We start from the raw sequence: 72,089 nt of genomic DNA on the forward strand, positions 1-72,089 counted from the left end.
GTGGTATTTTACTGAGACGGTCTGCTGTGTTCAGTTTGAGCTTGTTCCCAGACATATTTTCAGATGTGCGCTCTCTGCCCACTGGTGTGCGTGCACATGTGCAGACCATGTAGAGACAGAAATTACAGGCCATTGAGTAAATAAGATAATTATAGGGGGTGTACCGATTACAATTTTCTTGGCCGATCCTGATTTTTTAGAGTCTAACCTGCTGATACCGATTTTTGCCGATTTACGATTTTTTTTCAACCTTACAACTATAATTCAGAGCATACAGAAACATTTTTGGAACTTTAATTTCTTTTAATGAAACCAAACTATAAAAATGAACATGTATAGAACAAAAATGGTATAAAAATATTGGTAAAACTCACTGTTGGTAAAACTCACTGTGGAATCTGCTTGAAAAATCCCACAGTGAAGACACGCTGACTCACTGACCGTGACCATAGTCTGGGACTGACGCTGCGGATCTGCTTCAAAATAAGTCAACTCACATTTGGCCACCTAAAAGGTTTTAATGTGAAGTTGCAGCTGTATGATGATCTGTTTGCATTAGTAAGCTAACTATTAAGAGGACAGGGTATCGACCTATTCTATAGGGAAGGTTTCCTTAAATTACCTCTGCTGTGATCTGGCGCTGCAGAGAAAATATAATGAACTTGACGCCCCTCTGATGTTATGGTAGGGAAAACACTGTTGTTGGCTGGAGGGAGTGTACACCACAGTGTTGCTCAAATAAGAGCTGTAGCTGTTTTCATTCTAACATCCAGCATTTTCTCAGCACTTGGGGGATGGGAGTGAAACAAGAGGAGACATCGGTGACTGAATATCTCTGTGTGCTTTTAGAGCAGGACCGTTTCAAGAGCAGAATGGAGGAGGACAACAAGAAGCTGCAGCAGCGGAGAAACCGCGTCCCCAGAAGAGCAGCAGCAGCAGCAGCAGCAGCAGCAGCAGCAGCAGCAGCAGCAGCAGCAGCAGCAGCAGCAGCAGCAGCAGCAGCAGCAGGCTCGTCCTCTGATCCTGCCAGTGTTCAGGTCAGTGTTCACCACTTCACACTAAAGACACGACCAAGAGTCAGTGAAAAAAACTGAAGCACATTTAATTTTTAATAAATATTTTCTTTAAAAATCTATTTACGTATGATTTAGGGCGGTGACTTGAACGCGTTCATTACAATTAAGTAATTGCAGAAAAATAAAAAATAAAAAAGAACCCTCTTTCGCACTTTATTTTTGCACTCAGTGCGGAACATCGCACATTGCTTGAGTCCCCACCCGGCCCGTAATACTGACGCACTGGACGCAACACGAGAGAAATGAAAACGATGAGGAGTTGTTGCTGGGTGCAGTGGGCCCAACGCAACGAGTTGAAACTTGCAACGTTCTGAAAGGTGCCTGTTCAGACCAATGCGACCAGCCGGTGTATCATCTCCATAGCAACGGCTCTCTGTACTGCCGTTCTGACCTCTAACTTTTCAGGCTTTTTTTCCTAGCAGGATTTAATTTGTAGCATTATAAAATATAAATGAGGACAGACACGGTGAGATACTCGTTACAGCTGCATTCCTATCGAGATGAAACAGAGAAAATACTGTTTTATTTCCCTGATTCACTGCTTTGTTCTGGATTACTGCGCTCGCTCTCCTTATTCACTGCATTGCTCGCTCAACCCTCTCTCTCTATAGATGTTTGGTTTCTCCCAATAAACCATGATAAATAGCCTATTTGGGTATAAATATAAGCCTATTAATAAATACTGTTGCTAGAAATGTGAAAATTACTCATGTGTTTTTAATCTGTCTCCTTAGTGTGCAGGATTAACCCCCTCCCCCTCTTAGACTAAGTTGTTCTATCCAGGATCGGCACCGTCAGAGCCCATCTTGGCTGGGCTTTAAATCTATCTGAGCGTCAGAAATACAACAGTCTGCTCCTGTTTAATCATCAGCATCATTTACTTTGAATATTTGCCCATTTGTTGTTTTTCATTATAGACGTTCAAACTGACACAGTCTGACACAGCGCCGTGAAAGTGAAACTACAGCTCTAAATATACCGTCAGCTACTCTCAAAGAAAGATACAATCAAAACACATGTATGTTCTAACAACAAATACTTTTAATAAGATGCCTCTATCAGAAATGAAAAATCACATCTCTCAGTAACCCTCTGTCTGACACGCGTGACTGCGCAGCGCTTAACTCACGTGCTGCCGCCTCTGTCGGCTTCATGTCCATGGCTCCACCCAGGATCAGAGGGTTTTTCATGAGCAAAAAAACCCCAAAACTGATTTGACGACTAGTCTACTATAGGCAAAACGTGACAAATCAGATTCCACTATGAAAATTAGTCCGGGACACCCCTAGTCAGTTCACAGCGCTGCAACTCTCACCTGTGACGTTCGAAAACAGTTGCATTGCAAATCTTTGGTCTGAACTTAAGAAACGACCAAGTGGAAACATGGACATGGGCACGGCCTCTGCTCCACCTCAACGCTGAACATGCTGCAGCTAACATTAGCACAGACAATGCTGAACATGCTGCAGCTAATGTTAGCACAGATGAACATGCTGCAGCTAACGTTAGCACAGGCAACGCTCCTGAGGAACTATTTTTGCAATGTTAGGTTTCCACTTTTCTTGAATATACCTTACTAAGCACGGTTTAATTTCTATATTAAGTTATTTATCAAAAGCCATTTAAATTGAAAAATGTTGCTACTTGTGTCGAATAGTTGATATGCGATCAATTAATTATAAAGCCTCTTTTTTAATCATGTCCCACCACTAATATAAGTCATTGTTTATCACCAATGATTGAACGGTTTGCTTCGTAACTTAAAAACTGAAACCTGCAGCACCTTCCTCGTTGTCTCTCACATCCTGTGGGCTAACTTCTATGTAAAAGACTCGGGACGATGTGAGGTTTTGCTCCAGTCTCTCGCCTCTCGTCAGCTCCTCGACAGCCAACAGTGATGGACCTAAGGTTGGCAACCGTCCTGCAATGGCAGCAAACAGGGATTGGGTCTTGGGCTGGTCTGAGCCAGACCTCCGGTACTGGGGTTTTGGCTGGCTGAGGGTCTGCGGGCTGCCGGCCTCTGCAGAGTGTGTGTAGTGGAGGCCCAGCATGTGTGGACTCTCTGTTGTGGTGGTGCAATAAAATCCTTTCCCCCGGTGTTGATATAAATCCTAGACGAAACACTGACATCCAACCTACCACCAGCTCCGCCCCTCTCCTCACTCAAGTGTCCAAAACATGCAGCCTGAGACCATACACTAACATTATCAATCATTGACCTTCAGTACCACGCACACTTATGAGCATCCTTTGACTGAACGTGGTGAATGCTGGTTATAGACAATCCATGACCAGCACAGAAGTCTATAGGTGCGTTTCCATTCAGGTAAAATGTGGCCGTTTGGAAAGTTTCAGGCCACGCCCTCTCAAACGGCCATGTTTCCATTGCAAAAAAAGGGATTTAGGAGACTCCACTGGTGACGTATCACTCTGAATGGGTTTGGATCCCCGGTGATCAGCTGGTCCGTATGATTCACTATGTCAGCTTAAGTACAAGTAACATGAAAAAAAACACTACACATTGAAAATTCTGGGTGCTTTAAAAGTGTTTTGACAAACAGGTTGTCACCCTGCTAGCACGTGCATGTGTGTGTGCGTACGTGCGCGCGCAGCAAAGGACCACAGGTCAGAATCCAACCCGGCTGCTGCAGCACTCATTTTAACAAGCCTGTGCAAAGATCGTTTTCTGTGCTGTGTTCTCACAGTGTTGTTGTGGCCTCTGTATTACCACAAGTCACATCCCGCAACCAGACGTCTCTCAGGGGAGAAAAATGGCCCTTCTCTCCCACAGGGACAACAAACGGCGGCTCAAATGACCACTTGAGCGGCTCACATGCAAATTAGGGGCGTTTCGATGAGATAGACCCGCCTCATTTTGTCTTTTCGACCCAAATGGAAAGGAACCTTATTAGCAATCGGCCACTCGATCTTAGAGTCTGTTCATTCCAATCATGCCACTCCAAGTGTCTCCCTCTTTTACCACATAGGCATTGAAGTCTCTCAGCAGAACTAAGGATTCCCTCTGCTGGAGTCCAATGCAGGACTCCATTTAGGGTCTCCTTTAAAAGGTTTAAATTCACACAGTGGTAATTTGTTTGTGTATAGTGCACTTGGTTTGATCACCTGACTTAGCATAACGTTTTATGGTTATAATGAAGATACAGCACTTGGATTGATTATCTGTTCTGTTCCTCTTCAAACTCACAATTTTGTAGACAAACAAAGCACAACAATGGTCAAAGACACTCATTAAGTAGCTAGATTGAAGATCACTAAAGACTTCACTAAGAAATGTCAAGTGGATTCTGTGGTGATCAGTTATATTTGTACAGAGGCCAGTGCCACCCCCAGGCCACTCTCTGAACATTGGTGCTAATGCATTAGTCAAACCGGAACACTGTGGTTCATGATCCACAGACATGATCGAAATGTTATTTATGGTTGTAGATAGCTTGCTCAACTATGGCATCTCACCAACTCTCTATCTTTCTCTCTCTGTCTATTTGTTGCTATAGAAACAAAGAAGAAGAAAGGGATACAGAAATCATAGCTGTCAGCTCTGTGCCAAGTCCTTCAGATCACAGACTTATTTAAAAAATCATGAGCGAGTTCACGCTGGAGAGAAACCACACGGGTGTGATCAATGTGGTAAAACTTTTTATTGTAGCAGTACCCTTAAAACCCACCAACGTATTCACACTGGAGAGAAACCGTACAGTTGCGATCAATGTGGGAAAACCTTTTATTGTAATAGTAGCCTGAAAACCCACCAACGTATTCACACTGGAGAGAAACCGTACAGTTGTGATCAATGTGGGAAAGCTTTTGCGGCATCAAATAATCTGACAAAACATCAACTCATTCACACTGTAGAGAAACGATACAGCTGTGATCAATGTGGTGCAGCGTTTGCTAGATCAAGTAACCTGAGAGTCCACCAACGGCTTCACACCGGAAAGAAACCATACCACTGTGATCAATGTGGGAAAACCTTTACTCAGAGTGATCATCTTAAATCTCACCGACGCATTCACACTGGAGAGAAACCATACACCTGTGATCAATGTTGGAAAACCTTTTCGCAGAGTCATCACCTTAAATCCCACCAACGCATTCACACTGGAGAGAAACCATACACCTGTGATCAATGTGGGAAATCCTTTTCTCAGAGCAGCGATCTTAAAAAACACCAACATGTGCACACTGGAGAAAAACCTCACTGGTGTGAACAATGTGGGAAAACCTTTACTCAGAGTAGTGGCCTTAAATCCCACCAACGGACTCACACTTCATCCCTGTGAACATTTTTCAGAGCCCAGTCAGCTGTTTCCTCCTCTCCATGTCCTGATAGCTGTGCTGTTATATTCTGAGCTTCTCCACATTGAGGGCTGACCAACAGTGACTTTGTCTTTTAAACAGCATGTCTGTTAACATGGCTATATCAAGATGCTGTCTTTTATTTCTTTCATCGTTGTTGTCATCCATTAATCTGACTGATATTGTTGATTTAATCATTTGTGAAATAATCTGCTGGTTGAAAGTTTGACAGTCCAGCAGTGTAAGAGTCTGATGATGAGAATCCAACCCAGACTGAGGACCAGAACCATTTGACTGAATTGGACTCTAACCTCTGAACTTTGGCTGACCACATATTTCTCCCTTTCCCTGATGATCTGAGTAAGTCGCTAAATTGGTCGTTGGTATCTTTTTAAAATAAAGTTGCCAAGAAGTCCCAAAAATTAGCAAGACACTGCCCGCCTGTGAGTGCTTTGGGACGAGGAAGGGGCTCACAGCAGCACCCTCCGCTCGTTGAGGACACTAACTGCAGAGTGATTGGTGCATCAGAGTCCAAAACAGCACCAAAGTCTCCACTAACACCAGAAACAGTGGACACATTTCTCTCTAGGGTGGAGGAGGATTTGGGAAGTCTCCAGATTTGGAGAGAAACTCTCCGCTGTTTGTATTCTCCACAGGGTCTCCCTGTCTCTTCTTCTCCTTGTTGGTGTATTTCTGTGGCAATTAGAGCACCACATCCAGGCCTGGCATGTGTGTTACAGTGTTTTAAGTCGGTTTCACTGGTTTCATGTGGACGCAGATATTTTCTTGAGTCGAGGCTGTGTGGACGGAAAACTTTTTAAGAAGGATGGAGGAAAAAAAAGTTAATTTCCGATTGTGTGGATGTACCCTAAGACGGAGGTGGGTTTTCCTCTTCTGCCGGCGAGAGATCCCTCCCACATACACACACACACAGACCTCCACCACCACCGCCGTAGCGACTTGCTTCCACGGTCCCACCTGCATGGTGCAGTAATCTTACACTTTTTAAGAAAGGAACTGTATTCTGAATACACTAATTTAAACTGTAACTGTAAAGGAAAACAGTTACCCGTATTTTGTATGATCTAATTAACATTGTTTAATTAATACCAGAGTCTGAAATCTTCCTGTTTGTACATTTATATTTTTATATTGTGATGCAGTTTGTCATAATCTGACTGAATGTATTTTTGATGACATCATTTAATGATTTTGGGGGCTGACCAATCAGAGTGCAGCAGTTGTACCTCAGATTGATCTCAAAATAAAGGCTTTGACTGAAAACGTCCCTGAACTCAGTTTCCTGTTGGATCCTAAAATAAAAGACGGAGAAAGTTTCAGAACTTTATTCAGTTTACAATAACATTAAAACACAAAACAAATGTCTGTTTCTGATATTAAAAGTAGAAATGACTGAAAATAAAAGGTAATAATAAAGAAGCCCTCCTCAGCTGTCAGTCACTCAGGCAGGTGAGGTGTGGCTTTCTTGGCTGCAGGAGCTTCACCTGCTCACAAACAACAGATGATGGTCAGCACTAGTGGTCTAAATACATAAACAACAGATTTAAGGGTTCAGTTAATAAAGTATTTAATGATCTTAATTAACAAGTTCTCTCAACCTACAGTGAGCAGGAAAAGCCTCCTGCTGGCAGCTCTCCAGCGTCCGGACAATCCCTAACGCCATCTTCCTGGTTATAGTATAGAGCAGCGGTCCTCAATAGGCGGCCCCCCGGGCCGCATCCGACCCACCGGCCGCCTATTTCTGGCCCCCGAACCGTTTTGGTTTGGGTCAGCACTTGTGCACCGGGACTTGTCTCCATGCCAACGATACACAGACAGCTTGGTCAATCACTGCTGCGAGCGCAATTTTTAAGTTTCACTTTCGCTTTTGGAGAAGCTCGCATGATGATGTTTTGCCGGCTGCAGGAGACTCGATTGGACGAAAATGGCGTGTTCCAAGTTCAGTGCTAAAAGGAAAGTTGACAGTGAAAATCGACAGTTCAAAGAAGAATGGACTGCATTGACAATCCATTTCTGGTCAGAAATGTGAGAGAGTTCAATTCAGAAGCACAACAAATCTTCCCATGGGCCACAGCTGCTTCACTGCAAAGTGAGCTAATTGACCTGCAAGAAAACATTGCACTGAAAGAGAGTCAGTGTGACGTTATCACCTTCTGGACAAAGATGGTAACTGCAGCTAATTTCCCTTTGCTGCAGAAGATGGCACTTCACATTCTGACTATGTTTGGCTCAACCTACCGTTGTGAATCTGCGTTCTCAACAATGAACGTGGTAAAGAACCAGTACCGCAGTGGACTCACAAATGAACACTTGCATCAGTGTGTTCGCCTGGCCATTACACCATTTGAGCCAAAGTTCAAAGCATTGGCAGCAGACACAAGATGCCATTTCTCTCATTAAGCAGTGTTACACAGTGACACACTTTGAATGTAAAATAGTTTTTCATGACACTTTCATTCCTAAGATCTTGATATATTTGTGTACCAAAGGAATCTATGGAGGTGATGATTTTTTTTTTGTTAAACTGAAAGGGACATTTGGTTTGATTTTAGCATGTATGTTAGGACAGAAATACACTCTCCCTTCTTATTTGTGGTTCTTTGTGATTATATTTAAAAAGAAAAGTGTTCTTAACCCCCTCCTGATACATTTGTTTTGGATTCATGACAGGGGTCATGTTTTGTTTTATTTAATTATTTATTTTAATTTATGTCAAAATGGAAATGACATTTTATTATTATGTTCGTATTTTTGTTGTTTTGAATGAAAATAACTTTTTTTTTTTTTAAATATTACAGTATTATTGCATGTGGCCTGACCGACCTCAATAAATGGACCTTTGAGTCATTAAAAAAATTCTAACCCTAACCCCCCAGTTTAAGAGGTTAAACTATAACCTACTAATACACACACACACACACACAAAAAAAATTTCACTCACCATATCCTTTTTCAAAAATGAAATAAACAGAATCAAGCAACGTGAACAGCAGCTGAGGACAATGGTGCTGTAGTCACCTGGCTGTTACCGCTGCACTTGCTAAAGGAGCATTACACACAAAAATAATATTAAATTGAACAGTAAACTGCTTTTATGACATTCTGTTACATTAAACATTTATATTTAGGTTTGATCTTAAATTTGATCAGTTTATTATCTCGTTCACCTAGGTGACACAATAATCAGAATGTGGTAGTATATTTGAATGTTGAGCTGTCTTCTCTCACATAAATCCGAATGCCTGTACAAATTCAGTTCAGTAGCTCCCACACTCTCGGGTAGGTCACCTGGACAGCTGTGAAGATGGAGGCGGGCCGCAGCAAACCACTGCTCAAAGCTCTGCAGACTGTCACATCTGACTGATGACACACATGAGACATCATGATGTTTCCACTGTGCTCAGGCTTCCTGGGGGGCTCCCCACCCATCACACCTTTGCTGGGATGGATACTTGTGTTGAAATGAATCTTGGTCATCTGGTTCATAGGCCGAACAAGTTGAAGCTCTTCAGATTTCTACATTATGTTACATATTTACCTTTGTTTCTACAGCATTGAACTGAAATGACTATACTACAGTTATAATGAACGGAAACAACCATGGCTTGACATTAACTTTTTTGCTCACTGTGGCTATTTGTATTCAAAAGTTATTGGCCACTCAGCATTCTCACTAGCCACAAATTTGTATGTATAGTATATTAAGAAAAAAATACCCTATATGAAGGGCAGCTTCTTATCCATATCGAATAAATGGTGCAGGGATGTAGAAGATTAATTACAGAGGTAACTACTGAAAAAGCCTGGCAAGATGAATACTGCCTGTTTAAATACAGCATTTATTAACATAACATAATTGATCTATAACAACAATAAACACTGAAGTCTAATGCAATTCAAATACATATAATTTATAAAACATAGAACATTTAAATATGTTTAATTGAAAGCCTTAGTAATGACTCTATATACAGGAAATCTAAGTAGCAATCACGTACAGGTGCATCTCAAAACATTAGACATGACATTTTTTTCCCTGTGTATTAGATGAGAGGTAGGGGTTAGTTTGTTAAGGCCAGTGTAGAAAAGCAGTCCAAGAATATATCAGGTCGCACAGTTGTTTCTAAGGTTCCTGGGTTTGAAGAAAAATTGGTGCCAAGCGAGTTGATTTTGTCATTAAAGAAGGTCATGAAGTCGTTACTACTGAGGGTTATAGGAATACATGGCTCAATAGAGCTGTGGCTCTCTGTCAGCCTGGCTACCGTGCTAAAAAGAAATCTAGGATTGTTTTGATTCTTCTCTATTAAAGATGATTGATATGCTGCTCTGGCATTACGGAGGGCCTTCCCATATATATATATATATATATATATATATATATATATATATATATATATATATTTTATGTTTTTATATATATATATATTTCTTTTTTTTTTAGAGAAAATGCATTTAGTAGCTTATAATAAAGGGCTCTTTTTCAATCATTTTGTTAAAAGAAATCTTGGGAAAATTGTATTGAATCATGAAATCAGTGTATTATTACATCCCTCCTTCAACTCTGCAACTCAGTACAACTCCTCCATCATCCATGGTTCATTTATTACTTTTAGTCTGGATTATTGTAACTCCTTATTATCATGCTGCACCAGTTAATCAGTTAAGAGTCTTCAACTGATCCAGAATGTTGCAGCTCATGTGCTGAGAAGAACAAGGAAAAGAGATCAGATTTCTACTGTATTAGCTTCTCTGTACTGGCTTCCTGAAGAAAATCCCTCTCCTCATTTACACAGCTCGTTCCCGTCACTCTGCTGATTTGTTTCTCTCCTTCATGAGTTCTTAGGTGTCTCTCAGATCTCCACTTTAACTGAAACTTTTACCGCACACTGAGCAACTGAATGGTTTCTCTCCTGTATGAGTCCTTGAGTGTCTCTTCAGATCTTCCCTTTGACTGAAACTTTTACCACACGCTGAGCAACTGAATGGTTTCTCTCCTGTATGAGTTCGAGAGTGTCTCTGTAGATGTCCCTTCTGACAAAAACTTTTTTCACACTCTGAGCAGTGAAATGGCTTTTCTCCTGTATGAGTTCTGAGGTGTCTCTTCAGAACGTCACCGTGACTGAGATTTTTACCACACAGTGAGCAACTGAAAGGTTTCTCTCCTGTATGAGTTATCATGTGTATCTTCAGATGTCCCTTGCGGCCAAATCCTTTCCCACACACAGAGCAGATACAATTTTTCTCTACAGCTCTACATTTTGAATCCCTGGAAGGAGCTTCACATTTATTCAGAGCATTTAAACCTGACTGAGGTTCTCTGGTCTCATTCCAATCATCACTGTCATCAGTCTCAGGTTCAGAAGACTCTGCAGCCTTGTCATCAGTATCTGGTCGTAAATGTGTATATGGATCAGAGTTTCTGGCTGGTTCTGGTCCTCCACAGTCCTCTCCATCAGTTTTCCTCTGTTCAGTTTATATTTTATGAAGCTGTGAGGACTGAGGTTTCTCTCCATAATCTCCTTTACTCTTCAAAGAGACAAAAGAGAATGGGATCTTGATATCAGTCTCCTCCAGACCTTGAAGCTGATCTCCCTCCTGACTGATCCAGAGTTCCTCCTGTTCCTCTTTAATGTTTCGGGGCTCTGAGTCGTCCTGGTCCAGACTGGAGCTCCACTCCTGCTGATGTTCTTCCCCAACAATCACTTTCTGGACATCTGAAGGGAAAACTGAAAACACAAACAGACAGCCATTTTTGTGAGCATTAATGTGATCTTAACAATAATTTGCCAATTACAAATAGAAACATTTACTGATACTGAGAGATAATATTGGATGTTGGGGATTCTGTAGTGGACATCACTTCATGGGCTCAAGAACACTTCCAAAAACCATTTTCTGTGGACACAGTTTGTCTCTGCATCCACAAGTGACAGTTGAAACTTTAACACCTAAAGAGACAACTGGATATAAACTAGATCCAGAAACTCTGCTGCCTTCTCTGGGCCTGAGCCTCATTTAAAATGGATGAGATGAAGTGGAAAACTGCACTGTGGTCTGATGAGTAAACACTTTCATTTTTTGAAAATCATGAACGCCACATCCTCCAGGCGAAAGAGGAAAGGGATCATCTGACTTTTTATCAGCACACAGTTCAAAAGACAGCATCCGTGATGGTATGGGCGCTGTCATGAGAACTGATAGGCACCGTAAGTTTGGGTGCTATAATTCTTCCGAACTCATGGGAGCAGCATAGCAAGTGTTCCAGTCATGCTTGCATTCGGAAGGAGGAGGTCATGAAAAAGTGGAACTCACATGGCATAACAAACCCCATGTAGAAGATGGCAACTACAGAAATTGCTTCGAACCGACTCGTTCATAATAAGGCACCAAGTGTACTTTGCGTAAGGAGCTCTCCTGCACACAGTGTCTCATCATTTAAGACTTTTAGTACTGAAAGCCCACTCTGCAGTGACCAAACCTCTCGCTAACAGAGAAAATAAAAAGGCTAGACTTGCCTTTGCTGAGAACTGGTCCAGAGTCAGTGTTAAGAGTACGTTCAATTTACTAATTTTATTAACATTATGTAGGCATAGGACTGGGGAAAGACTGAACCCAAAGTGTGTAAAGAAGTCAGTTACATTTGAGGAGGAAGTGTCATGGTTTGGGGAATGTTTTCTGCAGCAGGAGTTGGGCCTCTTGTACAGCTCGTTTGATTCATGATGTCAACCCACATACAAGTCGCTGTCAAAAACTGTGTGTTAGTGACAGTGACAGGCTGGAGCCGCTCAACATTTCAGGGACTCCTTCGTCTTACGTTTCACAACGTGCCAGACATTTTCAATGTGTGACAAGTCAGGATTGAGGCAGACCAGTTTAGCACCTGGTCCAGTTTACTACAGAGCCATGCTTTTGTAACGCGTGCAGAATTCTTCTGTAGCTCTCTCATAACGGACACACAGCCTGAGAATGAACGTCCGTTATAAGAACGAACTAACATTTACACTTTCTACACAGGCCTTCAACCATACACCGTGAGAACTATGCATTAGACACACACATTCAGTATAAACACACATTAGAAACTGTACAAAAGATAACAGAATAGACATAAATGATACATTTCTGATTGTTACAAATTATAGTAAATACCTCGTTGGCCGCTTGTTATGAAAGAGATTTACTTTACTACTATGCAATTCTTCAGCCTCGTGCAACATCCTCTTGCTTCCATTGTTAATGTGAAAGTGCAACGCAGGTAAACAAGGTAACGAACATTAGATCCACCACAGAAACGCGTTAAAGGACCAGAGGGGGGCCACAGGCTTCCACCGGGCAGGGTCTCTGTTCCTCTTCCTCTTCCTCGTTTGTCCATATAGTCTTTGTGAACCATTCTTAGTCCGGCCCCTCATCTGAGACCACTCTGCCATGGGAGACCCTACAAGGAACACTAGGCTCCAGACAACACAGCCCTCAGGTTCACAGGGACACACAAACCTCTCCACCATGATAAGGTGATGGTTCCTGGAAAGGTATATATATATATATATATATATATATATATATATATATATATATATATATATATATATATATTCGGGTTCCCTTCACAGTGTGAAAATACTTAGTTCAGGTTAATTTCAGTCAATACTAATATTTTTCCTCTGGGCTTTGATGTAAATGTAATATTGAATATATTATTTCTGTTATTGTTATTTATTGTTCTTCCCTGTGTTTGTATTCATATATTTTCTTCAATTTGTTTGCTCTCTACTTTGCTGTTGTAATAAGGAAGTTTCTCCTTTCTGGGAATAATAATAAAAATAACTAATAATAAATAATAATATTATATATCTTATATATCAGACACTTTTGCATAAATTGTACTATTCAATCACACGCCGTACTGTTTTACAGTTTTGGGACATTTATAAACAAATATATATCCTATAGTTAAACTTGACTTAAGGAGCTATTAGAATTAACAAAGCCATGAATCAACAAACACATTATTTTTTAGACACTTTACTTAAAAACATTGACAATTCTTTCTACATAACAGCCTTCCATTCAAATTCTACAAACAGGAGTGAAAAGAAGAATCATTGATTTAATCCCACTCATTCTCCAGTATTTAAATTTCATAATATTTATATTTATAATTACCTCTTATCTTTAATTTACAAGGATGGATATTTCAGTATGTTTATACTGCATTCTTTTCTTAACTACAACTCAATCATTATTAGTATAATTGATTCTTTATTACTATACATTATAATACGACCCCTGGTCATGAACATGATTCACGTAAATATTGGTAGTTTCCGAGCGGTACTTGAATGCAACATCACGGAATAACGGAATGATTTTGTTTTGGCGCCACCCAGTAGGGTGACTGCTTTCTCTTACGTCCGCAAAGTCAGTTAAACGACAGATTCCCATTTATCGCTACATATGTCGACCTTTCTGTATCGATTATTGCTACATTTGTACACGTATTGTTTCTTCTTTGAATTGTATATGTTTGTATAAGTATCTTGGTTTTGTTTCATGAAAAGACTTAAATCTGATACTTTTCCAGATACTCTGAGCTTCTCTCCTCTCTGTCTGTATCATTCATGTCTCATCAATGCATGTTACTAATTCACTTCTTACCCAGAGCTGTTTGTGCTTCGTCTCGCAGGTCTCTGTTGATCGTGGTGGTGCCTGCTGCCGAGGTCTTGCATGACGCTTCCTGCTGCTATTATAATCTATCACCTTAGCTGTGCTTGTTTCTACTATTCTGCTTTATTAACTGCCATAACATATAAGTCATATTCTAACTGGAAGTGTGTCTGTCTGTCTTTGTGTCTGTCTTTGTCTCTCTCTGTCCATCTGTCCGTCTTTTCTCTCTTTTTCTCTCCTTTTCTTCCTCCCCAACCGGTGCAGACAGATGTCCGTCCATCACAGAGCTGGGTCTGTCTGACGTTCCTGTCTGTTATACTTAAGGTTTTCGTTGCCACCGTACTCTACGGGGGAATTGTTGGGTCTATGTAAATCATAAATAAGTCATAGAGTGTGGTCTTTACCTACTCTGTAAAGTGTCCTGAGATCACTTCTGTTAGGATTTGGCACTGTAAATAAAATTGAATTGAATTTGTCATATATGAAAAGAATGTGTACTAAAAAAATCAGTGATGTAATTTTAATAATAAGGGTTCACAAATTCAGAATCCAAGATTTCACTTGAAACATTTGAATATAGCAAATTCAGCTGCAAAATTCAATGAACCGAACAAAAAGAATCTAGATGGTCCTTTTGATAATGTGGCAACTTTAAGCGGCAGTGCTTACTAGTACGGTGTCGTAAGAACCTCACATTTCTGAAGAGTTTCTCTCATGTGTGGAGGAAATATATTGCACTAATTTCCCATTTAATCTGTCACATTTCATTTTGAAATCTTGTGTTTGTATTTACATTTACATTACCTTTTCCAAGGTCAAAATAAAGCACTTTCAAGGTCCATTTTCAGGGTTTTCCAGCACATTACAGCTCTTACATGCATACATTTACGTACACATTTCTACGAATGCATTCATAATGAAAATTATAGTTTCACATTTTTCAAAATCATGTTAAAAGACACGATATTATGCTATAAACAACTAAGATTGTGTCCCGTAATACCAGAATAATAAGAATTTAAATTATATCCCATAGCTAATTGTTCTTAAAGAATTGCGGATACATTTCAAGCACTTCATCCAAAATCCAAGCACTTTTCAAACCTTGAAGACACAACATTAAAATTCAAGCATTTCCAAGGATTTCAAGGCTTGTTGACGTGATTTTGTTGTTTTAATGATGTAACTTTGGATCTAACTTTGACCAAACACACAAAAGGAAACTTACAGAATTAGAAAGGGAACGGGATCAAAAACAATATAAAATGTATCATTAATTTACTTCTGATTAATACAGAAACTTGATATATTGTATTTTTTTATAAAAATCTATGTTTTATTTACACAAATGCAAACAGACCAAAAAGAAACCACAATTACAGCAATTTATAATAAACATGGACTTTAAAACAGTAAACATAGGGACATATGGATTTTTTTAAGCCTTTCATATGTTTTATTGTTTGTTATGGTACCTCTATGTTTATAATTTAGTCTTCTTCTGTTTAAGAATTTTTAAACTGGAGAAAAAAATTGGCAGTTGTCTGACCTGGTTTCTGATTGGACGGTTACAGATACGCTCACTCTGGCCAATTAGAGAGCAGCTTCAGAGATATAAGACCGGCCTGGGCGCTTGATCTGCATTCTGAGCACTCTCAACGAACAGGAAACATGTCTGGAAGAGGCAAAACCGGTGGAAAGGCCAGAGCGAAGGCAAAGACCCGCTCCTCCCGTGCCGGGCTCCAGTTCCCAGTCGGCCGTGTTCACAGGCACCTCAGGAAGGGAAACTACGCCCAGCGTGTGGGTGCCGGCGCCCCCGTCTACCTGGCGGCTGTGCTGGAGTACCTGACCGCTGAGATCCTGGAGCTGGCTGGAAACGCTGCCCGCGACAACAAGAAGACCCGCATCATCCCCCGTCACCTGCAGCTGGCTGTCCGCAACGACGAGGAGCTCAACAAGCTGCTGGGCGGAGTGACCATCGCTCAGGGCGGCGTGCTGCCCAACATCCAGGCTGTGCTGCTGCCCAAGAAGACCGAGAAGGCCGCCAAGAAGTAAACACCCGGAACCTTCAAGGGACACAACAACAACAACGGCTCTTTTAAGAGCCACCCAATTCTTCTTAGGAGCACTCCTTATATACATACACTTGCACACACTATATTTAAAATGTATAACATGTATTATTCAAATAATTAACTAAATGAACAGACCCTACATATTAAAATTAAGTCAAAGCAACTCATGAATTACATTAAAAGTTAAAGACAGTAAAATGAGATGCAAACTAAAACCTCACTATACAGACTTTTCTTGAATGTGCACTTTAACATGGGAATTACTCATATTATACTTCCTCCTTTTTATATATAATATATACTCATTTTAATGTGATATGTAATGGTGCATTATAGCTGAACAACACAATTAAATTCTTCTCTGTACTGTGATACCAAGCAATATATTGCTGCTATGTAGCCAGTCATTTAACTGAAGTAAATAACAAATCCTAACTTAGGTTAAAGCAACTCCAGAATGACCTTTTATTAAAGTTAGAAACTAAATAAAGTCAGTGAAGACAGTAAAAAAAGAGTGAAGGGAATAAAAATGGAGGGGGGGGGAAATGAAATGCAACTTAACATCAGTATACAGCCGTGTCTCTTAAATGTGCAGTTTAATATGGGAATTCTGATTTTTTTTTTAGCTACAACACAATTGAAAGACAAAAAAAAAAAAATATATATATATATATATTTTTTGTCTTTCAATTGTGTTGTAGCTAAATGATTGGCTCCTCAGCTGCAGTATGCTGTGATGTTGTCACATTAAAACAAATATACATGTCAGTATATAAACAGGGGAAAAAAAAAAATATATATATATAATATAAATATATATATATAATAATATAAATATATATATATATAAATACACATACTCAGATAATACTCGAGTGCTCCTCAGGTTGACGTGTATTCATTTTTCTTTAAATCTCGTTCATTGCTTGAGCTGCTTTAACATAATGTCGACATTAGTTTTGGTTTTGGATAAATGATTGGCTACATATTTGCAATATATCGCTCAGTATCACAGTAAATAGAAATATTATATATATATATATAAAGCTGCTAAAGAAATTTGCTTAAAAAAAAAGTATATTTATATTTATATATAGTGGATGGGCGCAAAACCAGGTATTATTAATGAATAAAAAAGTGCAATATAACCCCGTCAAAGTGGCTGAAGAAATAGGTATACTATGAATAAGTATTAATACATTTCAATTCAAAGCAGCACTAGGATAAAAGTGGCAGATACGGTTTCTCTATATTAACTTAACATGCAAATCATTCATTAATGCTCCTTTTAGTCAAATGCATGGTGTGTTGTAACGTTAGTGTGAATGCAGATTCAGGGACTTGTTTTGGGCCGGGTAGGTCTTTTAATCAGTCAGTGTTTAGTTTTTTATTAAATCAAGAATGTTTATTGGCAATTCAGCTCCTTTCTTGAAAGGACAAATGAGATTTGTGTTGATTCAATAATGCAAACTCTGCACGCTAATATGTGGTGCTTTGTGATATTTTGAAAGTGATGAAAAAGAAACTTTGAATATTTTATTAAAATAGTGATAAATTTACTTTAAATGTGAATTCATTTAAACCTTTATCCAAATATGACACAGGTAAACTCAAGAAGTCTGACAAGATGGCGACTCCCGTAGGTGAGGACGATTGGATCAAGTTGAGAGAACGGACCCGTGTGTGTGTGTGTGTGTGTGTGTGTGTGTGTGTGTGTGTGTGTGTGTGTGTGTGTGTGTGTGTGTGTGTGTGTGTGTGTGCTACAACTGTTGACTGATTAAACCCTGGGACATGTAAGAGATTTAATGAGTATATTGTATCTTTTAAAATAAAAATAAAAACCTTCCCAACTCGGAGAGTGGGAAATTCCGAGCTGCACGCGAATGCAGCATAATCGTTGGACGGACCGGTGACATTTTGGCGCAGAGTAAACGTGAATGTTTTCTCTCACGTCCGCAGTTCAGATGTAAATACAGCCGGTCGGACGCCATCGACACATTCGGTTCTAACACACTGAGAAGCACGATGTCTGGCAGAGGAAAAGGCGGGAAAGGACTCGGCAAAGGAGGCGCTAAGCGTCACCGGAAAGTTCTCCGTGATAACATCCAGGGCATCACCAAACCCGCCATCCGCCGTCTGGCTCGCCGCGGCGGAGTGAAGCGTATCTCCGGTCTGATCTACGAGGAGACCCGCGGTGTGCTGAAGGTCTTCCTGGAGAACGTGATCCGTGATGCCGTCACCTACACCGAGCACGCCAAGAGGAAGACGGTGACCGCCATGGATGTGGTGTACGCTCTGAAGAGGCAGGGCCGCACCCTGTACGGCTTCGGAGGTTAAGAAGTCCCCGTTATCTCCACCCAAAGGTCCTTTTAAGGGCTGCCCACACAACTGGAAGAGCTTGTTTTCCTGCACCTGTTTAAGAGTCCTACATGGGAATGAGTCTGCACGTTTCTCATGACTTAAAGAGACTAACTTAGAAAATCTCATTTTCCAGTCAATCTCACTAGAAATTGAGTCAATGGTTGATTTAAATTCATCATCATTAGCAGTAACTTGTATTTTTCTGTGGACGCAACTACAAAACTAGTCATGCTTGAGTTTATCAGCTGCTTGAATCTGACCCCCAATCAGGATGATTTATGTTTTAGTTGGTTTCACTGTGATATTAGTGTGATGTACTTGAATCATAAGTAGCCTAAATTAAGAGTTCCTTATATTTTATACTTAATATTTAAATTGTAGTTCTCCTTTTAACCTGAAATAGTTTCAGTTTGCTCACTAGTGTGTGCTTATGTCACATTTGATACTGACTGAGGGGGTTTCCAACAGAACCAATGACCAGCCTTCACCACACGTTTTGGCACTGACCAACATTTTTATTGTATAAAACTTTTAAACGCCAATGTTACAGATGTTACAGCTACGGATTTTCAGAGACACACTCACTGTGTGTGACAAGTTACGGACTGATGAAGTTATAGGGTTCTTTTTACCTTTTTATAGTGATTTGCATTTGCTGAAAACAAACAGCATTAGATTCCAAGAAAACTGATCTTGCAGTGCATGTAATCCTGATTGACATCTGGTAAACTTCAGAGCTGAAAAACAAACAAGAAGTTCATTTTTATTTTCCATTTGATGCTGCTCTGTTCTTCACTCTGTTCTTCTTAACTCAGTTTCATCTCTTGACGTCCGTCGTTAGTGGGAAGTAGGTTTTGACTTTGTAAGTCCTCTATTGGGTCTTAACGACGGTTAAGACCCAATAGAGGACCAGTCCCAGCCCGGTCCTGGTCCTGATCCAGTCCCACTCTGGTCAGATGCGTACATGAAGTGATGAAGCCTCTTAGGTGAGAGGTGAAACGTCTTCCTAGAAAAATAACCAAGTCCAGTTGCTTTTGACTGAAATTGCTTTGGGAATATGTTAGGTCTTTAATTAAAAAAAAAAACTATGTTTTGAAGATGCCACCAAAGACAACAGCTAAAAGGTGTCAGGACTATAGCTACTGCTTTTGCTCAGCACCTGATGGCTGCACCTGTTTCAGCCATGGGAAGAAGCTTGCCCCTCTACCAGCACATCACATCCTGACACATCACACATTAGAAGTCTGCAGCACATTCCAGACTCACACAAGGGGCGCATTGGTCAATGGTGTGCCATCAGTTATGACGGAGATGTGTACCCAGGCATCATACAGGATGTTTGTCTTGATACAGTTTTTTTTGATTGCTTTAACACAGTAGTCCACTCAAAATACACATTCTTCAAAACTGTTAACGCAAACGCCTAAACCGTGGCACCAACGGTCAAAATGACTAATTTTTCCTGCAAAAGGCTCTTACTCCGCCAAAACATTTAACATATGGACCAAAAGCAAATGTTGCCCTCAAACAACACAACTTGCACACAAGTGAATAAGCCCTTCCAATCAGTCATTAGACAAGGGGCATCAAAATACAACATTCAACTCTCAATGTGGATCAGTGCTGCATTACTGGTCAGCAGCTTACAGATCAGTGCCAATTTGTTTTCTTGCAAAAAATAGATCCAGAATCATATACAATGATTTTTCTAATTTTATTGGATGCAGTATTCATTTTTTTTTTGAGATTGTGGCTATGAAATGAAATATTCCAACAGAAACCACAGATATAGTATAAAAATCCATCACTGTGTAAGACATAAGGAAAATGAAAATAAAAATTCTGTACAATAAAGAAAAAAATCTCTTCTAGTCAATTCTCTCTTGACGAATGGGCCACATGGCCTCATCTACATCGCACTCAATATTTTCTCTTGCGATGCACCTAGGGAAAAATCTTCTTGCATGCCTGATCCAGCCTTGGCATGCATCTGCATCTATATCTTGGGCAGCAGCGGTCATTGCATCGATCAAGGGCATCTGGTCATAGTGGCGATGTTGTACTGTCACTTACTTCAGTAAGAAATGCTGCTATACTACACTGTCACTTTATACCACCACTACATCACTTATTTTGTGGTACTGTAGCTTACTGCGGCTACACTTTACACTGTCTCTTTATATCACCACTACATCACTTTATTTATTTATTTAATGGTACTGTAAGTATCTGCTGCTACACTTACTGTGCTTTAGGACTTGCTGCTACATTTCACTGTGGTTTACTGTAACTTACTGTAACTTACTTCAGTACGAAATGCTGCTACACTCCACTGTGCCATACTGTCACTTAGTTCTGTGGAAAATGCTACTACATTTTTAACATTTTTAACACTTATAACTGATCGCTCCTTCTCACTTATTTAGTTTGTACTTATTTCATTTCAATCTGCTGCTAAATTAAACAGTGCGTATTGTTGTATATTGTATAAACCTACACTTAACCACGATGTCTGTTGCACTCTGTCACACTTAGTTCATTGCTTGATTTATTTTACGTTAGCTTTATTTTAATTTGATTTATGTTTATGCTTATTGTTACTCTGATCCTTTTCCGCCTTTGTATTGAATTGTTGCAAAATAATTTCCCTTGGGATGAATAAAGCTTCTTGAATCTTGAATCTTGAATCTTGAATCGTAAACCTTCCATCTCCATGCACTGAAGAATTCCTCTATAGGATTTAAAAATGGAGAGTATGGAGGAAGCCTGCAGACTGATTGCATATTGAAAAGTTTTGTGAAGCAGTGTCAAACAGGTGCTTCAGTGATTTCAAACTGGTCAAGAAGTGTCTAAGAGATTGGGACATATATGTTCTGTTTGGTTACCACAGCTAAAGCAGTGGAGTTTGGACTGCTTGAATGACACCCGCGCTAACTGATTTGCAAAAGGGTGCGGGAAGTGTGTCAAAACAATGACAATGGGTTAACTCATTTGCAAGAGGTGTCCTTTGCTCTGCTGAGAGAGTGATGATGAAGACTGAGAGGTTACCAGTTTCTTCAACCAGGTCAAAGCAATCAAAAAAAACTGTAAAACCATGAGCCGCATAGGTAACAGTCGATTCCACTGGCCAGCAAAATATGTCATACTATTTATAAAACAGTAGCTAGCAAGGCCAACATTACATATCAGGTTGTAAATAGGTTACGGTTAGCGGTTATATGTTATTTTAAATAAATCTACAAATGTATAGTAGCTGTATAAAAGTTTTAACTGTCAAATCTAGGTATGAAAATAGTTCTATATATATATTTGTGAGGTGACATATGTCCTTCCATTTTTAAGAAATATGCATGTATTTAGATGTGGTTGAAATTACATTTTTAATAAATGTCAGAAAAAATGTAAAAAAATAACAAATTATCTTTTGATTGCAGTGTGTTCACTATTGGACCTCTAATTTAGACAAATAAGAGAATCTTATGAGACTGTGACGAGTGTGAGAGGGAAAAAACATTTTTTTGTAAACCAAAAGTATATTTACACCCACACACACATATATACACACATATATACATACACACATATATATATATATATATATGTGTGTGTGTGTATGTATATATCTTTGACACATTTGTGTGCAAATGTATGACTGATTTAGACACTATATTCATAATAACATAATATGATAAATACATGATTTAATCCTGACTGTGAAAAGTATAAATCATTCCATTTTTATTTGAGATAGCAACATTATAATAACACTGTTACTAATACCTATAATTTAATCACAAACAGCAATTTTTATATTTATAAACATGTAACATTCAGAGAATTGTGTTCTTAATAGATGGATGTGTTGGGGGCAGCATATCCAAGAAGGACACCTCCAAACAGGATAAAGTGATCAGGCGGGCAGGCTCTGTGGCCGGCATGAAATGGACTCAGAGAGGAGGAAACTGGACAGAAGGAGTGGGAGCCACTGCAGTTAATAATCTACTCTAACGGACCTGGACACTTATCTTCTTTTCTGTGCAATCATTTTATCCACAAATCATTTAATCGTACTGTTTATTTCTGTCATACATTTTTTTTTTTTAATCTTTTACATTATCTCTATTTAACGTATCTAATTTCATTTTCCATGAGTCGTATTTGACCTGTATTCTTACATCTTACTCCTAATTAAGATAATTAAGAGTTGATTGTATATATACACACTTTCTGTATGTATTTAGCGAAGAGTTTGTTCTCGTACTGTATTTTTTTTATACCTCCCTAGTGTTTTTGTAAGCTGCTAGAAATTCAATTTCCTTGCGGGAGTCCAGTCAGCAGTAGTTCGAGTAACTTTCGTTATTTATAGCAGATTCAGCAAACCGCGGATGTTCCCTGCAGTAGATTTGTACTGCAAGATCAATTGAAATGTGGTTTTGCACTGATCAACAGTGTGACTCTATATTATTGGATGGATTCAGGTCTGTTGCTCTCTCAGTTTGAGTGTTTGTGGCTCTTAAAAGAGCCGTTGGAGTTTGTGGAGCAGCGGACACTTTAAGCCCTCTCTCCGCGGATGCGACGGGCCAGCTGGATGTCCTTGGGCATGATGGTGACCCTCTTGGCGTGGATGGCGCACAGGTTGGTGTCCTCGAACAGGCCGACCAGGTAAGCCTCGCTGGACTCCTGCAGAGCCATGACAGCGGAGCTCTGGAAGCGCAGGTCGGTCTTGAAGTCCTGAGCGATTTCTCTCACCAGGCGCTGGAAGGGCAGCTTGCGGATCAGCAGCTCCGTGGATTTCTGGTAGCGACGGATCTCTCTCAGAGCCACGGTACCGGGCCTGTAACGGTGAGGCTTCTTCACTCCGCCGGTGGCCGGGGCGCTCTTACGGGCAGCCTTGGTGGCCAGCTGCTTCCTGGGAGCTTTTCCTCCGGTGGATTTACGGGCGGTCTGCTTGGTTCTGGCCATGACTCTTTCTTTCTCTGGGGGTCTGGACTCACAAGAGATATTTGGAGAACACGAGGAGACACGCGGCTCTTAAACCGTGGGGCCGGCTGTGAAATGGTGACGCAGCTTCAGACCTGCGGCTCCTGATTGGTGAGAGGTTCCTCCTGGAGCTCAGCACCGCCTAGAGAGGCGACCCCCCGCCAGAATCTCCGCTCTTATTGGCGGACAAGCCTTTCAAAGTGTCCGCCAAAATCGAGCGCGCGTCACCCCCTGTTGCTCTGCTGGAAGCCTCTTTTCTGGTTGGTCTGGCACCAAGTGTCCCGCGCTCTGCGGACATATAAAGGAGTGTTTGGGCTGTCGGTGCCACATTCTCTAGTATCGACTCTAGAAGACGCATCCAACGATGAGTGGAAGAGGCAAAACCGGCGGAAAGGCCAGAGCGAAGGCAAAGACCCGCTCCTCCCGTGCCGGGCTCCAGTTCCCAGTCGGCCGTGTTCACAGGCTCCTGAGGAAGGGAAACTACGCCCAGCGTGTGGGTGCCGGCGCCCCCGTCTACCTGGCGGCTGTGCTGGAGTACCTGACCGCTGAGATCCTGGAGCTGGCTGGAAACGCTGCCCGCGACAACAAGAAGACCCGCATCATCCCCCGCCACCTGCAGCTGGCTGTCCGCAACGACGAGGAGCTCAACAAGCTGCTGGGCGGAGTGACCATCGCTCAGGGCGGCGTGCTGCCCAACATCCAGGCTGTGCTGCTGCCCAAGAAGACCGAGAAGGCCGCCAAGAAGTAAAGTGGACACTCGCTGACTGCTGGAAAATTCCCACAAAGGCTCTTTTAAGAGCCACTCACTCCCTGATAAAGAGCTCTGTTCCTCATGTGTCTCTGATGCACCGATGAAAAAAGTGCACAGGTCCAAAGCGAGTATATGGCTGCAGCCTGTGCTGTAGCTCACTGTGCTCAACAGTGCTCTAACGTTGAACATCATGGAGAGATCTCCATCCACATGTTCAGTTGTAATATCATGGAGAGATCTCCTTCCACATGTTCATCTGTAAGATCATCGGACTCTTCTGAAATCCAGAATGTGCACGTGCCTCTAGCCCTAACACTGAGAAATGCATGACAATGGAAAGCGGCTCTTTAATCATCAGTTGTGTTAACGTTGGTCTCCACTCATGCATTTGCATGATGTCCTCTAAACTGTCACACAGTGAATGCACCATAGAAACTCCTATCCACTCACATGCCCCTCTAATGCAGCACAATAGTTGACCTAAATGAAGGCGCTCTTCTTTAGAAATGCTCTACAAGTTGAACTCAAATGAAAAAGCTCAAAAGTTGAGTTTTACAGTGATCACTTCTTACTGTCCTCTGAAGTGTTGATCCATTTCATTCAAAGACATTAAACATAGTTTACAACCATTTATGTCAGAACCAGACTGATAAAGCTATAACTATGACTTAACATTCATACATGAACAAACATTATTACAATAATAAAGCTGATTATATTTATTTTTGTCATAATAATGGAAGTAAAAACAAAGTACATCAGAGCCTCTGTATGATCAATAAAGGAACAACATGCTGCAGTCAAATGTACAGAAGCCCTAAAGCTTCACGCATACATTTTATTTCCTCCGTTTTCCCTTGATAACGAGATAATTCATTGGATAGTGAATGAAACGTGATAGGCCTGAGATTTCCATCACACCTGACATGTGATGCCTCCTAAAGACATCTCATATCTCGAAGAACACTGAGGAAAACACTGACACATGATTTCAGTTTGCTGTTAAGAAATTAAACTGGAATCTGCATATTTATGTGCACGTTGTAAAACTCCTCCCTGTACTGGTATGCTGTAATATAAAAAAATGTTGACAGTAAAGGTTTTTTAAAATATACAGAATCAGAGTTTCTGTATATATACATACACACGCACACACGCGCACACACACACACACACACACACACACACACACACACACACACACACACACACACGCACACACACACGCACACACACACACACACACACACAGTAATAAGGAGCCATGAAGCTGTTTCATGTGTGGGCCTTGATTGAAGAGATATGTGATGGTGATCCATATTCTCCTGCTCCTCTGACATTGATTTATTTAATCTCATCTCATCTTCAGCCTCTTATCCGGGGTCGGGTCGCGGGGGCAGCAGCTTTAGCAGGGGACCCCAAACTTCCCTTTCCCGGGCCACATTAACCAGCTCTAACTGGGGGATCCTACGGCGTTCCCAGGCCAGTGTGGAGATATAATCTCTCCACCTGGTCCTGGGTCTTCCCCGAGGCCTCCTCCCCGCTGGACGTGCCTGGAACACCTCCCTAGGGAGGCGCCCAGGGTTCATCCTTACCAGATGATCCTGAACCACCTCAACTGGCTCCTTTCAACGCAAAGGAGCAGCGGCTCTACTCCGAGTTCCTCACGGATGCTGAACTTCTCCCCCTCCTCCTGAGAAAACACATTTCGGCTGCTTGTACCCGCGACCTCGTTCTTTCGGTCATGACCCAGCTTTCATGAACATAGGTGAGGGTAGGAACCAAGACTGACCGGTAGATCGAGAGCTTTGCCTTTAGGCTCAGCTCTCTTTTGGTCACAACGGTGCAGTAGAGCGACTGCAACACCGCCCTCGCTGCTCCGATTCTCCGGCCAAACTCACGCTCCATCGTCCCCTCACTCGTGAACATGATCCAGAGGTACTTGAACTCCTTCACTTGGGGTAAGGACTCATTCCCTACCTGGAGTAAGCAATCCACCGGTTTCCTGCTGAGAGCCATGGCCTCAGAGGGCTTCCGTAATTTACTGAACATCTGAATCGTGTTATATTTTGGTTTGAATCTAATAAAATCTATACTTCTCAACATGGATGAAAGGACGTCTTCATTTCTACACATTTGTGAAACGATACAACTGACTGAGAAAGAATAATAGTTGAAGGGGAATCTACTGTAAGATCCTACAAAGTAAAGTCACAAGTATTTAAGGAGAACGGAGCAAACACTGGACAAAATCTAAGGAACAAATATTAATGAGACCAATTCATCTTTCACTGTTTCAAGTAGTTATGTGTAATAATGATATCTAATCAAATCTAGAAATAATAATAATGAAATATAGAAAGCACCTCAGCGTTAGAGACACATGAAAGTGTTTTCTGTATTTCCTTCTTCACTTTTCCAGCCAGAGAGCTGCAGGTCTCCACACAAACTGAAGCTGATCACATTGATTTCACTCAGAATGTGACTTTATTTACATCTTTATCTCACACATCTTTCATTATGAACCTGTTGAATTGGGCTGGTAAATCTACACAGACACTCAATCTGGAACAGGAGTCTAACTGTCCAACTGGCCGAGGCACGGACCGTGTGTTTACCTCCACCGGAAAAGTCCTTTATTCAAACGAAATAAATCACAATACTGACGTTGTTTCGGTTTTGTTACATCCAGACACGTCTCTGCTAACTGCAACAACACTGAAACATGTGATACAGATCACTTTTACACCCTTTCAGAGACCAAATGTGCAGTAAACTCGCCGCGAGTTGTCCAAAGTGAGCGTGTATCAGAGAGGTTTGAAGCCTCCTGAGATGAAATCAAAGAGTCCTTGTGACCAAACACGAGCTCAGTGTGGAGGGAAGGACCTTTTCTCGCTGCTACTGTAAAAACCGCGTTTTAAAAAGGTTATTTTATATGAATTTAATCCCCAAACTGTGGCGGAGAAAACACAAAAGTGTCTCCACATTTCGGCAGGGCGGCGGAGCGGCTGTGTGAGTTGACTCTCCACGGTTCTCACGTGCTTTATAAATCCGCCTCCTGCCCTCGGCTCAGTCACTCTCAGACGAACACAGCACACACGAAGATGGCAGAAGAAGCTCCAGCAGCAGCTCCGGCGAAAGCCCCTGCGAAAGCCCCTGCGAAAGCCCCTGCGAAAGCCCCCAAGAAGAAGGCTGCTCCCCGCCCCAAGAGTGACGGACCCTCCCTCCCGAAGCTCATCCTCAGCGCCGTGGCCGAGTCCAAGGAGCGGAAAGGCATTTCTCTGTCGGCCATTAAGAAGTTTCTGGCCGCCAAAAACATCGACGTTGTTAAGTCCAACAAACGCATCAACTCCGCGGTGACTTCTCTGGTGACCAAAGGGACTCTGACGCAGACCAAAGGGACCGGGGCCTCCGGATCCTTCAAGCTCACCAAGGTCGAAAAGGCGGTCGCCAAACCAGCGGCGAAGAAAGTGGTGAAGAAGAAATCTCCCGTTAAAGCCAAGAAGCCCGCGGTGAAGAAGACCCCGGTGAAGAAACCTGCAGCCAAGAAAGCAGCAGCTAAGAAACCGGCAGCCAAGAAGTCTCCGGTGAAGAAGGCGGTGAAAAAGCCTGCAGCCAAGAAGAGTCCCAAGAAGGTGGTCCCCAAAAAGGTGGTGAAGAGGACCCCTGTGAAGAAAGCTCCGGCAAAGAAAACTGCAGCAAAGAAATCCAAGAAGTGAAGCAGCTCCTGAATGCAGCACTCCGGTGCATCTAAAGGCTCTTTTAAGAGCCACCACAGATTCACTCAAGAGCTTTTTCCTTCCAAACAACTTCTCCACTTTCTCTTTTTCTTTATTTACATCACAAGATCTCAGAGTATCAGCATGTGTAGTTTCACACGTTGATGCTTAAACTTAATATTCCTTTACACAGTTAAAGACCCATTATGTGATACATGGCATCACTACATGTTATAGGGAAACACTTGAACACAACACATAAAACAAATGATGGCTCCATAATAACAATAATCATGATGATCATGATGATGATGATGATGATGGGTTCTGTGAATGAATCATTTTGACTCTGAGAGGTCCAAAGTCGTCTTTTCTAACTCCACACTGTTCTGTCTGAATCTGTTTTTAGAGCCACCATAGAAACAACTGAACAGTGTTTTCTTCCAAATCACTGACTCAAGGAGAACTCCAGACATTTGTGTCCATTTGGGAAAATGTGTCTTCTTCATCTGCCATCAGTTTGGCTCCGTTGGTTTATACGGCATACTATTAATTAACAAAGTCTCATGATACATTTTTGGTTCATATTCTAATTGATCAATAGAAGACTGAAACAAATGTACGACCTTCTTGACTCAACAAGGACGGAAGTGTCCACTTGGCAAAAACTGCTCTGAGATTTTCTGCATTAATCTCTAAAATAATTTCAGCCCTGCTCAGAAAACATTCAGTCATTTTTGGGACTCAAACCCTTTAAATATCAGTTTGATTATTTGTTGTTATTCATGAAAAAAAACAAAAGACAAAAACCACACTGAGTTATTTTCCATGAAACAAATGTTTGGTGGCTGGGGGATTTGATAAACTCAGTCTTCCATATGTCAATGATTAGCATTAGATGAGATCAGTTCTCTTGAATCTGTTTATGGGTGATATTTCTAAAAAGTTCTAATTGTATAACTGGATGTATGAGAGAATTTCGTGTCTTAATGATAATTATGACTTTATATCTTGATATTTTCGAACCACTAACTTATTATTTTGAGAAAGTTTCTCATAATGAACATACTTTTTTAACACATTAGCAGAAATAGGCTTCCATGTGTAAAACCATAAAGATCTATATTTTCATCACCATCTGGTTTGTTTGTGTCGGCGCATGCTCAGTGTCGGTCACACAGCTAAGCCAATCCCGGACGCGCAACAGCACACTGACATTTGCATATAGGATCGTATATAGGAAGCATCAGCTGAGTAGCTGAGAATTTTCAGAACAACCCAATCATGCCTGACACAGCTAAGCCTGCGCCCAAGAAGGGCTCCAAGAAAGCCGTGACAAAGACCGCCGGGAAGGGCGGCAAGAAGAGGAGAAAGAGCAGGAAGGAGAGCTACGCCATCTACGTGTACAAGGTGCTGAAGCAGGTCCACCCCGACACCGGCATCTCCTCCAAGGCCATGGGCATCATGAACTCCTTCGTGAGCGACATCTTTGAGCGCATCGCCGGTGAGGCCTCCCGTCTGGCTCACTACAACAAGCGCTCCACCATCACTTCCAGGGAGATCCAGACCGCCGTCCGCCTGCTGCTGCCCGGGGAGCTGGCCAAGCACGCCGTGTCTGAGGGCACCAAGGCCGTGACCAAGTACACCAGCTCCAAGTAAAACTGCTGCTGGACCAGCAACACAAAGGCTCTTTTAAGAGCCACACACTCAGTTCACTGAGAGCAAGGATTTTAATTACAATAGTTCATTTAGTATATTTCATGGTCCGTGACACATTGATATAAAGTAACTAAATATTTTTGGTTGAATTTAACATAATGATCAACATTAGTAAATCACTGCATTTCTGACATGGTTGTCCACGTGGTTACTTGAACTGCTGTATGTAGCCCAGTTCATTTGACCCTATTTGAAACTTAGCAGCTCAACAGAATGACCCAGCAGTGGGATGGACTTGGTGAGTTAAAACCTGAAGTGCTTATCGTGAAAGTGTGGCGTCCCATTTACATGAGTAAACCTTTTAAATCACCTCCCAGAACTGTCCAAAAAGGGCAAATTACTGAACACACTTTGGAATAATAATCCGTTACTGTTGATGCAGTGAAGAGTTTGTGCTGTAATAAATCTGCTTTATTTACTAAAGTAGCAAAGAACCTCGTGTCGTAGAGTGCTGGAATGTATTTGTACTGAACAAATGTTATTGGCAGGTTAATAATCTACCCAGGATTAAATAAAATATAGACCAGGTCATAAAATGAACATGGAACAAAAGTCAAAAAATTCAAACTTGACCGTTCCTGTTAACATGAAGACATGTTTGTTTATGATGCAGCACTATACTGCTAATCCAGCCGTCTGTATACAAAGTATCTAACCTTGGTTTCCCATTGATAACAATATTACTCGTCGTTTAAAATGTTAGTGATGAATAAGGAATAATATCATATTCTATAATATAACAGTATCCATGTTCAGTGGATTAAATTGTACATGGGCATGTTTTTAATTTGAAAAAAATAATACTGTCAGACAAATTAATCTAAATGGAGTACAAAGCACACTTTCCTCCAGATTACAGTAGATTAGAGGCCGAGCAATAACGTGGATCAGCTCAATTAAAGAACATGTTTCTGACTATTTATGGCAGAAGGTAAAGTACCATGAGGTATTTGAGTTGAAGCCTAATCTCCGCAGCCATCCAAATAGAAAAACATATGAAACAACGTGTCTTCCATGCACCCAACCTTATAACTGTAGGTCTGTGTGTTTTTTTATTTTTCTCAAATATGTATCTGCTGTGTTTCTCATGTTTCTCACACACACCTGTCTGTCAGAAGAGCCTGAACTGTGAAAAAAAGAATTTCCCAAAGTGGACAATTAATAAACTAACTAACATACCATACAACATCTGCCAATTCCAATGGACCATTGTAGTTGAATATATATATATTCTTATACTGTTAAAATTCAACCCCTTATATATTATCCAATACTAAAAAAGTGTATGTATAACATGTATTTCTTTGTATTTAATACTTGTATTTACCGTAGACAACTTTTGTAAACTGTTTATATTTATATAAGTTGTATTTATAAGTCACAGCAGTATGGTTAGAGGTTATATTAGGTTTTCTCCTTACATTCTCCCTCTCTGTCAATTCAATTTAATTTGAAGGCAACATTGTTGTCATATACATATAAGGTACATTCAAATATATATATTTTAATTAAAAAATATTATAATATAAAGCAGAATATTTTGTGATTTCTCTCTTTAAAATAACTGACACATAGACCTGTAAATCAAAGTAGAAAAGTGTGAACAGTTCAAATATAAGTGAGAACTGTGGAAACAGGACTTTTCTCTCTCTCGTTTTCCCTGCCGCTGTGCGCGCGCTTTAGTTCAGTCCCTGTTGTCCAATAGCTGATCAGCTACAGCGCGCGAGTCCCCCGAGCTGGACCAATCAGCGGATGCCGTGTCTCCGGCGGTTCCTTTATAAAGCCGCTGTTCTCAGGCAGACTACATTCTTCCTTCAGCTGAACACAGTGAGCAGAAGCCGCCATGGCCAGAACCAAGCAGACCGCCCGTAAATCCACCGGAGGAAAAGCTCCCAGGAAGCAGCTGGCCACCAAGGCTGCCCGTAAGAGCGCCCCGGCCACCGGCGGAGTGAAGAAGCCTCACCGTTACAGGCCCGGTACCGTGGCTCTGAGAGAGATCCGTCGCTACCAGAAATCCACGGAGCTGCTGATCCGCAAGCTGCCCTTCCAGCGCCTGGTGAGAGAAATCGCTCAGGACTTCAAGACCGACCTGCGCTTCCAGAGCTCCGCTGTCATGGCTCTGCAGGAGTCCAGCGAGGCTTACCTGGTCGGCCTGTTCGAGGACACCAACCTGTGCGCCATCCACGCCAAGAGGGTCACCATCATGCCCAAGGACATCCAGCTGGCCCGTCGCATCCGCGGAGAGAGGGCTTGAAGTGTCCGCTGCTCCATAAACTCCAACGGCTCTTTTAAGAGCCACTTACACACAAACTGAGAGAGCAACAGAACTGAATCCATCCAATAATATAGAGTCACACTGTTGATCAGTGCAAAACCACATTTCAATTGATCTTGCAGTGAAAAAAATACTACTGGGAACATCCGTGGTTTGCTGAATCTGCTATAAAATGCGAAAGTTACTCCAACTACTGCTGACTGGACTCCCGCAAGAAAATTGAATTTCTAACAGCTTACAAAAACACTAGGGAGGTATAAAAAATATATAGCATGAGAAAACTCACACACACACACCTACCCCTAGTGTTCAAAGCCCTTCTTCATCCCTGTAATTAATGAGCAGCCATTTCTTTATCCTGTCTTTTTAAATGGATAATGTGTGGACACTGCTTGAGTGTGGACATGCACACTGTTCCACAATTTCACACCACACATTGAATTAAAATACATTTATTTATATACAAGCTCCTGGCTCGCCGGAAGTGACGCAATAGTTAATTTTTTTTTAACTTTATTGACGTAACTTTATCGATGGTTTTTACTTTATTGAAAAATTACATGCACTTCCCCTCAGTCAGGTCTCAGTCCTTCACACACTGTATCTTACAATTAATTTAGTCTTGAATATTGGGACGTTACAAAAATAAAATGTAAAATCAAATATTACAATGTGGACTTTTTAGTGCAGACAAAACATCTGCAAACTTTTAATGGAAACATAATTAAATGCAACTTTATTAAACTTAAAAAAAGAGCCCTTTATTACAGGGTGACGTGAAATTTCAAAATAAAGGTAGTTGGCCGTAGAAAAGGACGATACTTAAAGTCAGTCCACGAGCACAACAGTCCTGTGACTGCCAATAAAGATGCATCCTCTAGAAAGGTCAAATATAACTGGAAGCATAAAACATCTGATCTGCAAAAATTACACTAGATTAAAAAAACAAAGACTTCCTGGCAGGAACATCCAACCTGAACACCTCATCTCTGCTTGTTGAGTCACTGAATTCAATACTGTCTGCGACTAAACAAACCACCGGAGAAGAAAGAGTGGGCCACCGGAGAATTTTGGACTTTTGTATATAGTGTTTATGTAAGGTTTCATACATGGTTTCTACTGATTCATTTAAAGATGTGCAAGCAGACAGATGTCCGTCCTCCACAGAGCCTGGTCTGTTCCACGTTCCTGCCTGTTAATGGGAAGGTTTTCGTTGCCCCTGTACTCTACAGGGGAATTGTTGGGTCCATGTGTATTATAATTAAATAATGGAGTGTGGTATATACCTGGTCTGTGTCCTGAGATAACTTTTGTTATGATTTGACACTATAAATAACAGTGTATTGAATTGAATTAAGTAACAGTAGAAAACTCTGACTAGACGGACGTAACAGATGGCCAATCTGAATGCCAGCTGCTTCAAATTAAAGCTAAACTTATCACCATTTTTACAATGATCAAAATAAATGACTATATGAAATGTGAAAGGGCAGTTCATTTTGAAGAAATGAAAACTGTGAATTTAAAGACAAATCGTAAGATTGTGCCGCGTTTGATCAGCAGACACATTAGTGTGGATTAACAGTTTAATTTAATACCCTTTTAATATTCATTTTAGAGATCAATAATCATCTAAGCAACAATACATAAAACAGTTTTTTTACTTCCGTCAAGTCGGGGGCTTTTGTTCCGGGATATAGCTGGAAGCTACAGGAAGGACAGGTAACACAGTTGGATAGGACTGAGGAGAGGAAGCGTGTCTTCAGATCAAGTGTGTGGCTCTTAAAAGAGCCGTTGGGTTTTGTTCCGTCAGGTCGTCATCGCTTTAACCTCCGAAGCCGTACAGGGTGCGGCCCTGCCTCTTCAGAGCGTACACCACATCCATGGCGGTCACCGTCTTCCTCTTGGCGTGCTCGGTGTAGGTGACGGCATCACGGATCACGTTCTCCAGGAAGACCTTCAGCACACCGCGGGTCTCCTCGTAGATCAGACCGGAGATACGCTTCACTCCGCCGCGGCGAGCCAGACGGCGGATGGCGGGTTTGGTGATGCCCTGGATGTTATCACGGAGAACTTTCCGGTGACGCTTAGCGCCTCCTTTGCCGAGTCCTTTCCCGCCTTTTCCTCTGCCAGACATCGTGCTTCTCAGTGTGTTTGAACCGAATGAGTCGATGCTGTCCGACCGGCTGTATTTACATCTGAACTGCGGACGCGATAGAGGACATGTGTCGCGAGCTTCGGTGGGCGGTGCCAAAGTCTGCAGCCCTTCTCCCATTCTTTTCCTTTGTTCTTTCCTTTTTGCTTCTTCTTTCTTTCTTGGTGTCCTCGTGTCTTCCTGCCTCTTTAGTGTCCTTTCATATTTGTGAGGTTCACAGTGAAGCTTCAGAGACATGGCTGCAGATCCTGCCCAATAAAAACACGCTCAATTATTCAAAACTGAATAAATGTATCTTCAGACTTCACATTCTTCCCATTTTAGATTCCCATCTAAACAGAAATGATTGAAATGATGGAACAAATAATGTTTGACAAATCTATTTCTGCCTCCACATCCATCTCTGCTCCTCCACCTAAACACAAATGGACGCAGTTTCTTACACAGACGCTGATGAAAAAAAGGCTTTAAAAAAAAGGGCTTCATATTTTCATATTCATCCATATCAATAAATCATGCAGAAAGTAGTCCCCTACACTGTTGGAAAAGGGAGATGGAGAGTAGACATTACATGACCCTTAAAGACCCTTAAAATGATGATTTACGAATATAACAGTTAAAATGATGATTTACTAATATAACAGTTCAGTAAATGATGATTTACTAATATAACAGTTCAGTAAATGATGATTTACGAATATAACAGTTAAAATGATGATTTACTAATATAACAGTTCAGTAAAATGATGATTTACTAATATAACAGTTCAGTAAATGATGATTTACGAATATAACAGTTAAAATGATGATTTACTAATATAACAGTTAAATGATGATTTACTAATATAACAGTTCAGTAAATGATGATTTACTAATATAACAGTTAAAATGATGATTTACTAATATAACAGTTAAAATGATGATTTACTAATATAACAGTTCAGTAAAATGATGATTTACTAATATAACAGTTAAAATTATGATTTACTAATATAACAGTTCAGTAAAATTATGATTTACTAATATAACAGTTAAAATGATGATTTACTAATATAACAGTTCAGTAAATGATGATTTACTAATATAACAGTTCAGTAAAATGATGATTTACTAATATAACAGTTAAAATGATGATTTACTAATATAACAGTTCAGTAAATGATGATTTACTAATATAACAGTTCAGTAAAATGATGATTTACTAATATAACAGTTCAGTAAATGATGATTTACTAATATAACAGTTAAAATGATGATTTACTAATATAACAGTTAAAATGATGATTTACTAATATAACAGTTCAGTAAATGATGATTTACTAATATAACAGTTAAAATGATGATTTACTAATATAACAGTTCAGTAAAATGATGATTTACTAATATAACAGTTAAAATTATGATTTACTAATATAACAGTTCAGTAAAATGATGATTTACTAATATAACAGTTAAAATGATGATTTACTAATATAACAGTTCAGTAAATGATGATTTACTAATATAACAGTTAAAATGATGATTTACTAATATAACAGTTCAGTAAAATGATGATTTACTAATATTACAGTTCAGTAAAATGATGATTTACTAATATAACAGTTAAAAAGATGATTTACTAATATAACAGTTAAAATGATGATTTACTAATATAACATTTAAAATGATGATTTACTAATATAACAGTTAAAATGATGATTTACTAATATAACAGTTCAGTAAATTATGATTTACTAATATAACAGTTCAGTAAAATGATGATTTACTAATATAACAGTTCAGTAAAATGATGATTTACTAATATAACAGTTCAGTAAAATGATGATTTACTAATATTACAGTTCAGTAAAATGATGATTTACTAATATAACAGTTAAAATGATGATTCACTAATATAAGAGTTAAAATGATGATTTACTAATATAACAGTTCAGTAAAATGATGATTTACTAATATAACAGTTCAGCAAAATGATGATTTACTAATATAACAGTTAAAATGATGATTTACTAATATAACAGTTAAAATGATGATTTACTAATATAACAGTTAAAATGATGATTTACTAAAATAACAGTTAAAATGATGATTTACTAATATAACAGTTAAAATGATGATTTACTAATATAACAGTTCAGTAAATGATGATTTACTAATATAACAGTTAAAATGATGATTTACTAATATAACAGTTCTGTAAATGATGATTTACTAATATAACAGTTAAAATGATGATTTACTAATATAACAGTTAAAATGATGATTTACTAATATAACAGTTAAAATGATGATTTACTAATATAACAGTTCAGTAAAATGATGATTTACTAATATAACAGTTAAAATGATGATTTACAAATATATCAGTTAAAATGATGATTTACTAATATAACAGTTAAAATGATGATTTACTAATATAACAGTTCAGTAAAATGATGATTTACTAATATAACAGTTCAGTAAAATGATGATTTACTAATATAACAGTTAAAATGATGATTTACTAATATAACAGTTCAGTAAAATGATGATTTACTAATATAACAGTTCAGTAAAATGATGATTTACTAATATAACAGTTAAAATGATGATTTACTAATATAACAGTTCAGTAAATGATGATTTACTAATATAACAGTTAAAATGATGATTTACTAATATAACAGTTCAGTAAAATGATGATTTGTTTAGGACAAATACACAAGAAAGGTGAACACAGTTATTGATTCCATGTGCCGTACTCTTTGATTGTTATGATGAGCCTGTAAAAAGTTGTGATTTATGGCGGCAGGGTGTGAGTTGCAGAGGGGCAAAAACAACAACTTGTGTTTCTCCTTTACTGTCTTTATTCATGTGAACTGTTTGTGTCTTTGTGCTGCTGCAACAATTGCATTTCTCCTGTGAACATGAATAAAGCTTTATTTTAGTCCATCACACAAATATGATTGTAATGTAGCAGCTGCAGTTTGTGTGGAGAGCTGCTCTCTGGCTGGAGATCTTTGATTTCATGTGTGCCTGTGGATTTGAAAGATTTTCTTGATTATTCTGGTCAGCTGAGCTCATGACAGCAACTAAAATGAATATGCTTCACTGTTGGATTAAACATGTGGACTATGTATATACTAAATAGATATTTCATGAACTTTGTTTTTTTTCAGTGGGTTTAGAAAGTTTTATATTAAATGTCTTTTACACGCTGTGAAACAGAGGGATTTATAAAAACACATCTATGTTACAAACATTTAAATGTAAAATTCTATTATTTCAGGTTGATTTAGAGTTAGTATTCATAAGATGGGTTGCTAATGTTAAGTGTAAAATGAAGTGTTTATTTAAAGTGAGTGAACATCAAAGGACAAGAGCTCTCAGAGAACTGAGTGTGTGGCTCTTAAAAGAGCCTTTGTGTTGTTGGTCCAGCAGCAGTTTTACTTGGAGCTGGTGTACTTGGTCACGGCCTTGGTGCCCTCAGACACGGCGTGCTTGGCCAGCTCCCCGGGCAGCAGCAGGCGGACGGCGGTCTGGATCTCCCTGGAAGTGATGGTGGAGCGCTTGTTGTAGTGAGCCAGACGGGAGGCCTCACCGGCGATGCGCTCAAAGATGTCACTCACGAAGGAGTTCATGATGCCCATGGCCTTGGAGGAGATGCCGGTGTCGGGGTGGACCTGCTTCAGCACCTTGTACACGTAGATGGCGTAGCTCTCCTTCCTGCTCTTTCGCCTCTTCTTGCCGCCCTTCCCGGCGGTCTTTGTCACGGCTTTCTTGGAGCCCTTCTTGGGCGCAGGCTTTGTTGTATCAGGCATGATTGGGTTGTCCTGGAAAGACTCTCTGCTGCTCTGCTGATGCTGTCTTTATACGCTCCTATATGCAAATGTCAGTGTGCTGTTGCGCGTCCCGGATTGGCTTAGCTGTTTGACCGACATTGAGCATGCACGCGCGGCCGGAACGTCGGTCACATCAAAGCCCAGAGAAACTGAGATTTCAACACACACAGAGGGAGAGAGACTTGATTCTGTGCTCAGGACCACTTTACTCCACTCGATCTTTACACAGGAAGCAGTTAGTAGCTTCTATGTTCTCAACATCGAGTACAGGGCCTTTAATAATAATACACTTCACATTAAGGACATCAGGACATACACCAAGAAGAAAATGACATAACTAGCTAAAATCATTCTCTAGTTTTTGCTAATATATATAAATGTGATTGTTTCAGTTTTTATATCATTTGAATTCAAATTTATATGTGAATGATTTATTTCAAATGTCATTTGATGTATTTGATGTGATTGATGTTTTGTCTCTGTCTCTTTAGAAAACTATATTGACTTTTAGTTTCATTCAAGGGAATCGAAATATTTTTAGTTTCATTCAAGGGAATCGAAATATTTCAATATTTACAAAAATACACACGCACACGCACGCGCGCGCACACACACACACACACACACACACACACACACACACACACACACACACACACACACACACACACACACACACTGTATTGATTGTAGAACTAAATATAACCAGCTGTTAAAATGAAAGTTATTACAAACTGTAGAGGTCAGCTGCAGGAGAATGAGAAGGATTTTATTTTGACGGTTATTCCCGGAAGTGACGTTTGATATTTCCCGATCACCGGAAGCAGTGAGCGGAGAGAAGCCGTTAGTTGAATCCAAATAACGGCAGAAAAACCGATGGTTGTTTGTTCATCAGAAATGGACATACACCGGAAACAGCTGGAGGTGGTTATCAAACCGGAAACGAAGCTGCGAGGAGGTTTGTTTTCGTTCTACTGCTCTGCTAATGATGCTAAGCTAACGTCAGCTATAGCACTCAGCCTGTTAGCCGCAGCTAGCGCCTGAAGTTTCATTCAGAGTCTTTACTGTTAATGATTTGATGTGTTCATGAGTGTAAGGAGCAGTAAAAGCAGCTGTGGATGTTTCCACTTCAAGTCTTCAGGAGCTGTGAAAGATCCACGTAAAGTGGACTCCCACTCATGTTACACCACTCTCTCACTTCAGGAGAACACGTCCTGCATTCAGATACTACTTGGTAGATGAATCTTTAATAATACACTGTAGAAGTTGCAGGAAAATGGAGACAGACAACTTCTATCTTCGACTACATTAAAACAGTTAATAAGGAAACTCAAACCCCTAACCTGCTCCGTTGCTAAGAGACACACTGGCACTCTAAAGGGACCATGTCTGTGACTGTGTCAGTGGAAAAGGAAAGAAAAGGCACACATAATTCTGTTCATATATCTAAAGATGATGGTGAATTATGAGCTTTTCCATTTGCATGAAAGCACAGGCACCTAAGGGCGCACTCACACTGTCCATCCGTACCGTGCCCCGTGCTTTGGGGTACTTGTCCCCCCCTCCCTCTCCCCCCGCGGCCCAGGCCCGTTTGTACTCACACTACCTGGGCCTCGGCGAAAGGCTTCTTGCTGTCCATACGTCATCACGCCTTAACACGTCACACGCATTGATTGACGTCATGGCGATGCGTGGCTTTGTTTACAAATCTTTCCATAGACCTCTGAGTTTTTGTGCGTCTTGTCGACTGTTTTTGAATATTTTCATCGACCAAATCTGCAGTAAACACTCCACCTCCCCATCACACCAACGTGAACCTTTCGCCGCCATTGTTTCAAATGTCTGCCCATGGTCGGTCCTTCTTTTTTCTATGTCCCAACAGGCGCACAGGAAATGATGTCAGAACCACCGTAGGCCTCATGCTCGTACACGTGCGCACGCTCGTGCTTGTACATGTGTAAATGTGCTTTAAAAAAGCCCAGCTCTCTCAAACGGGCCGTGGCCGGCAACCGTACTGCAACTAGGCGCGGTACGGTTGCACTCACACTGGTCAAAGGAACTAGACTTTAGCCGTGAAATGTGCTTGGGCACGGTACGGATGGACAGTATGAGTGCGCCCTAAATTACCATGGAGATTCTCTTTATTCTGTGCTGTTAGCCTGGTCCGGACCACAAATGTGGCATGTTATGAAACGTAAGACAAAGGAGACCCTGACCCACTGTTGAGCGACTCCAGCCTGTCACTGTCACTAACAAATACTTTTTGACAGTGATTTGCGACGTCAACTCACGTACAAGTCAAACGAGTCACCTTAAATGTCTAATTGATGTCAAACTCTTTGTTTTCATCATCTTTTTTGAACCACATACAAGTGCTCATAAAACAGTCAGAATGTCAACCAGATTATTTCAACTGCCACTATTCTGTTTTTCTCACTTGAAGAAAGAAATGAACCATTACCTGATGATCAAAACCCATTCAGAGTGACACCCTCTGGGCTACTTTTTTGTAATGGAGACACGCCGAGGGAGAGGACATTGGAGAGGGCGTGACCTGAAACTTTCCCAGTAGCCACAGCCAAAATGTGCTAATATTTCTATTTGGGATATACTGGTTAACTTCTTTCAGTGTGTTTATCAGCTAGGGGTGTAACGGTTCTGTACATACCTCGGTTTTAAAGTCAAGGTACTGTACAGGACGGTATATTCATAGTTAAGGAGGAAAATGAAAAGCATGTTTGTCAGAACGATCATATGTTTAATTAGTAAACAATGAAACACAGCAGTTAATCAGTTTTAGCTGTCAGTATGAAACAAACAAACAAAATGTATAAAAGAATACTGCTGCAATTCTCCAATAAAATACTGCAGCACAGCTTGTGTTTTTCACAGCAACAGTGACAGTAACACATGGATGGTGCCTTTTTAAATGTGTGTGCATGTTCATAATTATCTGGAATCTGAAATTATCCCACACTTGGGAATCATGTTGTTGTTCAGCATGTAGTTCGCTCTCTGTATGTTAGCCATCAATACACATCATGATCCACACAGCCGCACTTGTGGGGTTGCGGGCCGTCCTGTGCTGTGGCTCTGCCTGCCTGCCGCTGCTTGTTACTCTCACTCGCTGGCTGCTATTGCGCTTGTTCGAGCCCTGCCGGACGCTAAGCGGTCTGTGGGGAACTCTGCCTTTAAGTTTTAACAAGACTTTACATTTGCTATATTAACGCTAGGTATGCCATATTTATGGACCACGGTCCACCTCTGTACCCATCCAGAAGTGCCTGTACTGTGACGGTTCGGTACGAATACGTGTATTACTGTTCTATAACAGTAATACAGAGTGTAACATAACAGATTACAGAACGACCATTGGTTGTAGAGCAACAACTTAAAATTCATACATCATCCAGAGTCCAATGTACACATAAGCACCAGCAAACACACACGTATTGCATGTAGCAGGATTTTTTTTAAATAACCAAAGCACTTCAACAAAAACCTTTATTTTGTGAAAAAATCAGTGATCAAAATTTGAGAACAATAACAATTGTGTCAGAAGACAAGATCTAAACCAGGTTTTCTTCTATAGGATTCAAAAATGAACAGGAAGTGTAGAGGCCTCAGCTTTGAATGACTTCAGCACATCTGCACCCACAGGACATCACTAGTTTCTCACACTGCTCTGGTTTGATCTTGGTCCATTCTTCTTCAGTCTCTTCCACAGTTCACTAACTGGAGTGGGTTTCTTAGACATTACTTCGTTGCCAAGGATTTACCAGAAATTCTCTATGGGGTTTAGATCTGGACTCCGGACATTTCATTGTTTCAATATTCTTAGCTTCAAGGAACTGCTTCACCTGTTTTACAGTGTGACAGGGGACATTGTCTTGCATGAAAATGCAGCTGATTGGGAGACAATTGCCGTTGAGGTATTGCATGTTGCTGAAGGAGGTTCACAAACATTTGCATTCACTCTGCCATGTAGCTGTACAAAAGGCCCAACTCCTGCTGCAGGAAACATCCCCCAAACCATGACACTTCCTCCTCCAAATGTAACTGACTTGGTTACACACTTTGGGTTCAATGTTTCCTCAGTCCTACGCCCAACATAATGTTAATAAAATGAATACATTGAACTCTTACTCTCATCAATGACTCTGGAACAGTTCTCAGCAAAAGGCAAGTCTAGCCTTTTTATTTTCTCGGCTGATGAGAGGTTTGGTCAGTGCAGAGTGGGCTTTCAGTCCAAAATGTCTTAAATGATGAGACACTGTGTTCAGGAGAGATCCTTACGCAAAACACACATGCCTTTTTATGAACAAGTTGGTGCGAAGCGATTGCTGTAGTTGGAGGATTTGGCGTTCATGATTTCCAAAAACCCCAAAAAGTGTTGACTCGTCAGACGACAGTGCAGTTTTCCATTTCATCCTATCATTTTTAAATGAGGATCAGGCCTAGAGAAGGTAGCAGTGTTTCTGGGTCTGGTTTATGTCCAGTTTCCTCTTTGCTTCCCCAAGTGACAGTTGTAACTCTAACATGCAGAGAGAAACTGTGTCCACGGACAATGGTTTTTGGAAGTGTTCCTGAGCCTATGAAGTTATGTCCACTACACAATGACTAACATCCAATATTATTCCTTGGGGTAGCAATAAATGTTTCTATTCTTAATTTGCAAACAGTATTGTAAAGATCACATTAATGCTCACAAAATGGCTGTCTGTTTGTGTTTTCAGCTTTACCATCAGATGTCCAGAAAGTGATTGTTGGTGAAGAACATCAGCAGGAGTGGAGCTCCAGTCTGGACCAGGATGACTCAGAGCCCCGAAACATTAAAGAGGAACAGGAGGAACTCTGGATCAGTCAGGAGGGAGATCAGCTTCAAGGTCTGGAGGAGACTGATATCAAGATCCCATTCTCTTTTGTCTATTTGAAGAGTAAAGAAGTTGATGGGGAGAAACCTCAGTCCTCACAGCTTCATCAAAGACAAACTCAACAGATAAAAACTGATGGAGAGGACTGTGGAGGACCAGAACCAGCCAGAAACTCGGATCCAGATACACATTTACGACCAGATACTGATGACAAGACTGCAGAGTCTTCTGAAGCTGAGACTGATGACAGTGATGATTGGAATGAGACCAGAGAACCTCAGTCAGGTTTAAATGCTCTGAATAAATGTGAAGCTCCTTCCAGGGATTCAAAATGTAGAGCTGTAGAGAAAAATTGTATCTGCTCTGAGTGTGGGAAAGGATTTGGCCGCAAGGGACATCTGAAGATACACATGATAACTCATACAGGAGAGAAACCTTTCAGTTGCTCACTGTGTGGTAAAAATTTCAGTCACGGTGACGTTCTGAAGAGACACCTCAGAACTCATACAGGAGAAAAGCCATTTCACTGCTCAGAGTGTGAAAAAAGTTTTTGTCAGAAGGGACATCTACAGAGACACTCTCGAACTCATACAGGAGAGAAACCATTCAGTTGCTCAGCGTGTGGTAAAAGTTTCAGTCAAAGGGAAGATCTGAAGAGACACTCAAGGACTCATGTCGGAGAGAAACCATTCAATTGCTCAGTGTGCGGTAAAAGTTTCAGTCAAAGTGGAGATCTGAAGAGACACACAAGAACTCATCAAGGAGAGAAACAAATCAGCTGCTCAGAGTGACGGGAACGAGCTGTGTAAATGAGGAGAGGGATTTTCTTCAGGAAGCCAGTACAGAGAAGCTAATACAGTATAAATCTGATCTCTTTTCCTTGTTCTTCTCAGCACATGAGCTGCAACATTCTGGATCAGTTGAAGGTTCTTAGGGCGCACTCACACTGTCCTTCCGCACCGCGCCCCGGGCTTTAGGGTACTTGTCCCCCCTCCCTCTCCCCCCGCGCCCCAGGCCCGTTTGTACACACACTGCCTGGGCCTTGCGCAAATGCTTCTTGCTGTCCAAACGTCATCACGCCGTAAGACATCACACGCATTGATTGACGTCATCGCGATGTGCGCTTCGTTTACAAATCTTTCCATAGACCTCTGAGTTTTTGTGCGTCTTGTCGACTGTTTTTAAATATTTTCATCGACCAAATCTGCAGTAAACACTCCACCTCCGCATCACACCAACGTGAACCTTTCACCGCCATTGTTGTTGTCCGCGCATGGTCCGTCCTTCTATTTTCTATGTCCGAACAGGCGCACATAAATGACGTCACAATCGCCGTAGGCGTCGTGCTCGTACATGTGCAAACGCGCTCTACAAAAGCCCACCTCTCCCACCTCTGGACGGCCCGCTGGCCGCAGTTATGCACAGAGCGGGTGCACTCACACTGGTCAAACGCACTAGGCTTGACCCGAAAAAACGGTTTTGGGCGCGGAAGGACAGTGTGAGTGCGCCCTTAACTGATTTATTGGAACAGCATGATAATAAGGAGTAACAATAATCCAGACTAAGAGTAGTAAATTAACTGTGGATGATGGAGGAGTTACGAGTTCACAATACGATTTTCATGAATATGATATTTTTTACGAGTGCATATTTCCTTTCTTTCTAAAAGGGAAACTAACCTGAACCTGAGATCTCTGCACATTGTTTCCCCAGAGTCAGAGCTAAACATGGAGAAGTAGCATTCAGTTCAGATATCTGGAACCAACTTCCAGAAAACAGAAAACTTTTAAATCAAGATTGAAGACTTTTCTGTTTGCTGCTGCCTTTCAGTAAACAAAACATTCTATTGCATCTTTACTAACCGCCAGAGGCGGTGTGTAAAGCACTGGATATCTCCACCTCACGCATGCGCATTTCGGGTACCTAATACCAACATAGTCACCTGTGACCCACACACACACATGACACAGAGAAGGCTATATCTTCCGGTGTTGTAACAGGATCTGTTCCTTTTCATCTTCTCACTGCACTTGTACTGTGTTACACTTTGTACTGAGAAAAAGTAGGAAACTTTGTTTGCAGTTGGTTGCATGCAGCCTCGTGCTGACAGTCGGAGCCGCAGGCAACCTGTCCTCCAGAGGCTGTGGCCAGCTGAAAATCTAGGACCAGACATGTAGGGAGTCAGGTTTGTGTGTCGGTGTTTGTTGGTGAAGGTAGTGTGTTCGCTTCTGCTCCCAGCACTTGCTGGCCTCATTGCTCTCTATGTTTGGTGTGTTTATTGTTGGTGTGTTAGCCGTTGCTTGGTTACTTTTGTGTATCTTACTGGGGAGTTAGTCTTCTCGTTCCTGCTCCTAGCACTTGTTCCCTCAACACTACACACAATAGTAATTAGTTTATTGGCCGTTAGCTTTGTTTATTTATTTATTTATTTATTTGTACCTTACCGGTGACAGTATTGTTCTCGCTCCCACTCACGCTATAATTTCTTTCTTTCTGTTGGCGGCAGCGCTTACACTCAGCCTGGGTTCTATTCTTTGTCACCTCGCTGATGAAGGCATTGTATTCGCTCCCGCCCCCAGCTCTCGTTGCCGTATTGCTATTGGGTGTAATGATTGGTGTATAGGCTGTTGTCTTTTGCACCAATTTATTTTCATGTAACTTGCCGTTGAAGGCAGTGCTCTTGCTCCCACTAGCGCTAACATCGATTGTTAGCTGGTGCGGGAGTGTGTTTGCTGCCATTCCCAGCTATGCTGCTTCGGCTGCCTCCATGTTGGCCCATCCTTGTGTCACCTGTGCCACAAGGACGGCCATGACCACTGCCCCCCCTTGCCGGTCTCAAGCATTTGAGCCAGGGCTTTACTGACAGCGCCTGCATGAATTGTGGCCCCCTGCCCTGGGGGCTAGGCTGGCGGAGATGGAGCGTCGGGCAACGGCTGATGACCCCTCTGTCTTAACCAGTCTCCCTCCATATCAGTCCGGCCATTCTCGGCATCGGCGTGAGGGAGCTCCCCAAAAAAAAGAAGGAGGGGGGGGGGGGGGGGGCTTTCCTCCAAAGTGGACAATTTTGCGGACGACATGCAGCAGATGAAGTTGCTCCTCCTGGCCCTTCAGCCTGGGACTAGTGGGGGGCTGGCTTGGCTACAGCCTAACCCTCCCTTGGATAATGTGCCTCTACTTGATGATGCCTTATTACTGGCCGCTTCATATGGCCTTTTCCATGAGGCTGTTAAAGAGGACAACGCCTCCCACACATTGGGGGAGGCCTCCTGCTCCTCTGCTCGGAGCTCTCTGCAGGGGGCAGGAGACACCTCCATTGGGACCATCATGTGTATGGCTCTTGTTCGCCTACAGCTTGATGTTCCGCAGACAGATTCGGCTCAGGCTAGCGCCTTCTTCAAGTGCAACCCTGCCCCGACCGCGTTTATCGTTCCTCCTTCAGGGGAATACTTGAGGGGAATAATTCATGTGTGTTTGAGGAACACGAGGGCCCTTTCCCACTCAACCTCAGATGCCTGAACCTTAGCTGCCATGCAGGATGCAGCAAAGGTTAGACTGGGGCGTATGCCATCGGTTGAGACTGCCATTGCTTCCCTCATTTTGGCTCCTGATGAGGCTTTGAGGCTGGATGCCAGGTGTCCCCGGCCAAAGTGCTGGGTCACGGACGACTTTCTCTCCTAGGCCTATGATGCTGCAGCACGAATGGGTTGTATTGGTAACTCCCTTCCCCACCTACTGCTGAGCCTTTCAACCTCTCTGCAGCAGTTTCAAGTTGAGCCTTCACTAAAGAGTGTAAGTGATGCCTCATTACAGGTGTTCACTCTCATGTCAAGGGAGTTAGGGCACACGATGTCCTAACTTGTCCAGACTCGCTGCCAGGTTTGGCTTGCTCCGTTGTCTCGTCAGAGGCATGTAGGAAGGTTCTTCGTGCTGTGCCGATGGAACCAGTGGAGCTTTTTGGTCCAGCTGCTCTGGAAGCACTGGAGAGGGCTGCCCCGGCTACGAAGACCAGGCAGCGGCTATCTGGTCTCGCAGAAGAGTCTCCGCTCCTAGAAGGCCTAGGGGCCCCTCTGCTGTTCATGGCAGCTCTGTGGCGACTGTTCTTGAGTTTCTGCAGTCCCTGCTGGATGGTGGTAGCTCTCATCCCACTTTGAGAGTCTAAGCAGCTACTATTTCTTCCCGACATGAAATGGTTGATGGTGCCACAGTAAGGTGCCACAGGTTGTTTTCCCTCTTCCTTAGGCGGACTCTGAGGCTGCGTCCCCCAAGGACCCTGAGGGCTCCTGCATGGGACTCGCCCCTGTTTCTGAAGGCCCTGTCGTCACCTCACTTTGAGCCTCTGACCCAGGTAGGGCTGAAATGGCTTTCTATGAAAGCTGCTTTTCTGCTTGCCATTACCTCCTAAAAGCAGGTTGGGGAGTTGCATGCCCTGTCCGTGGCTAATACCTGCCTGTGGTGGAACCCTAATCGCTCAGGTTTTGTCCTATGGCTTTCACGCACGCGTCTTGACCAGCCTATCCAGCTTGCGCGCTTTTGGCCCACTGTCCGAGGAGGTTAGGGCGGAGCTGCTTTGCCCGGTCCAGGCGCTTGAGGCTTTTGTTGCCGCGCTTTGGCCCACTGTCCGAGGAGGTTAGGGGGGAGCTGCTTTGCCCGGTCCAGGCGCTTGAGGCTTTTGTTGCTGCCACTTCCGGTATACGGTGGTCGGAGCAGCTGTTTGTGTGTCATAGTGGCCCTAACAGAGGTCAAGCACTTTTCATACTGTCTCACTAAGTTGTTGATGCAATCACACAAGCCTATGGGGCCAGTGGCCGCCCCCCGCCATCTGGGGTGAGGTGCCAATCCACCAGAATAATCTCTACATCACGGGAAGTACTGAGATGGGTGCCCTTGGAGACGATCTGTGATTCTGAGAATTCCACTGGAAGATAAAGCTTTCCCGGTGTCACGTGGGGAGTCACAGGGTACTGTGTTGTGGCACATGCGCATTATACCAACGTGGAGATATCCAGTGCTTAAGTCACCGCCTCTGGCGGTCATGCAGAATTCATAGAACCGTAGTTACATTCATAACTTTTGATTTATTGACTGCCTATACTGCACTGTAACTTCTATTCCTTTCATATTCTTGGTTGTATGTGATTTTATATATATTTATTTTTGCTTATTTTAATTTTGTGATTATTTTATCAAAAGTTTATTTTGTGATTCTTTCCAATTCTGTTAATATTTTTATGTAAAGCACTCTGAATTACCTTGTTGAAAAGTGCTATACAAATAAACTTGCCTTGAGTATATTTACATGAATATCCCGTGTATGATTGGGTTGAATGAAGTGGTGGTAAATGTACAGTGCTGATACACCTCCAATTTAAAACAGGCTGGTGTGTCCTCAGTTTGTCTCAACACATCCATGTTCTTGGCAATGCTGTCTGCTGACATAGGAAGTCAACAAGCAAACTCAAAAGTAGATAGCACCATCTGCTTTCTAAAAAGAGCATCGCCATTCATTTTTCATCTCAACTGAATCCAAATCATCACACATTTGTTGTTTTGTGTAGTTTTAAGACTTTCCTGATTTTTGCAGTGTTGCACAGGTAAAAAGAGGCAGTCGTTGATGGTGGTGTTATGTGGGCGTTAATATGCTGATGGAAGATAACTCAGAGATTTGATACTGTGTACACAGTGGACAGTATTTGACATGCTTTTGTATGTAGGATGAGTAACAACAGCATTGTGCAGGTCGCCCTATAAAAAGCTCAACACACAGCGAAGCATGAATTTACCAACATGTAGGGGTGATACCCAGCTGGAACAGGTTGAAGAGTGAAACCTTCTTCAGATGTCTCCCAGTACATCTAGGGACCTGGACGCCTTAAAGACTTTTTCAGTCAGATTTCATCTGGTTTGAAGCGACCAGTGGCGATGGAAGCATTTAGATCCTTTACTGAGGTAAAAGTAGCAATACTGCACTATAAAATGCTCCATTACAAGTTAAAGACCTGAATGGAAAATGTTACATACTACTGTACTTTATGTACCAATGCAACAAAATGGTCCATGTGACTGTACTATATTCAACAAGCTGATCATGTTGTTCTTTGAAATCTTTATTTGTAAAGTAAGTAACTATAACTGTCAGATCCATTCAGTGGAGTAAAGGAAACATTTCTCTCTGAGCTGTAAAAGTAGATCCAGACGTAATTAGCACTTATTGATATGTGGTGGAAAAAGAAAAGAGTCTTCAACAGCAAGTGGAAGGCAGGTAGAGAGTGTCTGATGGAAAACAAAGTACTGCAGAGCTTGTATTTTCTTACGGCGGGGAAACAGCAAAAGGGCTTTCATTTGTAATTTGTAATATAAGCTTCAAATTTGAAACTGTAAAAGAACACAAAGTTTCAGTAACTCATCTAATATACAGGGAAAAAATGTCATCATGTTCTAATGTTTTAGATGCACAGGTGCATCTAAAACATTAGACCATCATGACACTTTTCTCGAATTTCAACAAATTATGCTCCAACTATTTTAGACGCTATCCTAGGACTGATTAAATCATTTTTTTACATGAAATTTTGACTTTTTTCAACATTCTATACGATGACTTTTTTTGGGCTTATTTTTTGGACACTCTATACTATAACCAGGAAGATGGCGTTAGGGATTGTCTGGATGCTGGAGAGCTGCCAGCAGGAGGCTTTTCCTGCTCACTGTAGGTTCAGAGAAACCGTTAATCAATTAGATCATTAAATACTTTATTAACTGAACCCTTAAATCTGTTGTTTATGTATTTAGACCACTAGTGCTGACCATCATCTGTTGTTTGTGAGCAGGTGAAGCTCCTGCAGCCAAGAGAGCCACACCTCACCTAACTGAGTGACTGACAGCTGAGGAGGGAGGGGCTTCTTTATTATTACCTTTTATTTTCAGTCATTTCTACTTTTAATATCAGAAACAGACGTTTGTTTTGTGTTTTAATGTTATTGTAAACTGAATAAAGTTCTGAAACTTTCTCCGTCTTTTATTTTAGGATCCAACAGGAAACTGAGTTCGGGGACGTTTTCAGTCAAAGCTTTTATTTTGAAATCAATCTGAGGTACAACTGCTGCACTCTGATTGGTCAGCCCCCAAAATCATTAAATGATGTCATCAAAAATACATTCAGTCAGATTATGACAAACTGCATCACAATATAAAAATATAAATGTACAAACAGGAAGATTTGAGACTCTGAATGATCTAATTAACATCGTTTAATTAATACCAAACACTTTGAAAAAGAGTTGATATCCCCTTAAAGTTTAGAACATTAAAACTGGTTCATTCACAAAAATAAAGTTCAGAATCGTGACCCAGATTTACAGTTTCATTTTTGAATATAAAACATCAGAGACATAGTTTAAATTAGTGAATATTCAGAATACAGTTACTGTTTTGGAGGTAGCGAAGTAGCGCTAACTTGTATGGGATTAACAGTAAACAAGAATGGTGTGTCAATCAGGACACAGGAATGAAGAGGAGATGTAATGCTTCTTAGACTTTTCCAGCCGTATTAATTTCCAATCCTCCACTACTCGGTATTAACAAAATAATTACCATAAGTCATAAATAAATATTGCAAGACTGTATACAAATTACAAACAATTCACTATACAGTATAGTACACAATCAACTCAAACAATGCTCCTCAGCATAAACAAATACTTCCAATTATCTATCTAATGGAAAATGGTAACCTAAATTACATACAGTCTTTACTCATAACAACATGGCTGTATGCTACACAGTTCATATTAGGCAGAAACGAGTGCGACGGCTCCACTCGCAGGTCATATAATGCACTACCTAATGTCAACCTAAACACGTGACGGACATTCCTCTCTCACGTGAAGAGCCATCAGTCAACTACACAGCAGCTGAGAAAGAGCTACGTTAGGTTAGCTTCATGCTGCGCTAGCAAATATTACCATCGAACTGGCACAGGAGCGTTATTAAACTCACATGAAAGTAATAACAAAGCAGCAAACACTTACTTTCTGTCAAGAACTCAATACTCGGAGAATCACTCACAGGAGAAACACGGGGGGGGGGGGGGGCACAGGAATAATAGGCACAAGATGATGCGCACTGCTTTCCAGCGCTTACTCTCAGCAGCCAATGACAAAACGAAACTTAACTCAGGGACGCCATTCTCTCTGGTGAGGAAGTATGGGTAGAGGCTCCTAAATGACACTTACTCAGGGAAGTAAAAGCTTTTCAAACAGTTACTTTCTTAAAAGAGATTACGTTACTATAAGATTACTTTAGTGCAGCACACAGGTGGGACAGTGGAAGCAAGACACTACGGTGGTGGGGGTGTCTGTCTGTGTGTGTGTGTGTGTGTTTGTGTGTGTGTGTGTGTGTGGTAGGGGTCTCTCGTCGGCAGAGGAGGAAAACCCACCGCCGTCTTAGGGTACGTCCACAGGATCGAAAATGACCTTTTTTTTTCTCCATCCTTCTTAAAAAGTTTTCCGTCCACAAGGAGTCGGCTCTAGAAAATCTCTGCGTCCACACCAAACCAGTGAAACTGACTTAAAACACTGTAGTACACATGCCAGGCCTGGATGTGGCGCTCTAACTGCCACAGAAATACACCAACAACAGAGAAGAAGAGACGGGGAGACGCTGTGGAGAATACAAACACCGGAGAGACTTCCCAAATCCTCCTCCATCCTAGAGAGAAACCTGTCCACTGTTTCTGGTGTTAGTGGAGACTTTTGTGCTGTTTTGGACTCTGATGCACCAATCACTCTGCAGTTAGTGTCCTCAACGAGCAGAGGGTGCTGCTGGAAGCCCCTTCCCCGTCCCAAAGCACTCACAGGTGGGCACTGTCTCAATATTTTTTGCGACCTTCTTGGCAACTTTATTTTTAAAAAGCGACTAAGGACCCATTTAGCGACTTACACAGAGCATCGGGAAAAGGGAGAAATATGTTGTTGGCCTAATTCATTCATATGCAGCCGCTCAGAGTCCAGTTCAGTAAACAGTCTATGGGTCTGTGTCTCTCTCGCTCGGAGTTGGGGAGATGACGGCAAAGTATGCGCTTTTTTAACCTCTTCTTCCCTGAGTCCGTTTTTGAGGTTCCTGCTCGAAAATGACATGCTCAGAATAAATAGGGTATATCTCTGTAATTACAAGCTTTATGTGCATTATCTTGGTATTACAATAAATGTTACACATGTGAGATGGCATCAGAAGTGTAAGCAGCACTATTAATGCAAGTGTGTCAGAGTAAATGCAGATGGAACAAAGCAAAAATGGAAGAATTATGTCATTTTATATAAATATCCCTTTGAAAATAATGCCACCGTAGCCAAAAAACTCAATAAAGCCATGGAACAACATCTGGACATCACCTGTGAGAAGTTTGATGCTGCTGAAATAAAGCAGGGAAACAATTATAGAGGTCTTATTGAAGAAATATATAGGCGTCCTCAAGTTTGGCATATTTGGCACGATTTGGCACCATTAGTGCCATTTGAGATTTCTTAGGTACCACGTTGTAAAATTAATTTAATTTGATTTAAATGTCATTTTGGATCTAAGAGAAAACAGTTTTTGAAGAAAAAAAAAATAGGACCCCCCCCCCCCCCCCCCCCCCTACACACACACTCACATAAATCCTACAAAAGAACTACATTTGTCTCGAAAAGGGTCAGATTACTGTATTCACTATAATACAACAATAACTGTAATAATATAATAATAGTAGGGACATAGTAATTAAAAATAGTAACAATAATGATGGAAATCAGCAACAATGTGCCACTACAAAGTGCAATAGCAAAGTGCAGGCCAAAATATTCTGCAAACAACTATTTACAAGACACAGATCCGTGGCTTGCACAGCCACAGGAAGATAAAGTGCATAAAAGCAGCAGAACAGCGAGTGTCAGTCCGTGTATTCAAGCCAGCCTCAGTCTGTCACCGTGCGTCACAGCGCCCTTTGCCCTTACGTGGGGCTATATCTTCCGTCCACATTGGTCAATCTTGAAGCATGACACCTCGTTGGAATCGTAAGAAGCAATAGAATCAAGTTGTGAGCGTTTTTTTCACTTAAACCACACGACTAGCGAATCACAAAGGGATAAGGACGAGCTACTCTACGTGACGGACAGGCGCTATGACCCAATCAGAGCCTTTGAAAAGCGGGCTTAGCAGGTCAAAGAAGCCGGAAAAACCTCCAAAGCATGCTGGGAGATGTTGTCCTTCCATTTCAGCGGTTTTTATTTCTGTGGATTGAACTTTTCACTGTGATACTGCAAAGGTAAGACAGCATTTCTGGTTTTGGTTTTCAAATGCGCTTGTTGTTTTCTGTCATATTTGGCTGCTGGATCAGTGAAACTTGGTCGTAGAGTGATAAAAATAGTATTTTTGGAACGTGTGGAGACTCTGCTTTGGAGTGGATGCAGTGAAATCTTGCTGATATCAGAGCAGCCACTGTGCCAGCTTTATTTGTCTGTGTTGCTCTTATTTCTGTTTTTTCACCTCACATTGTTTGATTGCTCGCTGTTGTAACTGTGTTTGTTGGTCATACAAATGGTTTATATGAGCGTGTAGAAGAGATTCTTAGCTTTCTGTGGGTATGCAGCATGTGTGTCTGTATGCAAGCTACATGTTGCTGCAGAGGGGGATGTTGTTATATATCTGATTGCCCCCGCCGGCGGATATGATTGTATAAGTGCACACTACATTACTGCCACCTTTGAAAAATACATTTGGTAGTAGGGCAGACCAGGTACAGTTGTAACACGGGATGGTTGTAACACCTTAAGCCCAGTTCAGACCAAAGATTTGCAATGAGTTGAGTTGAAACGTGCAACTGTTTGAAACATGCAGGTCTGCAAAGTTCTGAGACCTGCCAGTTCAGACCAGTAAGACAAGGCGAGACGGTGTATCCATCTCCATAGCAACGCCTCTCTGTACTTCTCTGTAGTTATGAACTCGAGGTTGAGTGATCATAACTGGCACATTTATAACATTATGACCCTTTCCTAGATCACAGGACAAATAGCTCAGTCAAAGCATCTGCAAACTGATGGAACTCCTTCAATCCACTTTTAAACTCAAGATGGAAGCAAGTTAGGAAGAACAAACAAAAGCTTAACAAAGTCAAATCAATTTTATTCATATATCACAAATAAAACATTTGCCTTAACGGGGCTTCACAGTACAGCAAACATGGTCATCAATCCTGTGAGCCTCGACTGGGATGAGAAACAACTCCCATTAAAAAAGGGCACGATGGAAGTCGCTCCTCCAGTCTTCACTATGTCTTTGATTTATTATGGATGTGTGGACAGTTTGGATGTTCACCCACCAGTCACTTGTCAAACAACTGTGAGGCGCTTATTCCAGTTTATAACATATGAGTTTTAGTTACTTCTTCAAAGCATTATAAACGACATATTATACTTTGACTTTGTGACCCACTATACTAGTACTTTACGTATTAATCATTTTTATGAATTAGACTAAACTATGCTAAAATACTAGTTTCCAACGACTTAAAAACAAGATGTTTAAAAATCTTTAAAGCCTTAGGCCCCAGTGGGCATTTCATTACGGGATAAAGTCAAATCTTGAGTAAAAAACAAAACAAAAAACAAGAACAAATTAATCACAAAATGGTTCAATTATTTTGCAAAATGAAAAAAAGTAGGACGATTAATTCATTAGGTATGAATTAAAAATCCCAGTGCATCGGGAATCATTCAAACACACAGTAGAAACAGCTTCTCTGTATCTGACCCACTTCTTTAAGGACCCACACTCCATACTATGCAGTCACAAGGCCACCTACTCTGCATGAAGTTGTGGCCTTGATAGCATATAATATATTTAGACATTCAGTTATTGCAAATCTGGAAGATAACACAACCGTAAGGGCATGGAGAGCAGGCGGGAAGAAAACAACCAGCTGGTCTCTAAAAAATGTTCAAAACCATGCAGTGTAAATGCCTTGGTGGGCTCTCTGGAATCTCTAGAACTGTTGGGGCAAGTGAAAAGGTAGCATGACCCTTCGAGTCGCAACGGGCACATTTACAGAAAATACGTGTTCTGACAGTTGAGCCACATAAGGGAGGCGCTCTGGAAAGTTTCTGGTGGTCCAAGTTGAAAGTTACAGAAACTTGATGAAGGCTCCAGGAAAAGCTAGTTAGTGTATCTTGAGTTAAGATTATTCAGTCAAATGGTTCTGCTCCTCAGTCTGGGTAGGATTCTCATCATCAATCTCTTACACTGCTGGACTGTCAAACTGTCAACCAACAGATTATTTCACAAATGATTAAATCAACAATATCAGTCAGATTAATGGATGACAAAAACGATGAAATAAATAAAAGGCAGCATCTTGAAATAGCCATGTTAACAGACATGCTGTTTAAAAGACAAAGTCACTGTTGGTCAGCCCTCAATGTGGAGAGAAGCTCAGAATGTAACAGCACAGCTTTCAGGACATGGAGAGGAGGAAACAGCTGACTGGGCTCTGAAAAATGTTCACAGGGATGAAGTGTTAGTCTGCTAATGAGAGAAAAGGATTTCCCACATTGATCACAGTGGTATGGTTTCTTTCCGGTGTGAAGACATTGATGGACTCATGTTACTTGATCGAGCAAACGCTGCACCACATTGATCACAATTGTATGGTTTCTCTGCAGTGTTTATGAGTTGGTGTTTTGGCACGATATTTGATGATGCAAATGCTTTTCCACATTGATCACAGCTGTACGGTTTCTCTTCAGAGTGACTACATTGGTGAGTTTTCAGGCTACCATCATGATAAAAGGTCTTATCACATTGGTCACACCAGTGTGGTTTCTCTCCAGTGTGAACTCATGATTTTTCAAATAGCTCTGATCTGAAGAACTTGGCACAGAGCTGACAGCTATGACTTCTGTATCCCTTTCTTCTTCTTTGTTTCTATAGCAACAAGTAGACAAGAAGAGAGAGAGTTAGTGAGATGCCATGGTTGAGCTAGCTATCTACAACCATGAATAACATTTCAATCATGCCTGTGGATCATGAACTACAGTGTTCCGGTTTGAATAATGCATTAGCACCTGTGATCAGAGAGTGGCCTGGGGGTGGCACTGGCCTCTGTACAAATATAACTGATCACCACAGAATCCACTTGACATTTCTTAGTGAAGTCTTAGTGATTTACTGGTCTTTAGCTGCAATGAACAGACTCTAAGCCCGAGTGGTCGATTGCTAATAAGGTTCCTTTCCATTAGGTTCGAAAAGCCCAAATGAGGCGGGTCTATCTCATCAAAACGCCCCTAATTTGCAGGTGAGCCGCTCGAGTGGTCATTTGAGCGGCAGTTTGTTGGCCCTGTGGGAAAGCAGGGCCATTTTTGCTAGCGGGGGGGGACAGCCCCCAAAACACTTTTACAGCGTCCAGAATTTTTAATGTGTAGTGTTTTCTTTCATGACGATTGTACAAAAGTTGACATAGTGAATCATACGGACCACCTTGAATCAAACTACAAATATTCTGCATTTCTCACTTTGAGGAAGAGTGGCGTACCGCTGTATTACTGATGAGCTGCTCACCGGGGATCCAAACCCATTCAGAGTGATACGTCACCAGTGGAGTCTCCTAAATCCCTTTTTTTGTAATGGAAACACGGCCGTTTGAGAGGGCGTGGCCTGAAACTTTCCAAACGGCCACATTTTACCTGAATGGAAATGCACCTATAGACTTCTGTGCTGGTCATGGATTGTCTATAACCAACGTTCACCACGTTCAGTCAAAGGATGCTCATAAGTGTGCGTGGTACTGAAGGTTGATGATTGATAATGTTATCGTATGGTCTCAGGCTGCATGTTTTGGACACTCGAGTGAAGAGAGGGGCGGAGCTGGTGGTAGGTTGGATGTCAGTGTTTCGTCTAGGATTTATATCAACACCGGGGGAAAGGATTTTATTGTACCACCACAACAGAGAGTCCACACATGCTGGGCCTCCACTACACACACTCTGCAGCGGCCAGCAGCCCGCAGACCCTCAGCCAGCCAAAACCCCACTACCGGAGGTGTGGCTCAGACCAGCCCAAGTCCAACCCCCAGTTTGCTGTCATTGCAGGACGGCTGCCAATCACTGTGGCTGTCAAGGAGCTGATGAGAGGCGAGAGACTGTAAAAGACTCGGGACGATGTGAGGTGTGGTCAGCCCACAGGATGTGAGAGACAACGAGGAAGGTGCTGCAGGTTTCAGTTTTTAAGTTACATAACATCCCGTCCAATCATTGGTGATCAGAAGTTATGCATATGTAAAGCGGAAAACACAGGACCTCTAGGTAATAACTTGTGGAGTTGATTTGGAAGCACTTGGGTCACATTAAATTGATTTTTTAAAGAAAATATTTATTAAAAAACAAATGTGCTTCAGTTTTCTTCACTGACTCTAGGTTGTGTCTTTAGTGTGAAGTGGTGAACACTGACCTGAACACTGGCGGGATCAGAGGACGAGCCTGCTGCTGCTGCTGCTGCTGCTGCTGCTGCTGCTGCTGCTGCTGCTGCTGCTGCTGCTGCTGCTGCTGCTGCTATTCTGGGGACGCGGTTTCTCCGCTGCTGCAGCTTCTTGTTGTCCTCCTCCATTCTGCTCTTGAAACGGTCCTGCTCTAAAAGCACACAGAGATATTCAGTCACCGATGTCTCCTCTTGTTTAACTCCCATCCCCCAAGTGCTGAGAAAATGCTGGATGTTAGAATGAAAACAGCTACAGCTCTTATTTGAGCAACACTGTGGTGTACACTCCCTCCAGCCAACAACAGTGTTTTCCCTACCATAACATCAGAGGGGCGTCAAGTTCATTATATTTTCTATATAGCGCCAGATCACAGCAGAGGTAATTTAAGGAAACCTTTCCTATAGAACAGGTCTATACCCTGTCCTCTTATTTTCGTTGCCACCGTACTCTACGGGGGAATTGTTGGGTCTATGTAAATCATAAATAAGTCATAGCGTGTGGTCCATACCTACTCTGTAAAGTGTCCTGAGACAACTTTTGTTGTGATTTGACACTATGAATAAAAATTTAATTGAATTGAATTATTAGTTAAGTTACTATTGCAAATAGAACATACAGAATCATACAGCTGCAACTTCACATTAAAAGCTTTAAGGTGGCCAAATGTGAGTTGCAAGGCAGAAATAAGCTGCGGAGGAACAACGCTGAAAACACACGATACACACTGACCAGCGGTAGTGTGAAGCTTGAGCGTACCTATGGCCACTGCCGTACTCAGAGATAAAGGAGAAACAAGAGAACTTTTAAATCCTGCTTCTCTAAAATCACCAGTGTGGAAACATGTCTGCCTTCTCTGTGAGTTATGTAAACAAACAATGAAAGGATTTCATGGTGCGTTCAGGTGCACCCTTTGACCAATGACAAGCAGAGTCCACAACGACAATAAAAAGTGAGATGACCTGTTGCACATTTTTTTGGGAAAAGTACTGCAGTATAGATCATATATGCACCTGCTGAATTTTTTTTATATCTTATTTATGTGACTAAACCGAACAATATTAACATTTCAATATCGCGTTGGGGAAAAAAAGCGTAATCAATTTGTGGTGCTCGATGTTGATTCTGTGGCGCAGCGCCACACATTGGTCTATGTATGGGAAACACTGCATGTTAGTGCTGTTCTAGGTTGTATCAATCAGGTCTACGAACATTACAATGGATGCTAAAGCTTATAGTCAGGGCTGGCTCAGGTTTTTCTTGGAGCAGGCTTTACTTAGCTGCTATAAACCTAGTCTGCCGGGGGACTGCCTTTCTGTTCCCCTCACTTTGACTTTGATGAAACTGAAAGGACTGAAAACCAACACAGTTATGGCTTTTCAGCTCATGAGGACAGCTGAACATGTCTTAAAGACTGCAGATGAATGGTTTCTCTCCTGTATGAGTGCTGAGGGGTCTCTTCACATGTACCTTTCTGCCAAATCTGTTCCCACTCTCTCCAGCACCACATCTTAAATCAATAACAGAAAAAATAATCTATTTTGAGAGAGTTCAAACCTGATTGTGGTGTATCTGGATCTGGGTTCCTGGCTGGTTCTGGTCCGCCCCAGTCCTCCCCTTCAGTTGTAATCGGTTCAGTTTGTATTTGATGAAGCTGTGAGGACTGAGGTTTTTCTTCATCTTCTTCATTCTTCACAGGGACAGGAGTGAATGGGAACTTGGTGATATCAGCCTCATCCAACCGGAGTTCATCCTGCTCATCTTTAATGTGTGGGGGCTCTGGGTCCTCCTGGTCACCAACAATCACTTTCTGGACATCTGAAGGTAAAGCTGAAAACACAAACAGCCATTAATGTGGTCATTAATATGATCTTGATACTTTGTTTTCTGTGTAGGGACTCTTCTCATGCCAACATGCAAAGCACCAATGGGCTCCTTCCTTTTGGATTGACTTTGCTAATCCACTTGAATGGACTTTACTATGAGAGGAGCTGGTACAGGGGCCAGTAGGTAAGTCTTTAACACACTCTTTTCTGGGTTCGCTAACTACGTTGTTGGTGCTTGGTTTTATGTGTAGGGACTCTGCTCATGCTGCTGCAAAGCTTTGCTGTTATTTTGAGCAGTATTAGTGGTTAAAAAAGACGTTTTAATGCGGTCACCGTACTGCCCAGAGCTAATCAGTGTTAGCCACGTCCGACTGTAAGCAGCTGTTAACGACTCTTTGGGATCAATGGCGATTTTAGGGTGATCTGGTAGGTTGTTGGTGGAGTCCATCAACACATGGCCTGGACAAACGCTGTTCAATCAATGATGATAGCTAATCTGCTGATACAGGACCAGTTTGTAATTTCCAACTACTACAGTAATGGTGAGACTGAGGCCTTAAGAACTAATCTCTGTTCAGCAAATGTCTCGAAAAATGGCATTCATGCACACGCCACCGCCGGGCCGACGTCTTTGAACATGTCGCTGACATCCACAACAGCAATGAAAAGAAAACATGTATCCTTTGAGAGTTATGGTCATTTATTGTTGAAGTTTATCGTCTTATCTGCTGAGCGTGTGAAAACTTCATTTAGCACTTAGAAGCACTTCAAAGTAGATGAACTAACACATCACTAGCTTGTTAGCCCGACCAGAAACCAACCGGCAGTTAGCTTTAGCTTAGCTTTTAGCCAACTACTGTAATATATTCTCCAAGGGCTCACTGTCATTGGAAGTTGACCTGCGGACAACATCTCAAACACAACATGTTTACTTCCCTGACCTGTAGGAAATCTCAATGTAACACCTGTAACAACAAAGACACACCTTAGCTACTGTTTGATTAGATAAAGGCAGCTGTATACGTATATAAAGTGGATGATGGATCAACGCTAAATGCTAAGTGATAAGTGATCAGGGCTTCACTCAACTGGAAACAGATCAAATGTATCCTCAGTCTATCCTGAACATAGTTACTGATTAAAAATATTAATACAATAATCAAGGCTTTTTAAATGACTGTGCTAGCAGTGTTTTCCCCTACTATTATATTAGGGGGGGAACTAGACTTCAAACTCTCCTCTTTGATTAAGCTTATAGTCAGGGCTGGCTCAGGTTTTTCTTGGAGAAGGCTTTACTTAGCTGCTATAAACCTAGTCTGCCGGGGGACAGCCTTTCTGTTCCCCTCACTTTGACTTTGATGAAACTGAAAGGACTGAAAACCAACACAGTTATGGCTTTTCAGCTCATGAGGACAGCTGAACATGTCTTAAAGACTGCAGATGAATGGTTTCTCTCCTGTATGAGTGCTGAGGGGTCTCTTCACATGTACCTTTCTGCCAAATCTGTTCCCACTCTCTCCAGCACCACATCTTAAATCAATAACAGAAAAAATAATCTATTTTGAGAGAGTTCAAACCTGATTGTGGTGTATCTGGATCTGGGTTCCTGGCTGGTTCTGGTCCGCCCCAGTCCTCCCCTTCAGTTGTAATCGGTTCAGTTTGTATTTGATGAAGCTGTGAGGACTGAGGTTTTTCTTCATCTTCTTCATTCTTCACAGGGACAGGAGTGAATGGGAACTTGGTGATATCAGCCTCATCCAACCGGAGTTCATCTTGCTCATCTTTAATGTGTGGGGGCTCTGGGTCCTCCTGGTCACCAATAATCATTTTCTGGACATCTGAAGGTAAAGCTGAAAACACAAACAAACAGCCATGAATGTGGTCATTAATGTTATCTTAACAATACTTTGCTAATTAGAAAAAGAAAGACTTTGCTTTTTCCCAGGGGGAGAATTTTTACGGAAGGGACAAGTCCGAAAACCAACATTGGATGTTGGTGATTTGAATGGCACTGCATTAAAAACAGAAAACCATTCTGTAATGGACATCACTGGATGGGCTCAGGAACACTTCCAAAGACCATTGTCTGTGGACACAGTTTGTCTTTGCATCCACAAAGGACAGTTGGATTCTACCTGCGGATGGGTGTGTGAATGTGTTTGTATGATGATACATTTGATTAGGTGATTGGCAGGTAGCATCTGTTGTGGGAAATTAGTCATTAAGAGTCAATAAAAAAGATGAAGAGACAATATCAGCTTCTCCATGTGAGTTTTGGGGGATTTTTAAACATTTAGTGTTGATTTGTGTCACGATATAATTTAAGTTTTGTTATTACTCACTATTTAGATATCGAAGTTAAATGAAAATTATTTAGCATGCTTTCACAATATTATCAATTTAACAAGGATGCAATGTAAAGGATGTTGCAGTTACGTTCCAGAAGGCTGGGTTCTGCAGAGTAGGGAGTACCCTTTCGACAGGAGCTGGTGAATCATTGGAGGAACCGTGTGACCAGGGGGCAGAGGATTTAACTCATGAACGAATGAGAGCCCATCTGGGAGTGATGAGAGAGTCTCAGAGAGTCCCTGGCCAGGCTGAAGATGATTTGCTGTTGTTTTTATAATAAACGTTTTAAACTTTAAGAAGTACTCTCGCTATACTTGAGTAAGAACAGTAATTCTTTGCAAGTAAAGCCGTCTTCAAGACGCCTGCACAAATTGCTCCCATCTGGAAGAGTGTCAGCTTCTGAGAGTTTAAATACAGATAGCACAAACAGCCCAGCTGGCATGTCAGAGCACAAGGGCGATTTGTCCTGTTTTTTGGGTTACACAGAGTTATAATTATAGTCATAGTTATAAATTTCAGTCCCACTTGTATCACAGGATAAAGAAAATTATCTTCACAAGATATTGAGGGCTATACATTGCATGCAAAGATAAAGAAAACTTCTGCATCATGAGGAGATAAAGAATGTGTTTTGTGCAGTGTTTTAAAACCCCAAACATGTTAATGTAATTCATGTCAAACATCTGTGTTGGTATGAATGTATGTGTGAATGGGTGAATGTTACAAGGAGTTTAAACCGGCCTTGAGTATTCAGAAGACTTGAAAGGCGCTATGTAAGTCCAAGTACAAGTCCATTTAACATGCAAAGAGGAAACTGGATATAAACCAGATCCAGAAACAATGCCAAACTCCCCTGGGCCTGAACTAATTTAAGATGGACGAGGTGAAGTGGAAAACTGGTCTGACCAGTCAATAACTGAAATTATATTGGGAAATCACGGACGCTACATCAGTGTTTCACACATATAGACCAATGTGTGACGCTGCGCCACAAATGGATTCTTTTTTGCTTTTTCTAATGTGATAAAGGCAAGGCTCCAGACTAACTCTTTTCACTAGAAGCACTGTGGCCCCCAACTGAAAATTTTAGAGGCACAACCAGACATTTTAGGCGTACAAACCGTGAATCAATCATAGATGCAGAAATTACAATGTGCTGTTTCAAATTCACATTTTTATTGTGCTCTTTAGAAGATGAAACATATATGGTAAACTGGCAGCGCTGTCATATCAGTACAATATTAAAAACAAATATACCGTACATACATAAACAAAGACAATGAATCCGCAACACTGTTGATTTCTTCCTATACAGCCCATATGAAAACTATTGTGATTCAGACAATTTTCTGCTGTCACTCGGCTCGGAAGCTGCCGACAGACGGGCAGCTCGTCACATAAGGAGGCTTCGGGTCCGTCAGGTGCGGTCACTGAGCCTATAACTTGTAGCCTGATGTTAACGAAACTGCAGGAAATGTGTTATGGTGCTGATGACACTAGCTTCTCACATACATATTCTTACATATTGTCCCTGTCTTATCTGTCACCCTGTTGACGATTATCCACTTACATATTGATATGGGGAGATATCTGGTAGAGAGAGAGAGAGAGAGAGAGAGAGAGAGAGAGAGAGAGAGAGAGAGAGAGAGAGAGAGAGAGAGAGAGAGAGAGAGAGAGAGAGAGAGAGAGAGAGAGAGAGAGAGAGAGAGAGAGAGAGAGAGAGAGAGAGAGAGAAAAAAAGCATCAAGCTGCCATTCAAAATCAATGTAAATGATGCGATGACACGCAATGTCGCTTCGGGCGACGCGTTCCCAGCTATAAGAGCGAAGCGTCCATCGCCTCATTGCGTGTCGCTTGAAGTTGAAAAATTTTAACTTTTTAAGCGACATCGCGTGAAGCTGTGCCGTGGCAGCCAATCAGCGTTGAGATTGCGGTGAGTGTCATCGAAGTTCTCCGTGATAGATCCAGGGACTCACCAAAGCGGCTATTGTTGCAGTCCTTGGGGGAAACCAGATTGTTCCTATGGATATAATATAATGAAAATTACTATGAACTGTGGATGGCAGCGACGTGCCTTTAGGCATCTAGTCTGCCGGAAATCCAGAAGAAGAAGAAAACCGTCAGTGCAGAGTGAAACGTCTCCCGATCTGATCTGCCGGAGACAGGGCAGCACCTGTACGGCTACAGAGGTTCAATCACTGACGGCCTGTTCTCACTACAACACAAAAGCTCTTTTAAGAGCCACACACTTCCTCTGAGAACTAATTTCTGTTCTTTTTAGAAGCAGATCCTCTGGTTAGCACTAGCATCACTTCCATTAAGCACAACAGCAGAGTAGGCTGAGCCGGGGGTTAGCTTCAGTTAGCTAGCCCCCTCGGCTGCTACCTGCGATAGACGCGCTGAAGCGATGATCAAAAATGTGACAAATGTGAGCAAGTGTTGCGATACTCCCAGGCCCGGGCGATTTAATCGCCTCCATCACGTTTGGTGTGAATGCACGGTAAATGACACAGGCTGGCAGTGGTGCGGAAGAAGTTATTATGTAGCTCATTTCAGGAGTAGCTCAGTTAGGCTACGTAGGCTTGTGTGTGTGTGTGTATGTGCAGAAAAAGAGAGAAGGCGAATGAACTCAGCAGACAGCTGTAGCTGGTGATGGTCGGAGCAGAAAAGAAATTAGCAGTTAAATCTGTGACCAAGAAGGACCTCTGCAGAAAGGAGCCGCATTACGCACTGCAGCGCGGAGGAATACAGCTGGAGGCCTGTGCATAAAAGTTTGGATGAGAGTGCCGGTGCCACAGAGTTGAGGATATTGTCTGTGTTTTTTGTTCCTTTTCATGTGTGAGCGCCGCCTGCATGTTAACATCGTGTACGTAGAAATTGTTTGCACCTGTTATATGTTTGCTTTAGTTTTATCTTAACCATTTGCCCAGTAATTATGTTGAACGCGTTGCCGTCTGTTGTTTACAAGATAGTGGTGCGGAGCGCTGTTCCATGCGCTTGTTATTTCTGTGTTAAATGACATTTACTGTTGTAGACGTGTTGCTTCACAAGCCTTAAGCTCATAATTGTTCTTTGTTAAATGTGAGCAACTGTGTGTTATGTGATTGTCAATATTGTTGCATGTCACTTATTTGTAGTTAGGACACATATGTCATGTTTTCCAGTTATGGCATTCCTACGTTTTGTACTCATTTTGTCAGTCATTTAAACACCATTGTGATTTGAGTCTACTTTGCTTTTTTAGCTGATTTCTGTTTATTGTAATACTGATTATTTTCTGTTGTCTTGTTACAGAACCACACACACCCGTACCAGAAAGAAAAATATACTGTCTCTGAGAAAAATGCTCTTCAGGATGACAACACATCTGCTAACGTCAAATCCACAATATAAATTACATATAACTCGTTTCTAACTATCTCTGAATCGTGTCTGATCCTTCATGTCAGCCAGCTCGTATGGGTCAACATGATTTCTCTAAATATCTCCTCTCGGCGTTGGTTCTAACTTTGTCCCTGTAAGAACCTTTTTCTTTTTATGGAAGCTTTTATTGGACACCATGATCTGTACAAGCACAGCAATGTTGTAAATCCACAGAGTATGGTTCACACGTATTTGACTATCCACAAACATGTATTTGTTCATTAGCAAATATATATAACTCACTTTGTAAATGCATAAATATGACATATATATATATATATATATATATATATATATATATATATATATATATATATATATATATATATATATATATATATATTTCTACATGTGAACCGGGTTTGCATATGTGTGGCTTGCCTCCCATGAGTTTGTGAGCAACGTAACATTGGTGGCTTCTTTTTTATTTATTTTCATAATTTTGTCCAACTTTTACCATCGCCGATCTGTAGAATAAACCTCACAAATGGGAGCTGAAAATTGTCACGTCTGCTCAGTCTCACTATGTGTTAATAAGCTGATGTAGGAAATAAAGTATCATTTACAGATGTGTGTTTAAAACATGATGAATAAATCAGAAGCATAACTTAAAGTGCGACCATCTTTCTGTTATGAAGTGATTCTCCTGAAGTGAAAGAGTGGTGAACCATGAGTGGGAGTCCACTTTACGTGGATCTTTCACAGCTCCTGAAGACTTGAAGTGGAAACATCCACAGCTGCTTTTACTGCTCCTTACACACATGAACACATCAAATCATTAACAGTAAAGACTCTGAATGAAACTTCAGGAGCTAGCTGCGGCTAACAGGCTGCATGTGTATGAGTGCTGTAGCTGACGTTAGCTTAGCATCATTAGCAGAGCAGTAGAAAGAAAACAAACCTCCTCGCAGCTTCGTTTCCGGTTTGATAACCACCTCCAGCTGTTTCCGGTGTCGGTCCATCTCTGATGAACAAACAACCATCGGTTTTTCTGCCGTTATTTGGATTCAACTAACGGCTTCTCTCCGCTCAATGCCGCCGCCGCCGCCGCCGCTGCCGCTTCTTCTTCGCGGTTTTACGGCAGCCGGCATCCAAAAGTTGCATTGCTGCCACCTATGGTACTAGCACCTTAGTGCTCTATACTCTTCTATACAGCCCAGTGTCTTTTAAGAATCTGAAAAAACAGCTTTTTCCCCTCCTGCTCGACCCCACTTCCAAAATACTTTCAAGAGAAACTTAATTTAATCCAATTTCTTGCAATCCTCTAAGGTCTTGTCTTTGGCGATCATGTTTTCTGCAAGACATCAAAACATGTTGTGCTGTCAGACAGGAACACAAGCCACTCTGGTGTTTCCCTAGAATAAACAAAGTGCTGTTCAGATACGTGTGACCAATTCTCATTCTAGAAATAATAACCTCTTCCTTACGTCTAAACCCCCCTCTTTTGCAGATGTTAACTGAGTCAGTTACCCTACTAGATAATGCGAATAGGTGCCTGCCCTTGTTTTCTTGCTCCCAGAGCTGCTTCCATTTTAAAATGGTGTCCTGCCAAACTATACCTTTACCCTCTGCCTTTGATAGATTTATGTTGACATCTACAGTTTCCTTTAGAGCAGCTTCCTTGGCCAACTTATCAACCTTTTCATTTGTTGCAATACCGACATGAGCCCACAGAAACGATATTTCTACCCCTCTCCTTTTCACATCTCTTATGGCCAGAAGAAGGTCATATACAAGGTCTCGTCGACTCTTTGATGAGCCTTTCCCAACACTATTGATAGCTGACACAGAGTCACTACATATCAAAACCTTAAGGTTCTGGATCTGCTCTCTCCATTGCACTGCCATCAGGATTGCGTATAATTCCACTGTGAACATGCTTAGGAAATTTGAGGTAAAGCTTGGGCATTCCATCCCTGCACAACGAAAGCTGCTCCTGTAACACCTGTTTCTGGATCCTTTGAACCATCAGTGAAAATTAGTATGTGATCTTGATATTGTTCTATTACATGACACTGGAACTGATGCATCAAATTTGATTCAGGATTATTTAATCTCAAGTACCTCTAAGTCGATCTTTGGTACCTCCAGTTCCCATAAAGGAACTGATGGCCACAGTACTCCTGTACAAAAGTTCTTATCATATATTGACATTTCCTGTGCCACTGCCTTCCCGGTCCACCCAAAACTTGGGAGTCTTGCCACCTCTCTCTGCCAGCTTTCCTGTATTGTTATTTTAACTGGGTGGTCATCCCTTTGACCCATCAAGCTGACCCAATAGTTAGCCTGAAGCTGCTTTCTCCTTAGACAGAGTGGCATTTCTCCTGTTTCTACCTGCAAAGAGCATACTGGAGAGGATCACACAGCTCCTGTGCATATTCTAAGTGCCATAGCTTGGACTTTATCTAATCCAGCTAAAACTGATTTGGCTGCAGATCCATAAACCAAACACCCATATATATATAGAGAGAGAGAGATGATAGGGGTGCTGATACTGTCGGCTAGTCTGTTTTGATCATTCATGATCATTTATTCCGCCAACAGAAGTAAACTAAACAAAGTTAGTTCAACAGTGTGATGAGTGCGTGCCGTAAGATTTATTTTCCAAGTTCACATTTTCACAGCCTGTTTAGATCTTTAAGGGAGCTTTGTGATAAGAGAGAGTGAGAGAGAGATGTGTGTGAGTGTGTGTGTGTGTTAGAGAGAGAGGGAGAGAGAGAGAGAGAGAGAGAGAGAGAGAGAGAGAGAGAGAGATAGAAAGAGAGAGAGAGAGAGAGAGCTGGTTCTTGGGCTTGCAGACTGAGAAGGAGAAAGACTGCCCAACACTGTCAGTTTTCAGCAGGCCAACTAATTAAACTGAACAGTGAGCCATATCTTGCTGTGTTTTCCTTCTTTGTCCTTTTCCGATCACATGCCGGGATCAGAAATGAACATGTGTTTCTGAAAAATAGGCACCCAAGAACAAGCTGGAACAAGCACTCCCCCAACTCCATTAGACGTCTCTGGAGCTGAAGAAGCGTCATCTCAAAGGAAGTCGGTAGCTGAGCATTTCAAAGGTCGTCTCAGTTCCATGTTTGATGAACTTGTGGACAAGCTGGAAAAGGATGAGACCTTTCAGGACCCAATAGAATCCTTTGTGACATCCTGTGAGAAAATCCATACTGACAGCGGCCCGATCTCTGCAATGTCTACATTTGGGAAGATGAGGAGTGCTGCTGCGCGTAACATCAAAATGCAGCCAAGAAAGGGTCTGCAAATGAGCACACAAATATGTGTTGCTCGCCACAAGACTCCGCTGGGGGCAGACGGGCGCTCATCACTGGTCGACCTCCAGAAAAGAGCCCGGAGGGAACACAACTATGGGAAGGTTAAAGAGGGGAGTGGTGCACTGCAAAGAAGACGGCACCACATTCCCTTACCTATTGTTTCTCCGCTGGTGTGTCCCTAGGTAGCCAGTACAGCAAGAAATAAACAATACTCACTGGCATTACTGTTGTAACTAATAACAAAAATAATTAATAATAATCACTGTAAAGTTCATAATAAATACAACCTGTCATATTTGAATCCTACTATGTTTTTTTTTCTACCACTGCCATTGCCATGTCTCACCGCTTTCCATACCGAGTTCCCTCTGTGTAATTGTGTTTGTCATTTAATGGACCTTAAGTCAAAGCTGAGCATGATGATGCCTCACTAGTTTCCATTAGTCTAGAGTAGGAACTGACCTGCTCTTCACACAGCTGGGTGAAATAGTGCTGTTTTATTGTATTGCATTATACATCTTAAAGCCAGGCAATGTGCACGTCTGCTGACCTACTCTTTAATAGGACATGTGTTCAGTGCTTTGAGAGCCACGGCGGATTTCAGTAACGTAGCCTGGTCAGATTTGTACTCACAATTATATTGTTCTTATTTATAGTACTAATAATAATAATAATAATAATAATAATAATAATATATGCTTTTTATAGCACTTTTCTTTGTACTGGTGGATTGCCTTAGTTTACTTATGTTAGTACTTTTTCCACCTCTGAGTTTGTGTTGATAAAGGTTTTGAAGTTTCGTTTCCAGGTTTAATAATGGACATTAAAGTTAACTAAATGTTATTATTAAATATTTCAATCATCGTGGGTTTTTCTGATTACATATATGTAATACTCCTGGGCTTTTATTTTGAAGCTCATCTGTCCCGGAAACTGTATTCTTTACTGAGGCTAACGTCACACTTTGAGCAAGATGGTGTCCAGCGCTAATGTGTGTGTTAACAGAGTCCGTTGTTGTGTTTCGAAAGTGTGTGTGAGCTCCATCACAGCCTCTGTGTGTCTGAATGAACTCTGTGCTGTTCACCTTTGTTTCTGAATGTGTCTCCTCGCACTCATCTCCCGGTACATGCGAAGCTATCCAAGCTAGCCTAGCATGCTAGCTGGAAGTTAGCTACATGGCGCTAGTCAGAGTGACCGTTGGATGAAGAAACAGTGTTTGTGACGGAGTTTGAGCAGAGAAAAGTTTTTTGTCACTGTGTAAAAATGACCAAAGTCCAAATGCTGAGAGCGTTGGTGAAGCAGAGACTGACTGCGGCCGTTGAAGAGACGATAGCAGAGTACGAGGAGGAACTTTGTCGTTCTAAAGAGGAGAACGAGCGACAACAGAAACTACTGGACGCTGTTTTCAACCCTCAGCTTCAGTCACACAGAGCAGGTTTTCCCTTTACTTGTTCTTCTCTGTTAACACTCTGTTGATACTGACCTCAGACCAGCCGGGTTTAATAAAAACCTGACGTAGTGAAAGTCTGATGACCTCCCTTTAAATTCCGCTGGTGTCAGCAGAGAGGACAACGTCAGTGAGACTGTTACTGATTTTAGAGGGCTCATCATTAATGGTTATTCTTTCTCATTGTTATTGATTTATGTTGAGTCTGAGTGGTCAGTAATGTTCCATTGCTTCCTGCAGACGTCCAGCAGCTGTTGGTGGTTAAAGAAGAGGTTCCTCCTGAGCAGCAGGAGTGGAGCTCCAGTCTGGACCAGGAGGGGAAACACATTAAAGAAGAACAGCAGGATTTCTGGAGCAGTCAGGAGGGAGAGCAGCTTCAACGTCATGATATCACCAAGTTCCCATCCACTTCTGTTCCTGTGAAACGTGAAGATGATGAAGAGAAACCTCAGTCCTCCCTCCTGAGAGCGTTGATGAAGCAGAGACTCACTGCAGCTGTTGAAGAGATATTTGGGCTGTTTGAAAGAACGATAGCAGAGTACGAGGAGGAACTTTGTCGTTCTAAAGAGGAGAACGAGCGACAACGGAAACTACTGGACGCTGTTTTCAACCCTCAGCTTCGGTTACACAGAGCAGGTTGGTTCACTTTACTTGTTGATTTTGACTTTAATCGTTATTGTCCCTGAGGGGAAATTCTTTTCCACATCACCGTACAGTTTATGGGCAGCACACTGACATTTAATACACGCAAAAGGGGAAAAAAACACAACAGGATAAACATTTAGACATACAGTACGTGGCAGAGTGAAGCTGTTGAGTTATTTTATCTTGGCCTTTTGTTGAGGGCTGCAATGGCTGCAGGCATCAGGCTTTTGTTCTTCTCTCTGTTCACACTGACCCCAGATCTGCCATCAGGAAGAACACAATCATTTAACTAATTCACCAAAACTTTGCATTAGATTAGAGCTGAAACTTTCATCATTGATTAAACCTCTGGTTATTTTCTCCATTTATCATTTGGGCTACAAAATGTCAGAAAATAGTAAAGAATGTGTCCCGGCTTTTAAAAGTCACATTATGTCCAACAATAAAAGTTTAATATCATTTTTAAAAAGAGAAATAGAATAGAATAGAATTACTTTAATGATCCCAGACTTGGAAACTATTTTGTAACAGCAGTAGTGGGTCAGCAAATAAACACTTTGTACATAACATAAATAGAATCCATTATATACATAGTGTATATATACAGTGCACAGGAAATCTTTCAATTTCAGAGGCTGAAAACAACATTTCTGCCATTTTTGCATCAAAAATTACTTTAACTTTTATTCTGTAGAATGTCTGAGAAACTAGGACGGATATATTTTCTTACCATTTTCTGTCTTTCAGAATCGACTTTATTGCCAGTTATATCATCAGATTATATACTAATAATGTGACCTGGAGTTTTGTGCACATTGTGATAGTCAGGGCCGCTGCTAAGCTTAAGGGGGCTAAGCACAAATAGTCAGAATGGTCAGGGAGAAGATAAACATTAAATAAATAAATAACATAGAAAATGTATAAATTAAGTAATATATAAAACAATTTGTCATCATAGAATACTTTCTTGAATTTCCCCTCAGGGAAATGTCCGTGTAGCTGGACTTGAGGATGGTTCATCACAGCATTGTACTGAACTGGAGCCTTCAGACACGGTGGATGGTTGCTGGAGTTGTTCAGGGTGCTGTGGTTGTTGGCTGCTTGTGGAGAGTTGCTCCTCATCTGAATCTTCCTCCTGATGCTGTGTTGCGCCTTGAACATATTTTAGCATTGACTCTGTAAATATTTATGAAACAAAAAAAGTTATTAGCTATAGCTAAATAAAAATACCAAAACAATGACAAAAATATCATGTCACACTACTGTTCATTGTAGGAGAACAAGTGACTTAAATTATCATATGCATCAGCTTAACCCTGCTTTCACACCAAAAGTGATGGAGGTGATGAAAGCGCCACGCTGCCATTCAAATCAATGTAAATGACGCAATGACACGTGATGTTGCTTCAGGGGAAACCAGACTGTTCCTAAGGATATAATATAATGGATAATACTATTGACTGTGGATGGCAGCGACGTGCCTTTAGGCACCTAGTCTGCTAAAAATCCAGAAGAAGAAGAAGAAAGCTGTCAGAGCAGAGTAAAGCTGGTCTGATCTATAGGAGACCGGGCAGCATTTTGTGACGGCCTGATCTCCCTACAACACAACAGCTCTTTTAAGAGCCACACACTTCCTCTGAGAGCTCATTTCTGTTCTTTTTAAAAGCATTCAGATCCTTGGTTAGCACTATTATCACTTCCCATTTAGCACAACAGCAGAGTAGGTGGTGCCAAGGGCTAGCTTCAGTTAGCTAGCTGCCTCGGCTGCTACCTGCAGTTGAAGTGATGATCAGAAATATGACAAATGTGATCAAGCGACGCGATA

The 72,089-nt window shown here is 41.5% G+C and overlaps 10 protein-coding genes across 11 annotated transcripts in view; 7 read left to right on the plus strand and 3 right to left on the minus strand.

Annotated features, from left to right (window-relative positions):
* Positions 1-15,749: 15,749 nt before the first annotated feature.
* Positions 15,750-16,133, plus strand: LOC310962470 (histone H2A-like; the record flags this gene model as incomplete). The annotated part of the gene is made up of 1 exon (XM_083934943.1): positions 15,750-16,133. The coding sequence occupies one exon, from the start codon at positions 15,750-15,752 to the stop codon at positions 16,131-16,133; it is 384 nt and encodes a 127-aa protein (XP_083791069.1).
* A 2,045-nt stretch (positions 16,134-18,178) lies between these two features.
* LOC310963001 (histone H4) lies at positions 18,179-18,490 on the plus strand (the record flags this gene model as incomplete). The annotated part of the gene is made up of 1 exon (XM_083935630.1): positions 18,179-18,490. The coding sequence occupies one exon, from the start codon at positions 18,179-18,181 to the stop codon at positions 18,488-18,490; it is 312 nt and encodes a 103-aa protein (XP_083791756.1).
* Positions 18,491-23,065: 4,575 nt separating this feature from the next.
* LOC310962927 (histone H3.2) lies at positions 23,066-23,476 on the minus strand (the record flags this gene model as incomplete). Its single annotated transcript, XM_083935540.1, has 1 exon — positions 23,066-23,476. The coding sequence occupies one exon, from the start codon at positions 23,474-23,476 to the stop codon at positions 23,066-23,068; it is 411 nt and encodes a 136-aa protein (XP_083791666.1).
* Positions 23,477-23,858: 382 nt separating this feature from the next.
* LOC310962928 (histone H2A) lies at positions 23,859-24,242 on the plus strand (the record flags this gene model as incomplete). Its single annotated transcript, XM_083935541.1, has 1 exon — positions 23,859-24,242. One exon carries the CDS (start codon positions 23,859-23,861, stop codon positions 24,240-24,242), a length of 384 nt encoding a protein of 127 aa, XP_083791667.1.
* A 3,107-nt stretch (positions 24,243-27,349) lies between these two features.
* On the plus strand, positions 27,350-27,964 carry LOC310962925 (histone H1.2-like; the record flags this gene model as incomplete). The annotated part of the gene is made up of 1 exon (XM_083935538.1): positions 27,350-27,964. One exon carries the CDS (start codon positions 27,350-27,352, stop codon positions 27,962-27,964), a length of 615 nt encoding a protein of 204 aa, XP_083791664.1.
* A 1,284-nt stretch (positions 27,965-29,248) lies between these two features.
* Positions 29,249-29,623, plus strand: LOC310962929 (histone H2B-like; the record flags this gene model as incomplete). Its single annotated transcript, XM_083935542.1, has 1 exon — positions 29,249-29,623. One exon carries the CDS (start codon positions 29,249-29,251, stop codon positions 29,621-29,623), a length of 375 nt encoding a protein of 124 aa, XP_083791668.1.
* A 1,903-nt stretch (positions 29,624-31,526) lies between these two features.
* On the plus strand, positions 31,527-31,937 carry LOC310962926 (histone H3.2; the record flags this gene model as incomplete). Its single annotated transcript, XM_083935539.1, has 1 exon — positions 31,527-31,937. The coding sequence occupies one exon, from the start codon at positions 31,527-31,529 to the stop codon at positions 31,935-31,937; it is 411 nt and encodes a 136-aa protein (XP_083791665.1).
* A 1,846-nt stretch (positions 31,938-33,783) lies between these two features.
* LOC310962931 (histone H4) lies at positions 33,784-34,095 on the minus strand (the record flags this gene model as incomplete). The annotated part of the gene is made up of 1 exon (XM_083935544.1): positions 33,784-34,095. The coding sequence occupies one exon, from the start codon at positions 34,093-34,095 to the stop codon at positions 33,784-33,786; it is 312 nt and encodes a 103-aa protein (XP_083791670.1).
* A 3,443-nt stretch (positions 34,096-37,538) lies between these two features.
* LOC310962930 (histone H2B-like) lies at positions 37,539-37,913 on the minus strand (the record flags this gene model as incomplete). Its single annotated transcript, XM_083935543.1, has 1 exon — positions 37,539-37,913. The coding sequence occupies one exon, from the start codon at positions 37,911-37,913 to the stop codon at positions 37,539-37,541; it is 375 nt and encodes a 124-aa protein (XP_083791669.1).
* A 31,429-nt stretch (positions 37,914-69,342) lies between these two features.
* The window catches only part of LOC310962332 (uncharacterized protein), an 11,582-nt gene continuing 8,835 nt past the window's right edge, over positions 69,343-72,089 (plus strand). The window contains exons 1-3 of one of the 2 annotated variants that reach the window (XM_083934747.1): positions 69,343-69,607; positions 69,860-70,255; positions 71,248-71,378. In XM_083934747.1, the coding sequence (XP_083790873.1) occupies positions 69,436-69,607; positions 69,860-70,255; positions 71,248-71,273 (594 nt within the window). In that variant the 5' untranslated portion in view covers positions 69,343-69,435 and the 3' untranslated portion in view covers positions 71,274-71,378. Of the gene's footprint in view, positions 69,608-69,859; positions 70,256-71,247; positions 71,379-72,089 lie in introns of those variants that run through there. The other variant, XM_083934746.1, reaches the window with a different exon arrangement.

This window comes from Echiichthys vipera (genome assembly GCF_963691815.1).
Source record: "Echiichthys vipera genome assembly, chromosome: 20".
NCBI classification, from domain to species: Eukaryota; Metazoa; Chordata; class Actinopteri; order Perciformes; family Trachinidae; genus Echiichthys; species Echiichthys vipera.